This window comes from Pinus tabuliformis, chromosome X (assembly GCF_031772625.1).
Source record: "Pinus tabuliformis cultivar Carrire ecotype Pingquan chromosome X, CPIR1, whole genome shotgun sequence".
NCBI lineage: Eukaryota > Viridiplantae > Streptophyta > Pinopsida > Pinales > Pinaceae > Pinus > Pinus tabuliformis.
The window spans coordinates 15852226-15924314 of record NC_142308.1 but is presented as its reverse complement, the minus strand read 5'-3'; the positions used below and the strand labels follow the sequence as shown (position 1 = coordinate 15924314).

Below are 72089 nucleotides of genomic sequence, written 5' to 3'. Positions count from 1 at the left end.
GCAAGGGAAAGGTTTCCAAAGGGAACTGCATGGAGGGCTCATCACCCACTTCAGCTTGTTCAATCAGACATATGTGGTCCTATGCAGACTAAGAGTTTGGGTAAGTCATTATATTTCATCACTTTTATTGATGATTACTCATGAAATTCTTGGGTATATTTTTTGAAGGCGAAAAGTGAGGCCCTAGATACATTCAAGAAGTTCAAAGCCCTCGTAGAAAATGAGAAAGGGTGCAAGATCAAATGTTTGCGGACTAACCGTGGAGGAGAATTCTGCTCAAAATCTTTCCACAGTCATTATGATATGAATGGCATCAGGGGGTAACATACTACAACATACACACCCCAAAAAAATGGCGTAGCTAAAAGGAAGAACCATATTGTGGTTGAAATGGAAAGATGTATGTTACAAACTAAGGGATTGAGCGATTCTTAATGGGGATATGCAGTTGCTACAGCAGTGTACATCCTCAATTGTAGCCCCACCAATGCACTCGAAAATATGACTCCTTATGAATATTGGTATGGAAAAAGGCCTAATGTTCATTTCAAAATTTTTGGTTGTTTGGCTTATGTGCATGTACCTTATCAGAATAGAAAAAAAGTTAGATTCAAAGAGTGAGTTATGTATTTTTATTGGGTATAGTGAGACAAGCAAGGCTTATAAATTGTATAATCCTCTAACTAACAAGCTTATTATCTCAAGAGATGTAATTTTTAATGGTGGGGGGGCGGGGGGTGGGGTTTATAGTCATCAAAAAGGCCATGAGAAGACAAAATCTGTTTTGAATGATGATATAATTGTTGATATTGATCATGAGCAACCAACTAATGTTTTTGTAACTAGTGGGTTAACTCCACCAAGAATCCCTTCATCAATTTCTTCAATATCAAGTTCAAGTCCAACTTCTTCTCCAAGTTCTACAAGGAGGTAAGAAGATTGAGTGATATTTATCAGAGGAGTGAAAATCAAGCACATGAAGAAAGCCCAATAGGTGAGATAGTCAATTTCGCTTTATTAGCTAAGGCTGATTTTGAACCATCATGTTTTGAAAATGCATGTACTAATGAGGTTTGGATGCAAGCCATGCAAGAAGAGATGGATTACATTCAAAGAAATGACACTTGGAAGTTGACAAAGCTTCCACATGACAAGAAAAATATTGGCACCAAATGGGTCTATAAGGCTAAATTTAACAGTGATGGTAGTGTTGAAAGACACAAAGCAAGATTAGTTGCTAAAGGATTCACACAGAAGTATGGAATTGATTATGAAGAGACATTTGCACCAGTAGCAAGACAGGAGACCATTAGAATGTTGATTTTGTTAGCAGCTCAAAAAAAGTGGAGCATACATCATATGGACGTGAAAAGTTCCTTCTTGCATGGGTACTTAGAAGATGAAGTATATGTGGAGCAACCACAAGGTTTTTAAGTGGAAGGAAAGAAGAATAATGTCTACAAGTTGAAGAAGGTTTTGTATGGTCTCAAGCAAGCACCAAGAGCATGGTATGCTAAGATTGATGGATACTTTCAGGAAAATGGCTTCGAGAGAAGTAAGAGTGATCCTACCCTTTACTACAATCAAGAAGGCATTGATATTCTAATCATAAGTTTGTATGTTGATGATCTATTGTATATGGGTAGTAGTTCTAAGATGAATGATAAATTCAAGGTTGCTATGATGAATGAATTTGAGATGAAATATCTAAGCATCATGAAATATTTTCTAGGAATGGAGGTTTATCAAAGTAAGGATGAGATTTTCATTTGTCAGACAAAGCATGACAGGATATGCTAACTAAATTTAATATGCTTGATTGTAATCCGTCCCTACTCCAAATGCTCATGGAGATGTGTTATGTAGAGATGATGGTGTTGATTTAGTTGATGAGAAAACTTACAGAAGTATTGTGGGGAGTTTGATATTTCTAACCCACACAAGGCATCATATTACATATTCAGTTTCACTTGTTTCAAGGTATATGACAAATCCATCTAAAATACATATGAAGGCAGCCAAAAGGATTTTAAGGTATGTGAAAGGCACTCTAAATTTTTGTATTCATTACTACTCTTCTGAAAAGTTCAATCTTGTTGGATTTAGTGATTCAGATTGAGGAGGTAGTATTTAGTATTGATGCCCGTAAGTCCACATTTGGAAATTGTTTCTCTTTTGGTTTTCGTTTGATTACTTGGAACTCAAAAAAACAAAGCATTTTTGCCCTCTCATCCACAAAAACAGAGTATGTTGCAATTATCTTAGTAGGTACACAAGCTCTTTGGCTCGTAAAATTTTTGGAAGAAATTGGGGAAAAACAAATTCAGCCTACAGTGATTTATTGTGATAATGTAAGTGCCATCAAATTAACCAAGAATCTGGTTCATCATAGTAGGACAAAGAATTTTGACATGAAATATCACTTCATTCGAGATTTGGTGCAGAAGAAGGATATTGAATTGAAGCATATAAATACTCAGGATCAGCTAGCAGATATCTTCACCAAAGCAGTTGCAAAAGCTCAGTTTTTGGCACTACGAGATAAGATAGTAAACCCTCATTAATCATTAAGGGGGAGAGTTGGGAATAAAGCTTAATCTTGTTATGTAAATTGCTGACAAATTAGTTGCATTTTTTGTGTTGTCTGTGCAAAATTAGGGCAGCAAATTATTAGGGTGGTGAGTGCTCAAAATTAGCTTTCAGAAGATTGGTAGTGTCAGTAGATTTGTTTCAGAGTTGATTGATAATCATATTAGTAATAATTTTACTATATAATAATGTAATTAATGGTTTAATTCAATATGAGATTTACATCAATTAATGTGTTTTATTTTTTCATTATTTTTTTATATTTTTTTTCTTCATAATTATGTTGACTTATCAACTGATTTTAAAGAAGCCATTTCATATTCTACACTTTCACTTCACTCCCCACCGGAGATTTTCCAACCTCCCTACCCTTTCGATGAACCTGATGAGATGTCTGATAAACATGTAACGTTAGTACACACTCCTAAGGGAAGGAGGATTTTGTCTAGAAAACTCCAGCCTGAGTTCCCTTTATTTATATTGTGACAGTATTTGTCTCTTCTTTCCATGAGTGTCACCTTCCTCCCATTGCACAGAGGGTGATGTCTGTATTTATTAGACTATGGGAATATTATTTGTTGAAATGTTAATTCCAACTGCAGCAGAAAACCGCCATGGGAGTTCCCCGCTATTTTCATTTTCTTCCTTTGCGATGTGATTTGATCGCTATCGCACATTAACCCGTTGCACCCCTATGTATTCTGATTGCGATTTCGCGATGCGATCTGATCGCATATCGCAAATCGCATTCATGAGTGTCAAGGCTCCCCCCTGTTTTGCGTCGAATGCGATTTCGCGATGCGATCAAATCACAAATCGCAAATCGCATAATTCAACGGTTGATGTACAAGCCTGCACCATGGACTTGATGTGAAGTGAAAGTTTTTCATTGACGGACAGTTTTTTTTGGTAAAGTAATTAATGTAATTTACCATGGTTGGTAAATGTTGGTAAAACTTTTAATTTTATTGTTTTTTATTTTCACGGGTGTAGTTTTGTTTTATGTTGCCCGATGACTATGTAATATTTTTTTTTTTGGTTTTGTTCTGAACTAGCAATGTAATGGAATGCGCAGCAGTGCAAGTGAAATTTTTCTTGCAGCAGCGTAAATGAAGAGATTATTTACACACATCAGTGTAAATTTTCAAAGGAGAGACAGAGTATTTTTTTTTTTTGTGGAACTGAAGTGTTCTCTGGTTGTAATCCCTCTGTGAGAGGAAGAATTTTCTTTGTAACAACAATATTTTTAATGAATACAAGTCTTTTGTGTGTGTTCTGAAACTCTGTTTTCAGCAAAAGCAATTTTAGCTTCCCTGTGTTCAAAACAGAGTATTACTCTCTGTTCAGTCATTTTGTTTGGAATTACCAAAAATTCCCAACATGGTATCAGATCTTGTCTAAGCTCTTTGAAGGTGTCAAAGAAGCTGAAGGAGGGATTTCTTGTTGCAGCAACTTCTTCAGCAGAGTGAAGACTCAGTCAAAAAAATCCAAGGTATTTCTCAAGTTAGTTTGTGTGTCACTGCTGAGGACAGTCAATTATTTTAATACACGGTCAAGCATTTTGAAGCATAGTTAAGAGTGCAAAAATGGCTAGAGCCAGCACTAGCATGGGTATCTTTAATACTCAGCTCCCACAATTTAATGGGAAAAACTATGACTATTGGGCAATAACTATGAAACCTTTGCTTGCTTCCCAAGACTTATGGGAATTTGTTGAGAATGGTTTTGAAGAACCAGCAGATGAAAATGAGTTTAATAATTTAACTCAGGCAAAGAAAGATCTGTTGAAGAACAATAAAAAGAAGGATTCCAAAGCCCTCTATTTTTTGTATCAAGCAGGCATGAGAGTGTGTTTCCAAGGATAGCAGCAGCTAAGAGATCCAAAGAAGCATGGGAAACTCTCAAGATAGCCTATCAAGGCATGGAGAAAGTGAAGACAACAAAACTGCAGTTGCTGAGGAGAGATTTTGAGAATCTATGCATGAAGGAGTCAGATAATATTGACTCATTCTTCACACATGTGATTGGTCTGGTCAGACAGATAAGGTCTCATGGAGAGATTCTTGAAGAAAGGAGGATTGTGGAGAAACTATTGAGGATCTTACCCTCAAGGTTCGATGTGATTGTCACCACCATAGAAAAGACAAAGGATCTCACAAACTTCTCAGTTGATGAACTATATGCATCACTGATAACACATGAGCAGAGACTGAGTAGAAATGAAAACTCATCTCTAGAGCATGCCTTTAAGACCCAGATGTGCTTTGGAAGAGGTCAAGGCAGAGGAAACAAGAGAGGAAGAGGCAGAAGCCAAAACAGAGGTGGAAGAAACAGTCCAGCAAATGCTCAAGGAAGAGGCAGCAATCCAAATCAGAACCAAGGCCAAGGCAGTAGCCAACAAAGTGGACAACATCATGCTCAAGGAAAAAGGTATGATAAATCCAATGTCCAATGTCACTATTGTAAAAAATATGGGCATTATGCAAATGAATGTAGGAAGAAACAGCATGATATGAGTAATAGAACTAGTGCAAATTTCACTAGAGAAAATATTAGCCAAAATAATTTGTTTTTAGCTTGTAATATGGCTGAAGAAAAGAGTGAAGATGTATGGTTTCTAGACTCCGGTTGCAGTAACCATATGACAGGAAACATAGCCCTGTTTTCTATGTTAGATCAGAATGTGAAGTCACAAGTCACACTAGGGACTGATAACAAAGTTTATGTTATGGGAAAAGGAGAAGTAAATGTCTTAACAAAGAAAGGTGAAAAGAAAACCATAGCAGATGTTTATTATGTTCCTGGAATGAAATGTAACCTCTTAAGTATTGGACAGCTTGTTCAAAAGGGGTACAATGTTTTCTTTGTGGATGATGTATGCACCATCATGGATAAAGCACCCAGCAAACAATGTATTACTGAAGTGAAGATGACAAGGAACATGATGTTCCCTCTCAGAATGAAAGAAGACTTAAAAAATGGAGAAGAAACAGCAGCAGTGACACAAGAGGCTTTCCAAAGCGAACCAAAAGATGAAAATTGGTTGTGGCACTTGAGATTTGGACATCTCAACTTTGGAGGTCTTAACTTATTGAGTAGAAAATTAATGGTAAGAGGATTACCATTAATAGAGAAACCAGACAACCTTTGTGAAGGTTGTATCTTGGGGAAACAACACAGAGAAATTTTTCCATCTGGGAAAAGCATAAGGGCAAAAGCACCCTTAGAGATTGTCCACTTAGATTTATGTGGACCGATGCAAACTCCATCACTTGCAGGCAGCCACTATATACTAACATTCATTGATGATTTTACTAGAAAAACTTGGGTTTATTTTCTTAAGAACAAAAGTGAAGTGTTTGAAAGATTTTTCAATTTCAAGGAACTTGTAGAAAACCAAAGTGGCTGCATATCAAAGTTCTAAGAACTAATAGAGGAGGTGAGTATATCTCCAAAGAATTTCTACATTTTTGTAGAGAAAATGGAATTCATAAGCAGTTTAACACTAGGTACACTCCGCAGCAAAATGGAGTTGCCGAAAGGAAGAATAGAACAATCATGGATATGGCGAGGAGTATGTTAAAGGCAAAACATTTGCCAAATGATTATTGGGCTGAAGCTATACACTGTGCAGCGTACATTTTGAATAGATGCCCTACAAAAGCAGTCATGAACAGAGTGCTGGAAGAACATGGAGTGGGACAAAGCAAGGAGTCACCCACATGAAAGTTTCTGGATGTGTGGCTTATGCACACATTCCAGATCAACTAAGGAAAAAGTTGGACAGCAAAGGGGAGAAATGTATTTTCATTGGATACAGTGAGGAATCCAAAGCTTACAGGTTTTATAACCCATCCACCAAGAAGCTTATTGTGAGTAGAGATGTTCAGTTCATTGAGAAGGAAGCTTGGGATGGAAGCATAGAGAAAACAGTGAATGTTAAAAACTCTTTGTCTCATGATGAAGATGATGAGGAGATGGCTGAAATACATCTCCAAACAACAGTACCAACACAAGGGCAGCAAGGGACACCCTTGAGGAGAAATGAAAGTGCTTCTACAATCACACCACAAGGAGGAAATTCAAGTGCTTCTTCAAGCACTTGTACACCAAATGGAAGAGGTAAGAAGTTCAGAAATTTAAGTGACATTTATGAACAAGAGGTAGCAAATGAAGGTATGAACTCTTTGTTTGCTTTAGATTGTCATGTTGATGACCCTGTTCATTTCGAAAAAGCAACTAAGGATAGGAAATGGATAGAAGCTATGGATGAGGAGATCAATGTCATAGAAAGAAACAAGACATGGAATTTAGTTGAACTATCAAAAGGAAAAGAAGTCATTGGAGTTAAATGGGTCTACAAGACCAAGAGTAATGCTGAAGGCAAAATAGAAAGACACAAGGCAAGACTGGTTGTCAAAGGATACAAGCAGCAGTATGGGAGAGACTATGAGGAAACTTTTGCACCGGTTGCTAGAATGGAAACCGTGAGAGCAGTGTTGTCCATAGCAGCACAAAACAAGTGGAAATTTTACCAAATGGACGTGAAGTCAGCATTCCTAAATGGATTGTTAAAGGAAGAGGTCTACATTGAACAATGATCAGGAGCTCAGGACCAAGTGTCGTAAAATGGTCAAAAATGAAAGTGCTCAGAACTAGTTTGAACCTAAACGAACGGATAGAGCTCGTCCTCCTGATTTCGGCGCCACAAATGGTTCGAAAAATGGTCGCCGTATGAGAAAGTTATGCCAAAAACAAAATCGCCCAATAACCCTTAATTTTTGAATTTTTTCAAAAAAAAAAATTAAAAAAAGAATATTCCAGGGAATATTACTTTTGGGCAGCGAATCAGAAGCTGCCACGTGGCAGGCCCGAAGGCCGCCACGTGGCCTGGGGTGACGTCAGCATATCTTTGTGGCGCATTTCAAAATTTTGTGGATGGATGGAGGATCGAACCCGCGACCTCCTTACCACAAAGCACACACCTTACCATTACACCACGACAACGTGTCTTGTTAAGTGGGCCTGCGGACATCAAATTGAGTTCTGAATTTTTTTTGGCGGGGCCACAATGGGGCCAGCCCTGGAACCGTGGGCCTAGACCCTTAACCGCCGGCGCGCAATCCGAGGAAAACTGCCAGATGCTAAATCCGTTCACATGCAGTTCAACTAATCGTTTAATGTGTGGTTTGTCTGGCGGTATTTTTGGCGGAGCGCCAAATTTGGGCGGTCCCGCCATAATTGGCGGCGCTAACTAGACTTCCACTACAGTTAGCTGGAGTTTTTTTAGGCCAAACTGGAGGGAATCTTTAATGAGCCATAACTTTGGCTAGGAGAGTCCGTTTTGGACGAATTTTTTTTTGATTTTGGGTCTCTTCGACCTTCTGAAGCCATTGGCATAGGTTTCATAGCCATCTGAGGTCATTTTCAGGTGTTTCGTGGAAGTTCCAGGAGCCACCAGGGCCAAATCAGTTTGTGAGATGCATTGGGAATTGTGCAGCCATTGAATGTGGAACGAAGGTCATTCCTGAAGTTTTTCAGAATTATGAATCCATTTCTACAGCTTGTTTTTCTTTTTGAGGCATTCTTCTCACTGTTTAGCTTCAGGGAAGCTTTTAGGGCCACTAGGGCCATTTCAGTGCTTGAGCTGTTTGGGGGCTATGTTCATCCGTTTTTGGTGATTCAAAAGCCTATGTCTGTTATTTTCAACCTTTTGAGTCTAATGGAAGAGGTTTCAGAACCAATTGAGGTCATCTTCACCTCGAAATTCTCCATGCAAGTTTAAAGAGACACCAGGGCCAACTGGGGAAAGTACTGTATAAGGTACAATTTCACTGTTTAGTGTTTGGGAAAGAGCATGTTTAGCTAATTCCTATCTTCTGATTTTGTATTTACAGTTAGATCTGTCCTTCGAGACACCCATATTCTTGTATTAGCCTTTGTAGCATTTTTAATACAAGAGGACAAGCCTAGTTGGAGAGGCTTGGTCCAGCAGATGTAGCCCAGAAGGGGTGAACTGCTTTATCATTTTGATGTCTTTATTTGATAAAGATGATATGCTAAACAAAACTGATATAAAGTATTAAACAGCAAATATACATAACTTGCATACACACATAATCACCTATTCAGCTGCAGAAAGTTATTTGTCTTATTCCGCAAGACATCAAATTTCAAGTATGTGTATGTCAAAGACTTCTAAGTGTTTACTTTGTTATTTCTTTAGGCAGAGCCTGTAGAGGGCCAGGTAGCCTCTAGAACTCATCCTCTCTTTAGAGGTGACATGTCCAGTGAATGCCCCTACAATCTATCTCTGTATAAGAAATAATAAGTTTTCACATTTTTAGAGGTCACTTGGAGTGTATAGCTCACATTTGCAATTATGGGAAATGGATACCTTGCACCCTTAAACAAGTACATTCCATTTTCAGATCAGATGGTATCAGAGCACTAGGTTTGCTTGAGTGACATCACTAGCTTGATTGTGTAGCTTGAAAGGTGTCTTAAGCAGTGTTGAATATTGACTGCTTTATTATTCTGCAAACTACTTGTTGTTTGAGTTGTTGAAGCTCTTTTGTTCATTTTTATAATGACAACTTCCATAGGTGAGTTCTCAAAATCGTCCTCCTTCACAAGATTCTTTGATGAAGGCTTGAAGCAAGAATTTTTCATCATGATGAATATGGTGAAAGAAATGTATGAGGATGAAAGAAAGAGCTCTAGACTTCAAGAGCAGTTGAATTCCATGAGGGAAGAGAAGCAGTTGCTTTCTAACCAATTGCAGGAAATGGAAGGCCAACTTCATATTGCAAACATGAATCTAGAAAGGATGCATGAGTTGGAGACACAACTCCTTGTTGCCAAAGAAGCCTTAGCCAAGTATCAGCTTGAAGAAGAGGTAAACAATTCTAGTTTGTCTTCAAATTCTTATAAGAATGTTTATGTTGGTTCTTTTGAGAAACATACCAGAGGCATAGGGTCCAAGTTGATGTCCAAAATGGGATATGAAGGAAAAGGATTGGGCAAAAATGCACAGGGTATAGTTGAGCCAATAATGGTTGAGGTAAGGCCTAAGAATTTGGGTCTTGGCTATGGACAATCTTATGGAGAAAGTTCCAAAGCAACCATGAAGGAAATTGAAACAGTTCCTAGAAGGAGTTTCATTTCAAGTTCTCTATCTCAAGGTTGTAAAGGTTGTATCCTTGAGGAATGCAATAGTTTGAAACATGCTTTGCAGGAAGAAGGTGTTCATAAGCATGCACTTGAACAAGAAAGTGGTGAAAGCTCTAAAACCATTGAAGGGATTGATGGTGTTCCAAAAGGAGCTTCTTCTTCATTTGATTCACCTCCTCATGAAGGTAATGAAGGTGAAAGAGAAAGGTATAAATCTGATTTCAATCATATTTCATTTGATCATGTAAAGCATGGAAAATTTCCACACAAGCATGGGAAAAGAATTGCATGTTCTTTTTGTGGCTTGGTTAACCATAGTGTTTCTAGATGTTGGAAAAGAATGGCAACATACAGGAAACTTTTGAAGAAAAGGAGGAAAGAAGCCAAAGTTCCATTGAAAAATGCAAATCATGCTGTCAAGAAGATGAACATGTGTTGCACTTATTGCCATAAGCAAGGACATACTGCTGAAAGGTGTTGGACTCTGAATCCAACAATGCTTCCACGAAAATTGAAGAAATTGGAGAAAGAGTATGGCAAGAATGGGAAGGAAGTTTCCATCGTTGATATGTGTCAGGATGATACACATGTTGATATCGATGTGCAATTAAAGGAAGCACCTTTGAAATGGATTGGTAAGAAATGGTTAGAATTCTTATCCAATTAAAGTTGCATGTTTTTTGATTGAATGCATTTCTTTGTTAAGGGAATGCAAGTTGCAGGATGGAAAAGCTGAGTATGAGACTCACTCTATCGCAGCGAAAGTTATATTCATTTCAGCTTTGAAAGTACATGTACATGTGATCGAGGATCTTGTACTTATGATTGTACCTAAGATAAAGTTGAAGGATAAATTGCATGCATGAGAATGATATGCATGAGCACAGGGATCATGATGATTTCCTTGTATTTTAAACATGTATGTGTGATTAAATTGAAGGGTTGATTACTTTGTTTTTAACCATGCATGTAATGTAATATTGACTTGGAAAAATTTAATTTGATCTCCAAGATTGTAAAGAGGAGAAATTATGAAGTGTTTCATCTTTGTAAAAGCCTTCTCATTTGGGAGGCAGCTCTTCTTTTGGAGCAGAGGTGCCATGGATGGGCATCGTGACAGCTATCAAGCCCACATGTTCAGGGGAATATTTCAGCTCATATATCAGCAAGTTTCCTTGCTGGTTCCTGCAATTTCAGATTTGTCTGGTGAAAGAACTTGGTCGAGATTCGACGAGTACTTGGTTAATGCAGCAAAAAGTCGCCATGACGACAGTTGGCAAGGCAGGACATTTTGGCATCAGTATGCTCTTTTGGCTGAACGGAAGAGGATATTTTTGTTCCTCAAGTGTTGTACAGTTCAGTTCAGAGATTCAGTAAGCTTTTGGGGACCAAAAGCCTTCTCATTTGGGAGGTGTAATCAGGAGCTCAGGACCAAGTGTCGTAAAATGGTCAAAAATGAAAGTGCTCAGAATTGGTTTGAACCTAAACGAATGGATAGAGCTCGTCCTCCTGATTCTGGTGCTGCAAATGGTTCGAAAAACGGTCGCCGTATGAGAAAGTTATGCCAAAAACAAAATCGCCCAATAACCCTTAATTTTTGAATTTTTTCAAAAAAAAATTAAAAAATAATATTCCACAAAATATTCCAAGGAATATTCCTTTTGGGCAGCGAATCAGAAGCTTCCACGTGGCCTGGAGGTCGCCACGTGGCCCAGGGTGACGTCAGCATATCTTTGTGGCGCATTTCAAAATTTTGTGGATGGACGGAGGATCGAACCCGCGACCTCCTTACCACAAAGCACACGCCTTACCATTACACCACGACAACGTGTCTTGTTAAGTGGGCCAGCGGACATCAAATTGAGTTCTGAATTTGTTTTGGCGGGGCCCCAGTGGGGCCAGCCCCCCATGCCATACGACCCAGCCCTGGAACCGTGGGCCTAGACCCTTAACCGCCGATGCGCAATCCGAGGAAAACTGCCAGATGCTAAATCCATTCACATGCAGTTCAAATAACCGTTTAATGCGTGGTCTATCTGGTGGTATTTTTGGCGGAGCGCCAAATTTGGGCGGTCCCGCCATAATTGGCGGCGCTAACTGGACTTCCACTACAGTTAACTGGAGTTTTTTTAGGCCAAACTGGAGGGAATTTTTAATGAGCCATAACTTTGGCTAGGAAAGTCCGTTTTGGACAAAAACAAATTTGATTTTGGGTCTCTTCAACCTTCTGAAGCCATTGGCATAGGTTTCATAGCCATCTGAGGTCATTTTTAGGTGTTTTAGCTTCGTGGAAGTTCCAGGAGCCACCAGGGCCAAATCAGTTTGTGAGCTGCATTGGGAATTGTGCAGCTATTGAATGTGGAACGAAGGTCATTCCTGAAGGTTTTCAGAATTTTGAATCCATTTCTACAGCTCGTTTTGCCTGTTGAGGCATTCTTCTCACTGTTTAGCTTCAGGGAAGCTTTCAGGGCCACTAGGGCCATTTCAGTGCTTGAGTTGTTTGGGGGCTATGTTCATCCGTTTTTGGTGATTCAAAAGCCTATGTCTGCTATTTTCAACCTTCTGAGTCTAATGGCAGAGGTTTCAGAACCAATTGAGTTCATATTCACCTCAAAATTCTCCATGCAAGTTTAAAGAGCTACTAGGGCCAATTGGGGAAAGTACTGTATAAGGTACAATTTCACTGTTTAGTGTTTGGGAAAGAGCATGTTTAGCTAATTCCTATCTTCTGATTCTGTATTTACAGTCAGATCTGTCCTTCGAGACACCCATATTCTTGTATTAGCCTTTGTAGCATTTTTAATACAAGAGGACAAGCCTAGTTGGAGAGGCTTGGTCCAGCAGATGTAGCCCAGAAGGGGTGAATTGCTTTATCATTTTGATGTCTTTATTTGCTGAAGATGATATGCTAAACAAAACTGATATAAAGTATTAAACAAAAAATATACATAACTTGCATACACACATAATCACCTATTCAGCTGCAGAAAGTTATTTGTCTTATTCCGCAAGACATCAAATTTCAAGTATGTGTATGTCAAAGACTTCTAAGTGTTTACTTTGTTATTTCTTTAGGCAGAGCCTGTAGAGGGCCAGGTAGCCTCTGGAACTCATCCTCTCTTTAGAGGTGACATGTCCGGTGAATGCCCCTATAGTCTATCTCTGTATAAGAAATAATAAGTTTTCACATTTTTAGAGGTCACTTGGAGTGTATAGCTCACATTTGCAATTATGGGAAATGGATACCTTGCACCCTTAAACAAGTACATTCCATTTTCAGATCAAACAACCTCTAGGCTATGAAAAGAAAGGCCAAGAGCACAAAGTGTACAGATTGAAGAAAGCTCTTTATGGGTTGAAGCAAGCACCAAGGGCGTGGTACAGTAGGATAGATTCCTATCTACTGGAAAATGGATTTGAAAAATGTGAGGGAAAACCCACTCTCTACATCAAAGAAAAGGATGGTAAAATACTAATTGTTGTGTTATATGTTGATGATGTTATTTTCATAGGTAATGATGATTATCTTATTGAAAATTTTAAAACAGTCATGGAAGAAGAATTTGAAATGACTGACATGGGTTTGCTGAGATACTTCTTAGGAATAGAAGTAGAACAAAATGGAAATGGGATTTTTATCTCACAAGCAAAATATGTTAATGAAGTGTTGGAAAGATTTAATATGCAGGAGAGCAAAGCAGCAATCACTCCCACAGTGATGGGATTAAAACTCAGCAAAGAGGACAGCAGTAAGGATTTCGATCCTATTTTGTACAAGAGCATAGTTGGCAGCCTCATGTATTTGACTGCAACTAGGCCGGATATAAGGTATGTTGTTAGTTTAATTTCCATATTCATGGAGAGGCCAAAAGAAGCACATTGGCAGGCAGCAAAAAGGATTCTGAGGTATGTTAAAGGTACTAAACGGGTTTTCATTTTATATACTATTTCAGAATGTTCAGATTTAATTGGATACACTGATAGTGATTGGGTTGGAAGTGTAGATGATCGGAAAAGCACATCCGGTTATGTTTTTCACATGGGTTCAGGATCCATTTCATGGGCTTCTAAAAAACAGCCTATTGTCGCATTGTCTACAGCAGAAGCAGAATATGTGCCAGCTACAGCAGCAGCGTTTCAAGCAATTTGGATGAGAAGGATGTTAAGGAGCTTATGCCAAGAACAAGCAAAAGGAACTGTGATTTTTTGTGACAATATTTCAGCGATTGCATTATCCAAGAATGATGTGTTTCATAAGAGAACAAAACACATTGACACAAAGTTTCATTACATCAGGGAATTGGTAAACAATGGTGAAATTGTTTTACAACACTGCAAAACTCAGGAGCAGGTCGCAGACATTTTGACCAAACCATTGGGGCAGAAAAGTTTTGAGTTTTTGAGGAAATGTCTGGGTATGACTGATAACCCAACAGTTGAAATTAAAGGGGAGTGTTGAAATGCTAATTCCAACTGCAACAAAAAACCGCCATGGGAGTTCCCCGCTATTTTCGTTTTCTTCCTTTGCGATGCGATTTGATCGCTATCGCACATTAACCCGTTGCACCCCTATGTATTCTGATTGCGATTTCGCGATGCGATCTGATCGCATATCGCAAATCGCATTCATGAGTGTCAAGGCTCCCCCCCTGTTTTGCGCCGAATGCGATTTCGTGATGCGATCAAATCGTAAATCGCATAATTCAACGGTTGATGTACAAGCCTGCACCATGGACTTGACGTGAAGTGAAAGTTTTTCATTGACGGACAGTTTTTTTTGGTAAAGTAATTAATGTAATTTACCACTGCTGGTAAACGTTGGTAAAACTTTTAATTTTATTGTTTTTTATTTTCACGGGTGTAGTTTTGTTTTATGTTGCCCGTTGACTATGTAATATTTTTTTTTTGGTTTTGTTTTGAACTAGCAATGTAATGGAATGCGCAGCAGCGCGAGTGAAATTTTTCTTGCAGCAACGTAAATGAAGAGATTCTTTACACACAGAAGTGTAAATTTTCAAAGGAGAGACAGAGTAAATTTTTTTTTGTGGAACTGAAGTGTTCTCTGGTTGTAATCCCTCTGTGAGAGGAATAATTTTCTTTGTAACAGTGATATTTTTAATGAATACAAGTCTTTTATGTGTGTTCTGAAACTCTGTCTTCAATAAAAACAATTTTAGCTTCCCTGTGCTCAAAACAGAGTATTACTCTCTGTTCAGTGATTTTGTTTGGAATTACCAGAAATTCCCAACATTCTTCGACCTGTAATATGCTCGGCGGTGCAACCCTGCAATATTTTGGCGTGTTTTTGTTCGGTATACCTGCATCAACAGAAGTTATTACTTGACCCCAGTCCTTGGGTCACAGTCGTTCCCACTATATGTTGGGCTTGTTCGAGAGAACGATGCTGCAATGAACATCAATCTTGTGCTGAAATGTCATCCACCTGTGTCTATCCAATGCTGAAGCATAGCGTAACCATCCAGCAAGACTTACCTCCATCCTCAGTTACACTGCTCGTCTGGTTACATCTCTCTTGGTAGCTCTACAACCTGTTGCTTACATCTCTCTTGGTAGTCCAAGAGGTTCGAAGCGCCTGCACCGTTAGTAGTCAGGGTTTACTCGAACCTATGCCCCCACAACTTTGAGAGTCGTCGTCGACATGCAGGTTAGCCACCCGTGGGAACGCAGTTGGCATCCGTTGCTAAGAAGATGCATATTCAATGTGCATATATTTTTATTAGTATTAGCTTCGACATGAATTTGCTATTTGGAAAGCGGCTACAAAAGTGGAGTTTGAAGTGTCATATTCCTTGAATGATAATTCTTGAGTGATTAAAGACAACAAAAAGAAAGGGAGCGACTCTACCAACACCCTCATCAAATGACACGCTATCATCAAGGCGAGCAATTGAAACTGATTTGGTTTAAGTTCCAAAGTCAGATCCAAATACAAATTTTGCTAAGCTCGCAACGTGAATCTCTCTAGTTTTGTTTATCCCTCTTGTCTCGGAGATCCTTCTGGTCTTGGAGGGCCATTCTTAAGTCGATGGCAGATTTCCGAAATATTTTGGAATCTGACGGATATGGGCGCGGTCAATTTTTTGACCACTCTCATGTCCGTCGAATTCCCAAATATTCTGGGAATCTGCAATCGACTTAAGCTCCCCTAGGAGCATCAAGCACTTAGCCAGCAATGTGACATCTTGGTCACATGTTGTGGCTAGTTAAAAATAAATTAGACTTAGAAATAGTTTAAATAATATATTTTATTAAATTTGCTATTTATTTTAGGAGAATTGTTAGTTGTTTAATTAAATATGGCATAATAATAGAGTTGGTTTCTTTCCCTGCGTGGAATAGAACCAAAATAGGGATAAATGCTAGATAATAGGGGGGTATTAGTTTGTTGAGAAACTCTAGAAAAAATCTATTCTGAGAAGAATAGTTTCTCATATTTGTATAAATTAGAGAAAGGTTGAAGGTGTGAAAGAGAGGAGTGAGGCTTGGAGTGAGCGTGAGCTCAAAGTGTGTTGTGAACTGTGTTTAGTTGACAGAGGTCATTCATTTTGTAATCAAGTCACAGACAGAGACTCTGTCCAAATCTGTATTATGAACAATTTCAGTATTTTGTGCAGCATTTTGTTAATGCGGCCCATGGAGGTCTTGTGTGTTTAAATTACCTTTTTAAAGTTCATGCAATTCGATCTGTCTGTGCTTTTATTCATAACCGTAAGCAATCTTGTGTTTAAGGCAAATCTGGGTTAACTAGAGTCCGAGAGCAGAGAAGCCATAAACATAGAGAATCGATGCCGAAACCTTTAACGGAGCACTGGGCGGACTTGAAATCATATTAAGTTTGCATGTGGAACATATCGGGTCCGGAAATACCATCGCATCGGCATATCGCGATAGCGGAGCGATATCGTATCGGAACCCTTAGTGATGAGAGCGGACGTGATATAATATGTATCGGGTTGAAATGCCAAGTCGGGTCTGGTTCTGTATCAGTGAATGCATATATATATATATATATATATATAACCCACGACGAGCGATCGCCGATCGCCGACGAATTACCTTTGGGCGGAGGCGGATGCGATAGAAATATCAATTGTGGTGAATTGTAGATCGGGTCCGCAACCTAATCGGGGGTCATCGAGTCCGCGGTATAATGTTTATGGTTGCGACGGCCGATATCGGACCTGCCGATAATTGTAAAGGTATATATATATTATTTGAAGTCTGAGCATTTTGATGAGAGCGGGTTTTGTATTGTTTCCCATATAATTATATGTATGTGGCCGCAATTATAAAATGGGGTTTATATATATGGTTCCCATATATAATATGATGGGTGACATGGGTCGCTCCCGATAGATGGAATGTGGTGCTTGTGGGCTTTAAAGCTCATGGGTGGTGGCTTCCGATCGGGGGAAAAGGCTCCGATAGGCTGTAAATCCATGGTTGAAAGGCTTAATGCCTAAGAGCGCTTCCGTTTAGACTTTGTGGTTCTTAACCGTAAGTCCAAGATTTGAAATTTTGTGGGAAAGGGAAATTTTGGGTAATATCCAAGAGTTCCTTTTCATCATTTTGGTATCAGAGCAGAAGAGACAGTGCTTACAGCAAAAATGCCACCGAGAAGGGGAATTTGTCGAGGAAGACCATAATCAAATGCAGTTTTGATAGAAGAAGTGCGGAGTTTGCGTGCACGAATGGAGGCAATGGAGACAGCCCAAAGAAGAGTGCCTGACGAGGGAGCTGAAAGTTCTTCAGAAGAATCTGATGCAGATGTGGAAGCAGAAGAAGAGAATGACAATGTCAAAATCATCAAGATGCTGGCAAAGGTTAGAAGCAAACCCAAAATGGAGATTCCTATGTATGAAGGGAGTCTGAATGCCGAAGAGCTCATGGATTGGATCAGATCCATAGATCAGTATTTCGATTATGAAGAGGTTGAAGAGAACAAGAAGGTAAAGTTTGCAGTCACTCGACTGAAGGGCCATGCAGCGATCTGGTGGGATGAGTTACAGACATCAAGAACAAGAAAAGGGAAATCTAAGATCAAGCAGTGGGATAAAATGGTAAGCAAACTGAAAGCCAAGTTTTTGCCTAAAGACTATCATTTGAATCTTTTTAAGCAGATGCAAAATCTGAAGCAGAAAGGAATGTCTGTTAAGGAGTATACAGAAGAATTCTACAGGTTAAGTATCAGAACAGGGCATGTAGAAGATGATTTGGAGAAAGTAGCTAGATACGTTAATGGTTTGAGGTATGAAATACAGGATGAGATCAGCTTATTGAATTTGAAGTCGATTGAAGATGCCTATCAAGCAGCCTTGAAGGCAGAGGAAAAACTGGTACGCAAACAAAACCAGAGGAACAGAGGTAAGAATCCGGCAAAAGAAGGGAGAACATTTGAATCCAAAATTCAACACTCTCAAAATGAGACAGGGAGTGCGAGCAATAGAGCACCACAAAGAGGAGATTCTGGCCGCGGAAGATTCATGCCCAGAGGCAGAGGGCGAGGAAGAGATGTACGATGTTACATATGTGGTGAATGGGGACATATACAATGGGATTTCCCTCATCAGAGATCAGCAAACCAGCGCAATGTGAATGTTGCTGAAGCCAAAGAGGAGATTCGTCAACCTGAAGCTAAAGAGGAACCACCAGAAGACGGAGAATCCCTGTTACTGAAGAGGGTATTACTGGAAGGAGCTAAGGAAGCCAAAGAACTAGTTCAAAGAAAGACTTTATTCAGAACTATATGTAAGTCAAGGGGTAAGTGTTGCAAATTGGTAATTGATAGCGGTAGTACTGACAATCTGGTTTCTACAGAGATGGTGGACAAGTTGAAGTTGGAGAGAACAGTACACCCCACTCCCTACAAAGTATCGTGGCTTCAAAAGGGCCATCAAATTTTTGTAACTGAACAATGTCAAGTTGAAATTCAGATTGGTACTTATAATGATGTCATTTTATGTGATGTAATGCCGATAGATGTATGCCACATATTGCTAGGGAGGCCTTGGCAGTTTGACCGAAATGCCATACATGATGGCAGAAGAAATACTTATACTTTGGAGAAAGATGGGAATAAGCATACACTACTGTCGTTGAAAGCTGAAGCTGATAGAGAAGCACCTGGAAACAGTGTTACATTGATGAATGAGAAGATCCTGTTGCAGGAAGATGAGAAGGGTAAGGAGATGCATCTTGCTAGTGTTGGAAAACCCAAGGTAATTTTAACTTCTACAAATTTAGAATATTTACCTAAAGAAATTCAGAATTTCTTGAATGATTGTGCTGATATTTTTGTGGATGAGTTGTTACCCATCAGGAGTATTAGTGAACATAATGATCTAATATCGGGAGTCAGTCTGTCGAATAAAGTAGCCTACAGGGTAATGCAGGAAAATGTCAAAGCTGGAACACAAATGAAAGAGTTGATGGATAAATGGCTAATCAGTGGAAGCCTTAATCCATGTGTTGTGCCAATAGCACTCAGTCCGAAGAAAGAAGTTGAATGGCGCATGAATCCAAATTCTCGAGCCTTATATAAAATCACCATCAGGGTGAAGAATGAAGATTTGAAGAAATATGCAGTCTCTAAAGAAGAGTTGAAATTGGATCTGAAGAAAATCCAAGTAGATGTGAACTGGCTAACTCCTAGAAGCATATTTGAGGGAGATGTCAAAAGAAGATGGCAGGAATGCATTAGCAAAGACAAGCAGCGAGCAAATATGAGGAGGCGGAAAAAGGAATTCCAAACAGGTGATTTAGTCATGTCTTGCAGAATGGTACCTATACTAAAAGCCAGAAGAAGAACCACAAAGAGACGCCATAACAGACGAAAGCCAAAAGCAGGAAAAAGGAAAAAGAAAGTGCTAAAGAGAACCAGGAGTCAGACTCATTATCAGTATTTGACCAAGTGGAAAGAGGAACCAGTAGAGGACGTCAGCAGAGCTACAGAGAATGGGGATCAACTCCAAACAACTACAAGATCAGTTTTCTTCCCCGGGAGTCTGATGTAGGAGCATCAAGCACTTAGCCAGCAATGTGACATCTTGGTCACATGTTGTGGCTAGTTAAAAATAAATTAGACTTAGAAATAGTTTAAATAATATATTTTATTAAATTTGCTATTTATTTTAGGAGAATTGTTAGTTGTTTAATTAAATATGGCATAATAATAGAGTTGGTTTCTTTCCCTGCATGGAATAGAACCAAAATAGGGATAAATGCTAGATAATAGGGGGGTATTAGTTTGTTGAGAAACTCTAGAAGAAATCTATTCTGAGAAGAATAGTTTCTCATATTTGTATAAATTAGAGAAAGGTTGAAGGTATGAAAGAGAGGAGTGAGGCTTGGAGTGAGCGTGAGCTCAAAGTGTGTTGTGAACTATGTTTAGTTGACAGAGGTCATTCATTTTGTAATCAAGTCACAGACAGAGACTCTGTCCAAATCTGTATTATGAACAATTTCAGTATTTTGTGCAGCGTTTTGTTAATGCGGCCCATGGAGGTCTTGTGTGTTTAAATTACCTTTTTAAAGTTCATGCAATTCGATCTGTCTGTGCTTTTATTCATAACCGTAAGCAATCTTGTGTTTAAGGCAAATCTGGGTTAACTAGAGTCCGAGAGCAGAGAAGCCATTAACATAGAGAATCGACGTCGAAACCTTTAGCGGAGCACTGGGCGGACTTGAAATCATATTAAGTTTGCCTGTGGAACTTATCAGGTCCGGAAATACCATCGCATCGGCATATCGGCGATAGCGGAGTGATATCGTATCGGAACCCTTAGTGATGAGAGCGGATGCGATATAATATATCAAGTTGAAATACCAAGTCGGGTCCAGTTCTGTATCGGCGGATGCATATATATATAACCCACGACGAGCGATCGACGATCGCCGACGAATTACCTTTGGGCGGAGGCGGATGCGATAGAAATATCAACTGTGGTGAATTGTAGATCGGGTCCGCAACCTAACCGGGGGTCATCGAGTCCGCGGTATAATGTTTATGGTTGTGACGGCCGATATCGGACTTGCCGATAATTGTAAAGGTATATATATATTATTTGAAGTCCGGGCATTTTGATGAGAGCGAGTTTTGTATTGTTTCCCATATAATTATATGTATGTGGCCGCAGTTATAAAAGGGGGTTTATATATATGGTTCCCGTATATAATATGATGGGTGACATGGGTCGCTCCCGATAGATGGAATGTGGTGCTTGCGGGCTTTAAAGCTCATGTGTGGTGGCTTCCGATAGGGGGAAAAGGCTCTGATAGTGTTGTAAGTCCATGGTTTAAAGGCTTAATGCCTAAGAGCGCTTCCATTTAGACTTTGTGGTTCTTAACCATAAGTCCAAGATTTGAAATTTTGTGGGAAAGGGAAATTTTGGGTAATATCCAAGAGTTCCTTTTCATCATCCCCGTTCTTAGAGGGGCTTCATAAACTAAAATCATCATTTTTGTGAAATAAACAATGCATGCTTTTGATCCTAGCTTCCAAACTGCCACTTTAACCCTTCTCAGCTTTTGTTGAACATATGAATACCCTAGTAAGCTCCAACATCAGATCGAGCAAAAGGTTACAACAGAAAAAATTAAAAAGAACGAACATTTTTGGAAGCATTATTATTACTTGGACTACTCATATGCATGGCATCCGAATCCGAATGGGAGATATTTTGCTACAGTAAATTAATATACTTTTTATAGAATCTGGGACATTCGAAACTTAAGCTCATCTACATTGGTGTAGTATCGTCATTGAGGTTTTCATCTGATAGCTGTTTTTTTTAGGAATAGCTGAGCCAATAGATTTTGTTGGCATGTCTTTGATGCTAAAGCACAATTATGATCAATGTGAAGAGATTGATTTTTTTGGTAAAATCGTTGGCATTTCATTTAGTTTTTGACACTTTTTAATGGAAATGCTAAAGGATCTGAATGGTGGTCTGAATATATATCAGAGGAGCATAGAAGGCAAGCACCACAACACATTTCGAATACAAAAGAGGTGATTGAATGAGTTTAGATTATAATGGTATGCACTTTACAATCCTTAATAAAGCAAAGAGTTGGATTTATGTAAAGAAAGTATTATACAAAGGCTATCCACAATATGCACGAGCTTAGACAAAATGGTGCAGTGAATGAATGTGTTGTTGGACAGTGATATGATTTGTTGTAGATCATGAATTTGGTACGATGAATCTTTGTTTGGTGTGATGACATAATATGAGATTGGAGAGTTGTCAGTCGAAGAGAGAAGAGATGGTTTCATATTGACAAAAGAAACACGAGAGGAGTGTTGCCCAGGTTAGAAACAATGCATTGACACTACCATTGATAGGTGAATTTGTTCTTAGTGAATATGAAATTTTATATTTTTTCAACATTATCAGCAATATCAAGAAGGGTATCTCCTTGTTGATTTCCATTTGTGGACTAAACTCCTTGCCATTGATTTCAAAGGGGGAGGTAAGCAGAGATAAGGAGAGCCAATTCTCAGAACAAAAGGGGGGATCAAATCAGTGTTGCCATCAATGCCAAAGGGGGAGATTGTTGGCAAAATTGTCATTGATGGAAAAAGTGTTGAAGGTTTTTGTGTTAGCCTAAGCTACAAATGATGTATGCACTCCACAATTAATTGTATGCTTGTTATCGAAGTCAAAGATACCACTGAGTTTGTGTTGTTGATTATGTGTAGATATAAATGGCTCACACCCCTCTCAGTATAGTAAAAAACACAAAAGGAGACCTATAATATGGATAATGTAAATCTTTATGCTCTTGTTGTCCCGAGAGGATTGTCCCTGTATGGTTTGTGATAAACTCATAGGCATGTCCATCAGTCCTTGTTCCATATCAAGGCCTTCTTTCAAGAGGTAGCATGTTGCCCTGTTCTACTCCTTGTAAATATGAGAACATGAGAAAGAAATGAAAGAGTCAATGAGTTGGATGGTTTCCTCTAGAATATGCATGAGTGAGATGTTTCTACATACTTGTGATTTGTTGAGGCAGTTGATTATAAGCATAGAGTCCCCATATACATAAATCTGAGTGCATCCTTTGTCAAGAGAAAACAACAAGAAGTTTTTTCATGCTAGGAGTTCAGCCTGATTATTAGTCCCTTGGCCAAGACCTAATTTTACCAGAAAGGAACGAGCTTCATAAAGAAAGAGGATGAAACCTCTTCCACTATTTTTCCCGTCATTGCTAGAGGCTCCATCAAAATATGCCCATGGCCTAGATTTATCAATAATTTCTGTCATGACCACTATGGAGGGGGAAAGGCCTTTTTCCTGGCGGAGATGACTTAAACTAGCCAGGTCTTTAGCGTTTGTCATGAAAAATGGCTATGTTCCTCGCTAGCCACAACCCCCAGCGTATGATCAGGGGGAGAACTTTGAATGCATGACATCTAGGATTTGAGAGTCATGCCTTCTAGGTCCCCTACAAGTCCTCGCCATCCCATGCTCCTATGTGTCACAGTGCATTTATGCATTCTTTCCATACCTGCTCATAGAATGGGCATGTCATGAAGATATGTGTTGCATTTCCATCATTATTTTTACGCAAGGAGCACCATCCCGACTTGAACAAAAAATTTCTTTGGAAGACATCCCAAGTGGGGACCTTCTTCTCCATTAGGCACTGCATGAGCAGTTTTGATTTAGTAAGACACTTGGATTTCCAATCCACTTTTCACTACCATTTCTAATCTACTAAAACTCTGCCAACCATTAGGGTGATATATCCAAGCTTGGGGGAGTAGATTCCTGTTGGGGAGATACTTTAGATTAGTTTGTCATCTCTATGCATAATTCTTATATGGTCGTTTAAAAAAGCTTGCAGGTAGCCTTTCCACACTTCTCTATACTCCTACTCTAATCCTTTTTTCTCGGAAGATAACCATCCTTGTCTTCAAATCAATGAATTGGCAAGGTTGGCGATATAAGAAAGTTCTACGAATTCTCTCTCTCATAAATTCTATTAGAAGGAGGGGTAGAAAATTTCCTTGTCCACTTCTAGGCCATGGATTGTGGCAAAGTCTCAATTTGTCACCTCTGCCTACCCTCCATGCCAACCCATTGCCAATGAGATCAAAAGAGTTTAGGACATCCCTCTAGATCACTGAGATGTTGCCCCTTGGCTTGTCCACCCTTCTTATCCAATCTTCTAATGAACTTGGAGCAAAGAAGTTTTGAGTGACTATCAATGTCCATAATCTTTGCATCATGAGCAACCTCCATCCACATTTAGCTTCCAAGGCTTTTAAGAATAAGAAAATGTTCTTCATTCCCCAACCTCCCAGGAGCTTTGGCATTGCTATTTTATCCCATTTGACCCAAGGTAGCACCCCATGTTCTTGATTATCATTCTAATTATAAAAGTCATCATATTATTCAACAAAATACCCAAGAAGACAATCAATACGAGAAACTAAGTAAAGATCCTATTATATTTAAGAGAATTTTAGGTGCATAATCCATATCATTTTCTAGAAAACAAAGTCATTGCCACACAGTTCTGCAAAAAAAATGAGTTATGTTGGTTTAGCTATTTCACAATAAGATAGTTATACTCAACAATTCATAGCTCATATCATCTTGATTCATTGACCACCACATCTTTAAGAACAAAGAATCATAAAATAACATTACAAGGTAGAACAAAGACATAATGCTTTTTCATAAAACATTTTGAGGGCAAAATGTTTTTGAAGGAACAGACAATATAATTAACATAAATATATAAATAAACATCAAATAAATAACAAGTGTAATATGGAGGGTTGTTGCTTCATACCTGCCTCTTATGCAAAAGATAATTAATAATTTTAAATAATAATTAAACTTAAAAAGAAAGAACCTTTTTGGAAGTATTATTATTACTTAAAATTTGGACTACTCATATGCATGGCATCCAAATCCGAATGGGAGATATTTTGCTATAGTAAATCAATATACTTTTTATAGAATCTGGGACATTCGAAACTTAAGCTCATCTACATTTGTGTAGTATTGTCATTGAGGTTTTCATCTGATGGTTGTTTTTAGGAATAGTTGAGCGAATAGATTTTGTTGGCATGTCCTTGATGCTAAAGCACAATTATGATCAATGTGAAGAGATTGATGTTTTTGGTAAAATCGTTGGCATCTCATTTAGTTGTTGACACTTTTTAATGGAAATGCTAAAGGATCTAAATGGTGGTCCGAAAATACCAGAGGAGTAGTATATAAGGCAAGCACCACAACACATTTCAAGTACCAAAGAGGTGATTGAATGAGTTTAGATTATAATGGTATACACTTTACAATCCTTAATAAAGCAAAGAGTTGGATTGATGTAAAGAAAGTATTACATAAAGGCTATCCACAATATGCATGAGCCGAGACAAAATGGTGTAGTGAATGAATGTGTTGTTGGACAATGATATGATATGTTGTAGATCATGAATTTGGTACGATGAATCTTTGTTTGGTGTGCTGACATAACATGAGATTGGAGAATTCTCAGTTGAAGAGAGAAGAGATGGTTTCATATTGACAAAAGAAACACGAGGAGTGTTTCCCAGGTTAGAAACAATGCATTGACACTACCATTAATAAGTGAATTTGTTCTTAGTTAATATGAAATTTTATATTTTTTCAACATTATCAGCGATATCAAGAAGGATACCTCCTTGTTCATTTCCATTTGTGGACTAAACTCCTTGCCATTGATGTCAAAGGGGGAGCTAAGCAAAGATAAGGAGAACTAATTCTCAGAACAAAAGGGGGGCATCAAATCAGTGTTTCCATATATTGTAACATGCTTTATTTTTTATAAATTAGTTTTTATTTATAAAAGAGGGAATGAAAAAATAAAGAAAAAATAGAAAATAAAAAGAGATGAAATAGAACCCCATCAAAAGAAAATCAAAAGACTTATAGAAGTGTGTTTGTTTAAATGCAACTTCATGAATAAATTTCATTTGTAATAAATAAAGGTCAGTGTGCAGCTTGTTTTTATGCCACAATCTTTTCTTTTGATCTAAATCAAACGGTTTAATCTTGAACAGATCATTTAAATTTTTGTTTTAGATTACAGAATAAGTTCAACCAAACAGTTTAGGTTGAACATTAGAAATTAGGATAGATTAGGACAAATAAAAGGCCTAATATGCTAAAAAATTGGCCTAAGTTATATTAGATTAGGCTTAAGTTAGTGAAATAGTTAAATAGGGGTTTCTAGTCTAAATGCGCCCTAATTAGATTAATTTTTCATTAGTGTTTAGTTACCTCGTTAAAAGGGTGATTAATTCTTTGTAAATAAATGTTTATATGCTTTTTATACAAAGTCAAATACAACAAAAAAATTTGTCGGCAAGTGATAAAGTTCGAGCGAAATCCAACGGCAATCTGCATCCCCGCCCAAATAACTGGCGTGGAAGCCTCTTCGCACCCCCTCGCCATCAAATGAGATAACAGTGGGGGGGGTGTGAAAAATGGTTTTTCCCGTGCATGCCTCCCATGTACGTGTCGCCTCCTCAGTGCTCCGCACCCCCTCGCTCCATACCTCTTACCACTACCCCCCCCCCTCCAAAATCTGTCATCCACACTTCCCACACTTCTCGATACCGCGCCAACGGTCACACCCCCCACGTCATCCATCTCCAATCGCTCCACGCCACGTGCCCTCACCCGTTATCGCCTACTTGTTCCTGCGTATCCGTTGCCGCCATTTATTGCCTCCCGTTGCTAATCTTGCCTCCCGTTACTACATTAAATTTCTAATTAGCCAATTAGTAACCCCTTTTTGTAATGGTAGCCTTAATCCATTTATAATATCCATCTGCCTCGTTACAATGGCTTTTCCTAAATAGTTTTCTTTCATTGTTTCCTGCATTGTTCATATTTTTACAGATTCTCTGCCGACCCGAGCCTGTAACTGTAAGCATCCTCTTAGCCTACCTCTGAACTTTTCTGCCATTCACCATTTCAGTTCGATATCATGGCTCCAAAGAAGAAGGATAATCCTTCTTCCATCTCTTCTGCAACACAGGAAACCCCAAAGGCCTTTGATACCTTGGACCTAGACCATATCCCATTAGTCGATCAATACTTTAAAATTGTAGATACTGAATGTGAATTCGACATGTTCAAATTGCACAACTGGCTGAAGCAAACATACTTTGATTCTGAGGATGAAATAAACCTATGGGAATCCAATCTACCTCTGTATATGTTTCCTCAAACTTATTCCTTTCCTGATTTAGTTATCTGGTGCCAACCCGAGTATAATCCTTTAGAAAGAACAATGGTAGCTCAGAATGGAGACATTATCATAACTATCACTACATAAACCATTAACAAAATTCTTCTGATCCCAAAAAATGACTCTCGTAGCTTTTTCTCCACTGCAGCCTTAATTGACCTATATCACAAGTTGACCTTCACTCAAAGAGCTCAAATTTTTTAGATCTTTCTCCCTGAAGATGTTGAGCTTCCCAAAAAGAATCCTCCTTATCCAACATCTATGTTCCCTGAGAGAGCCAAACATATAATTTCCCTTATTTCTTGCTTGTTAGGCTACCAATCATACCAATGGGTAGATGAAGCTATCCTAGGTTATCTATCATATTTTCTAAAGAAAACAAGCATGCCTTCATGTATAACTACAGTCAATTTTTGGCTGAAGCTATGCATGAGCAATTGATGAACATCACTACTGAAGGAGTGTTTAAATACTCCTCTATCCTATTTCATATGTTTATTTTTCAGCAAGGAGACAGGTTGCCTATTGTTTTGCACAAGCAGGATGATCAGCAAGAGAATCAAGCAGTTATTCATTGGACTTCATTGATTAGAAAGAACTCAATTGAGTTCAGATTTTTAGACTTCATAGATTGTTTCATTCACCCAGTTGCACAGCTTCTCAACAGTCAGAGTGAACCCAGGATCAACACAGAAATTAAAAGGATATTGCACCTCAGTGATCAATTTAGAACAAGACACTGATATCTTTACTAGAACTACACAAAGATCAGAGTATATGGTTGTGAATTGGCTCCATATAAGTTGCCAAAATATGTTCCAATGAGAATTTTCTCTCTAGAATATATTAGGCAAATGATGAATATGGATGAGCTTCATTTCATCTTAGGGAAGAGGAGATCATGATTCAAGATAAAGGCATAGGTAGGATCATTCATTTGTAACACCAGATCAACAGGTTTATAAGCAGATGCTATACTAAAACAGATGGGTTTCCAACCCAGCTTCACTTGGTCTTATGATCCATTCAACATTATTTCAGACTTAAGGGTGGAACTCAAAACCACTCCTTACAATCATACACCTAGACCAGAGATTGAGAAGTTCAGAAATCAAGAATAGTGGGAAGAGAATACTCTTCAAGAAGCAGAAGAACAAGTTTTACCTCCTTCTACTCTTCAGACTCCTACTTCTCAAACTAAGCATGACAAGAGGCCTAGGGAAGGATCATCATCATCAGCAATTGGAGAAAAGGAATTCATCCACTATCAAAAGAAATCAAGGACTGAATCAAAGGGCACTACTACGACTACTACTACTCAGGGTCAGAAGGAGCCTATCATCATCAATTTGGATGATTCACAGGTTTCCATAGGGACAGAAGGACCCGTAATTACTACTCCTTCTTCTTCACAGAATTTGTTAGAGTTCACTCAATCTACAGGAGAAAGTGAAGCAGAGGAGTCAAATGTCTTCACTAACTTCCTTGAAATCAAACAGAAGAACAAAGCTTTAAAAGCTAATGCTTATGCACAGTTTTTGAAGCAGACTTCTACTTCACAACACAGAGTGTTGACAGCATTTGACAGCGAGAAGGGAAGAATGCAAATGGATTTTCTGCAGGCTCAAGTGTCTTTTCCTAAAGGTTCTTCTGATTACAAGAAAATTGTATTTACATTTGATGCTAATCAGATACATCCAATTGATCAAATGGACATGCATAGGCAGTCTGGTGAGATGCTTTTCTCAACCATGACCAACACTGCTATGGCATTGTCAAAGCTTAAAACTGCTCTGTCAAATGTGCAGTCACAATTGAAGATTGAGAAAATATCATCTTTAGCTAAGGATAACAGGGTCAAATTCATTAGAGGACATAGTAATAAAGATTGGATATGACCCTACTGATGTCAAAGTTGTTGAAGATATTATCAGGAGGAACACAGATATTGTTGTAACAACCCCAATTTAAAATATACAAATAATTACATCAAATTATATGATTAATAATTAACACAACTATTCCACTAACTAATATAGAATTTTTGAGAAATAGGAGCAAAGACAACTTACATTTAGCTATGATATTCCTTAGTTGTAGTTTTGGAGTTGAACGTTATTTGAATCCCGCTAACCACAACAAAGTTTTGGAGATGACTCTCCACCCAATCGTAGGCTCAGTTGCACATAATCTTTCTACAACTAGCCACCCCCGAGCCCTCAATCAACGTACCACTGTCAGGGGATCGTTTGTCTCACAACACTTTTCTCCCAAAAGAATGGATGATGGAATGATTTCTCATCTTCCTCATTGTCTATTAAATAGACCAAACACTGGAAAGGGAACCACATGCACACATTCATTTTTACTTTTTGATAATTTTACTTATTTTTACTATTTTAATAGTTCTCTTGGTTAAATCTTTCTTATTTTATTTTACTTTTTGTTAACTTTACTTATTGTTACTATTTTATAGTTTACTTTTATATATACTTTTTTAGAACTCTAGTATTATTATTTACTATTTCATTTATTTGTTATTATTATATTTCTTCATTATTTATTATCTATTATCTTTTCTTTATTGTTTATTATTTATTTTATTATATTTTAATATTATATTATTTTATTATTATTATTATTATTATTAAGGGACATTACATACTCCAAGAAACTTCGTCCCGAAGTTAAATTGAATCTTTTAACATTTTATTTATTTAGTTATTTATTACTTCATGTTTGCCCTACACCCTCTGTTGAACTAATATAACCAACAGGCATCGAAAGTTTACACAGCACCCAGGAAACCTCAAGGAATCTCTATCATTGTTCCCACTTTTGGAACCAGGCATAACCCTCATCGGTCTGTATCCTAGCCCAAGGCTAGCGCCCGACTCAGACCTCATCTGCCCCAAGGCAGGCATCTGGTCCCAGTGCTCAATGACTCTGGGCATCTCGCAAAGCTGGGCCACTCTCTTCACACCTACTAAGGTGCACAACCCCAGGGATCGAATTCCTTACACCCCCACCAGACTTCGGCATCCCAATCCAATACCAGGCACCTAGCCTACAATATCAAGCACTTGGCCCCTTCAAGATGATCACATAGCCCTTCAAGAGCTATCTATCAAGAAATATACAAGACAAAGGAACCATTCGCATATGTAGTGTTGATTGAGTTTGTCCTGTTGAAATTTGGTACCGGAGGACAGGTGGTTCCCTTAGGCTTTGATCTTTGGCCTAGGGAAAAGTGTCCAAAAGAATTTAATTTTTCTCCTAAAGTGACTTTATAATTTTATAAAGTTAAATCTAATTTAAAAGTGACTTTAAGTGATAAAGTTATTAAGTTTAATTTTAAAGTGACTTTTATAAAGTCAATGAAAAATTAGAAAGGAAAAGTGACTTTGGAAATAAATGACTAAGTGGGGTGAATTAAAAAATAGAAAGTGAGATTTAAATGAGCATTTAATCTCAACCATTGATCTAAATCTATTTCAGCCATTGGATTTAGAGATCACCCAAAAGTCACTTGGATCACCCAAAAGTCACTTGGAGTTATATTAAAGGAGGAAAATGAGGAAAAGGTCATTCATTCTTTCATGAGCAGATTGGGAGAAGGAGAGCAAGAGAGCAAGAGAGATTTCTGAGCAGGAAGGAGAATGAGACCGCAGCTTGGCACACATTCCAAGGCAGCAGTTGAGCAGATTTGTACAGCTGATTCAGCACATAGTGAAAGGCAGATTTTTGCACAAAAATCGAGGAGCAGTTTGCTGATTTTTCTGCACACAAAACGGAGGTCGTACAGCATTTATTGCTGTCCTGTTTGCTGTAATTTCCAGATTGCTGTGAGGCACGGGAAAGGAGATAAGTTGTAAATTTGCTTGCTGATTTTTTGCTGAATAATTCTCACTGTAAAAAGACAATTTTCAGAAATAAAGAGCTCTCAAACTGGTTTTCCCCAAGAGTTGTAGGGGGTTTTTCCAGGGTCAAGTTGACCAAAAATATCAGTGTTTTAATGTGTTTTAATGGCTGTTTTTAATTGCTGATTTTTAATTCTGCAATTTCCAGCATTCTGAAAAATTTCCAGAATTTGTGTTTTCAGCAATATTTATTTTTTTCAGTCTGTTAAATGTATGGTTATGGGAATGGGCATTTAACTACATGGGAGAAATAAGGTGAAACTGAAAACCGGGGTGGGAAAACAGAAATTTTTACATGGTATCAGAGCTTGAGTGCTGAAGGGCAGTTTGGGACAGCAAAAGGAAAAATTACAGTTGCTGATTTTTCACTCAGAAAATTCCAGCAAGCTGATTTTTTCATAAACAGCAGTTTTATCTTTACTACAGCAGTGCTATTTTTCAGTTTTAGGACAGCAGGATGTCATTGGGATTGAGGGTGGAGGATAGGCTGGATGGGCGTATAAATTACAGCGTTTGGAAGGAGAGAATGCAGAGTATCTTTGAGGAGGCAGAAGTCTGGGATATCATGGTGCATACCGCACAGAACCCTGTTGTTGTGCCCACTGATGTTACTCAGTTGGCTGAGTATAAAAAGAAGAACAATAAGGGTAAGAGGCTGATTCTAGACGGAATCAAAGACCATTGCATTCCTCATGTGAGAGGAAAGAGCAATGCCCATGAGATGTGGACAGCATTGTCCAATCTCTACCAGAGTACCAATGAGAACCGGAAGATGGTCCTGAAGGAGAAGCTGAAGAACATTAAGATGGGTAATGATAGTGCAGCTGGATATCTCACAAAGATTACCAATGTGAGAGATGAGTTGGCAGCGATTGGAGAGGCCATTCCATCCACTGAGTTGGTGCGTATTGCAGTGAATGGCCTCCCCCGTTCATGGTTGAACTTTGCTGATGGGGTTTGTGCACGTGAGACCCTTCCCACATGGGAGAGGTTTTGGGATGATTGCATTCAGACAGAGATCAGGAAAGGACAGCTTGGGGCAGCCAAGCCAGTTGAGCAGGATGAGGATGTAGCACTGGTGGCAGGAGGCAAGAAAGGCAAAGGTAAAGGTAAACAGGGGAACACACAGAAGGACTATTCCAAGGTGAAGTGTTGGAATTGTCAAAAGATGGGACACTATGCAGTTGTGTGTCCGGAGAAGAAGAAGAAGAAGGGGAAGAACCAGGACGTGGCAGCTTCAGCAGAGATTGAAGACTTTGCTGGTCGTTTTGACCGAGAGTTTGCGTTCACTACGTGTGAGTCCTCTAGTGCAGGATCCCCTGCCACACAGGTTCAGAGGGAGCATGCTTTTCCCTCGATTAGCGGAGCATCTACAGGTATTTGGTATGTGGACAGTGGGGCTTCACGTCACATGACAGGAGTCCGTGAGTACTTCTCAGAGCTTTCAGAGAGTGGCACTGATATTGAGGTAGTACTCGGTGATGACAGAGTTGTTAGAGCAGTCGGGGTGGGGACAGTGACATTTCAGAGGGAGTCCAAACCTCCCTTGAAGGTGTCAGAGGTTCTTTATGTGCCAGGGATGAGGAAGAACCTCATATCCGTCTCAGCTTTGGAGGACAGAGGATATGACGTATTGTTCAGGGGAGGACAGGTGTTGATGTATCCCAGGGGCGCTCCAGCTGATTCAGCGAGAGTGATAGGTGTACGCCATGCAAAGGTGTACAAGTTTGCATTTCAGCCCCTTTTGGCATTGAGCAGTAGTACCGACAGCAGAGCTAGCAGTTCTGAGCTGTGTGAGATTTGGCACCGCAGGATGGGACACATGTATCATGGAGCCTTGAGGACATTGCGGGAGATCACTACAGGTGTGCCAGATTTCAGTACTGATCACTTTGATACTTGCAGAGGTTGTGCGATGGGCAAGTTTGCCAAATCCCCTTTTCCCAGCAGTGACAGCAGAGCGACGGGGATACTTGATTTGATTCATTCCGATGTGAGCGGTCGGATGTCTCATGTTTCCTTGAGTGGGTATGAGTACTATGTTTTATTCATTGATGATCACTCCAGGAGGACCTGGATTTATTTCTTGAAGACCAAGAGTGAGGTCTTCAAGCGGTTTCAGGAGTTCAGAGCTCTTGTGGAGACACAGACAGGCCGAAAGATCAAGTCCTTGAGGTCGGACAATGGAGGAGAGTACACCCTTGGAGAGTTTGTTGACTATTGTGCGGAGGCAGGCATTAGGAGGGAGTTCACTGTTCCTTACAACCCCCAGCAGAACGGGGTTGCGGAGAGGAAGAACAGATCCATCATAGAGGCTGCCAAAGCTATGTTACATGATCAGGGGTTGCCATTGTTCTTGTGGGCAGAGGCCTGCAACACAGCTGTTTACTTGCAGAACAGGAGTCCGCATCGTGCTTTGGGGCACATGACTCCGGAGGAGGCTTTCTCTGGGAAGAAGCCTGATATTGGTCATCTTCACATCTTTGGATGCATTACATACTCCTATATACCCAAAGAGAAGAGGACCAAACTAGAGCCCACCGCAGAGAAGGGTATCTTTGTGGGCTACAGTGAGACCTCAAAGGCCTTTCGGATTTACATTCCTGCACAGAGGAGAGTTGTTGTCAGACGGGATGTGAAGTTCGAGGAGGACAGGGCCTTTAGGAGGTCACGGGAGTTAGAGTATATGGATCAGCCAGACCCTCAGCAGCAGTTGAGTCAGTCGCAGGGATCCAGTGGGCAGGGATCAGGAGGATCCGGAGGTACATCTATGAGGATGTCAGGTCCGTCAGTGAGCAGTGGCTCATCGAGCCAGAGGGGTGGTGCTCCGGGCAGCATGCAGAGCAGTTCACAGAGCAGTTCACTAGGGAGTCCACTGATGGACAGTTCACACGGTACCTCAGCTTCTACAGGTTCAGGTGCAGGCAGGAGGATAGCAGACAGACAGTTAGGAGTTCAGGCTACTGATGGTGATGAGGAGGAGGAGTTTCATTCTCCTATGGGAGAAGCATGCTCAGGGAAGAGGAAGCCCAAGTGGCTTCAGGACACCTTGAGAGATGCCACATCTGTTGCTGAGCCGAAGAGGCCGGTCAGAGAGAGTAGACCACCTGAGAGGTTTTGTAGTTATATGGCGATGGTTACCAGCATCCTTGACTCTGAGCCTTCTAGCTATGAGGAGGCAGCTAGCCAGCAGGTCTGGAGAGAGGCCATGCAGGAGGAGTATTCTTCTATCATGAAGAATGATGTTTGGGAGGTGGTGCCGAGGCCTGAGGGCAAATCCGTGGTTACTTCCAGATGGCTTTACAAGGTAAAGCATGCTGCAGATGGCAGCATTGAGAAATTCAAAGCGAGGTTTGTGGCTAGAGGGTTCTCCCAGGTAGAGGGAGTTGATTATGAGGAGACCTTCGCTCCCGTGGCTCGATATACTTCGATCCGCTCCATTATATCGATAGCAGCAGAGATGGGTTGGAAGATCCACCAGATGGATGTGAAGACCGCATTTCTCAATGGCTTCATACAGGAGGAGGTGTACATTGAGCAGCCACAGGGCTTTGAGGTGCATGGGAAGGAGTCCCATGTGTGCAGATTGAAGAAGGCCCTTTATGGCCTGAAGCAAGCTCCCAGAGCTTGGTACTCCAGGATAGATGCATACTTGCAGGGGATGGGTTTCACAAAGAGTGAGGCAGATCCGAACCTTTACTTTATTGTGATTGGTGAGGAGCCTCTCATTCTGGTGCTGTATGTGGATGACTTGATCATTACAGGTGCAGAGAGACTCATAGAGCACTGCAAGAGAGATCTTGCGGCGGAGTTTGAGATGAAGGACATCGGCTTGATGCATTACTTTTTGGGTTTGGAGGTGTGGCAGGAGGAGGGGCATTTCTTCCTGGGGCAGGGGAAGTATATTGTGGACATCCTTAGCAGATTCCACATGGAGGATTGTAGACCCATGTCGACACCGATGATCACCAACTGGAAGAAGCTTCATGCTTCGGATTCCGAGTTGGTGGATCCCACATTGTACAGGCAGCTGATTGGTTCCTTGATGTATTTGGTCAACACTAGACCAGATATCTGTTTTGCAGTCAACACGATGAGTCAGTTTATGTGTGAGCCTAGGAAGGTTCACTGGGTGGCTGCAAAACACATTTTGCGGTACTTGCAGGGGACAGTGGATTATGGTCTGGACTACAGGCAGGGAGATGGAGTGAGATTGGCAGGATACACTGATTCTGATTGGGCAGGTTGTGCTTCTGATAGGAAGAGCACTTCAGGGTGTTGTTTTGGGTTGGGTTCAGCAGTAGTGTCATGGTTCAGCCGGAAGCAGCAGTCAGTAGCACTGAGTTCAGCGGAAGCAGAGTATATGGCAGCCAGTCTAGCTAGTTGTGAGGCCATCTGGCTTCGCAAGATGTTGTTTGGCTTATTTGGTCAGCCGTTGAGACCTTCAGTGATTTACTGTGATAATCAGAGTTGCATTAAACTCACGGAGAATCCAGTGTTTCATGACAGGTCAAAGCATATCGGGATCAGATATCATTTCATCAGAGACTATGTTCAGAAGGGAGCTGTGAAGCTTGAGTATATTTCCACTGATGAGCAGGTTGCAGATATCCTTACCAAAGCCTTACCACGGGGCAAGCATGTCTACTTCAGAGACAAGATGGGTGTGGTGAGGAACACCTTCCTCAGTAAGAGGGAGTGTTGAAATTTGGTACCGGAGGACAGGTGGTTCCCTTAGGCTTTGATCTTTGGCCTAGGGAAAAGTGTCCAAAAGAATTTAATTTTTCTCCTAAAGTGACTTTATAATTTTATAAAGTTAAATCTAATTTAAAAGTGACTTTAAGTGATAAAGTTATTAAGTCTAATTTTAAAGTGACTTTTATAAAGTCAATGAAAAATTAGAAAGGAAAAGTGACTTTGGAAATAAATGACTAAGTGGGGTGAATTAAAAAATAGAAAGTGAGATTTAAATGAGCATTTAATCTCAACCATTGATCTAAATCTATTTCAGCCATTGGATTTAGAGATCACCCAAAAGTCACTTGGATCACCCAAAAGTCACTTGGAGTTATATTAAAGGAGGAAAATGAGGAAAAAGTCATTCATTCTTTCATGAGCAGATTGGGAGAATGAGAGCAAGAGAGATTTCTGAGCAGGAAGGAGAAGGAGACAGCAGCTTGGCACACATTCCAAGGCAGCAGTTGAGCAGATTTGTACAGCTGATTCAGCACATAGTGAAAGGCAGATTTTTGCACAAAAATCGAGGAGCAGTTTGCTGATTTTTCTGCACACAAAACGGAGGTCGTACAGCATTTATTGTTGTCCTGTTTGCTGTAATTTCCAGATTGCTGTGAGGCACGGGAAAGGAGATAAGTTGTAAATTTGCTTGCTGATTTTTTGCTGAATAATTCTCACTGTAAAAAGACAATTTTCAGAAATAAAGAAGAGCTCTCAAACTGGTTTTCCCCAAGAGTTGTAGGGGGTTTTTCCAGGGTCAAGTTGACCAAAAATATCAGTGTTTTAATGTGTTTTAATGGCTGTTTTTAATTGCTGATTTTTAATTCTGCAATTTTCAGCATTCTGAAAAATTTCCAGAATTTGTGTTTTCAGCAATATTTATTTTTTTCAGTCTGTTAAATGTATGGTTATGGGAATGGGCATTTAACTACATGGGAGAAATAAGGTGAAACTGAAAACCGGGGTGGGAAAACAGAAATTTTTACATGTCCCCAGCCCATATGGTGTTACATATTCTCCCTCGCAAGTATGGGCTCCCACGAGACCATCAAATAAACCAGCGCTCTCAGCCCATTTGTGGAGTTCCTGTAAGTCACCACATCTCAACATGCAACCACTGCATTAGTTATAATCATAGTATCATAGAAAATAATCTACATGCCAACTCTTGCATGTCATCATGATAACATAACATCATTGTTAATCACCACATTCTCATGTTATAAAATATGCTTGCTATTACCACATGCTTCACATCATAATATCCTCATAAGTTATAACATCAACATATGAACATCAAAGACATATCATCACATAAGAAATGAACCACATGTCAATATACCTCAATATAACATCATAATCCCTATGCATATCATATTCATCATGAGCATTCAACGCCATTATCGTGATAAATAAATAAATAAGAACCACATATAAATCATTACCCTCTCATCCGAACTATATATGTTTACCACATACCATCTCATTATGAAACATCATTAATATGATAATCAACTTAATACTTATCAAATATAAAACAACAAGTTTTAAGTATTCTTATCATGAATTAATTTCATTTATTTATATAAACAATGGATATTAACTATGAATTAAGATTATTCAACATCCCTCTAGAATTTATGTTATCTCATTACTCCAAATTGGTCATGGTCACCATGACTACCATTCATTATCATTAAGAGTAAATTTATAAGTTCCTCCCTTGTCATTCCTTCTTAGATAACTTTGTTAAACATAAACCATTAAGATTAAAGATCAATCTTTTTTTAAATAATTTTTAATACTCTTAGCTCTTTATACGCTTATCAATTAATACCCTTTAATAAAAAAAGATGATAATTGATAAACATATGATAAAGAAAAAACTAAGTTTACAATTGATAACAATAAATTTAAAATTTAAAATTGATTTTATTAAAACAAATAAATTAAAATTAAATACAACACATTTACTCTTGTTTTACAAGAGTTATTCACTATTTTTTTTACCTCATAACCAATTTAGAATAATTTTATATCTTATTATAAAAAATTACCTTTTAAAAAAAATAAGAAAATGATATACTTTCAAATTCTAAATTCACATTCTATTTATTTTTCTTAATTTCAAAACCCATTTATTTATCCAAATAACACTTTTACCACTTCTCAATAAACATAAATTTTAATATTCATATTTTTACAATATTCTCGCTCACTAATTAAACTGAAACAAAACCTCTCTTCCTAATTAAATTAAAATCACAAAACATTTTAACACTCGCAGTATCAAATATTTTGGTAACTGTGGGCTTATATTTTATCCGATTTCAACCAACACTCACAATAAATATCCCTTCTTTAACATGGATTATAAAATTCAATTACATCACAATCTTGCCTTTAAAACTTTTTTTATTCTTAATCACGGGCCTTCAAATTTTCTCTAGACGATTTCTTATATTTATCTACTTTCTACATGGTCCTCTATACTTAGGTATCTTTATCTACTTTCTGGATAATTTGTCCACTGTGTTCAACCTAACTTGTTTGGGCTTCATCTATTCTCGTTTTAGGTACTGAATTTCTATTTGGAGAATCATGTTATGGATTTAGTATTTTGATTGCGAAATTTATCATTTAGAAATGCACTGTTTAGGTTTTCTAAACAATTGACTTCAATGGGTTTGATTTTTAATGCAAATAGAACATCTCGGTACTTTCCTTTGGCATTATTTCATTGAAATTCCCTCAAGTCTTCATTATATTTTTAACATAAACATAATTATATAACTGTTGACGAAAACTAGAGTCCTGGAATGTCGACGTTTAGAAGTTCTAAGAGAGGTTACATTTACTTCCCATATTAGATATTCTCTCATCCTTCAATGGAAAATTACCGTTCTTCAAACAACCCATCGAATGTCAAAGGAAATACAATTTTCATATCAATTTAATCCATCCACACAAGGCTATCAGACAGGCACCTTATTTCAGAACAGAGAAAACAATCACATCCTCTGTTTTCTGATATCCGTTGAAATTTCTTTCTGATTTTCCATTGATAGAAACTCCTAATAGAGTAGTACAAGACTACAAAAAATGGAGAGTATCCATGTCCTCTAGCACAAAATCTATGCTTTGCAAATGAGACGATAACCTAATTCACAAATTACTAAACATCGTTGCAAGTGATTAAGAACCAAACAAAGTAAAGTCTTACAGATTGCTTTGACAAAATACCTTGGAACTTAAACAGAACTATGATTAGAGAGCATAGGAGAGAACTTTCATATTCTGATTTACAAAGCTATAACATCAAGAAATATCAGGATCACAACACCAGAACTTTACAATGAAAATACAATACATTTTGGTAAGACACTAATAATGTTATACCATGTTATGAGATGAAAGAAGTTCAGTATTACAATGTTAAGCTAATGCCTGCCGCCAAAAGTAAAGACATACAACTCTCAAATTGGCTCTTGACCATCAAGAACCTGAAAATATGCTCTTTTGGGAAAAAGAAACTCTATATCAATACATATACAGCAACTTATTGTCTTGAGCTCAAAAGCTTAAGAGCTAAAGCTTCCTGTTCCGCTATAGACATAGAGGCTGTTTTCACATTAGCCAATTTTACATTTTTCTTCTTTCTAGAATCAAGTTCATCAGTCTCATCATCATCTGAGCTATCACTCCTGAAGTACACCTTTGATTTCTTGGTGTCATTGTAGACAGCTCCACCTTCTTCAGACTGAGATCCAGAAGCATCAGATTCATCTTCCCTGTATTGTCTTTTTGTCTTCTGTTTCTCCTTTGTCCTCCTCTCACGTAATCGTTGTTTCAAAAGAAGCTTATCTTCTTTATCATGCTGTTTCATCTCTTCCCTAAGTTTAATGTATCTTTCTTCAACTGCAATACATTTTTCTCAAGATAAGCATCAATGAATAAATAAATGTATCTACAGCTAGAGAATCTCAGAATCTAGGACTTGAAAAGACTGAGATTGTGAATTTGTATAACTACAACCAACAAAGCAAAACACCACACTAATGCAATATCTCAAAACACTGCAAAAAGAGATGCCATAGTCTAACTGTTCTACATTTTGGAGGTTTTTCAGGCATATTTTTCAGTGAAATTTGCCAGAAATCCAGCAAGGATTTGTTAAAATCATAATTTTGAGTTGTGATGTCTGCACAACCAGAGTGCCCAAGGAGTTTTTCAGAGGGCTGAATCCATTTATGCATTCAAAAACACATTATAAACAACAAAAAATCATGATCTGGCCAAAAATTGTACCAGATTCCAGCCAAAAACTCCAAAACATAAAATAGTTAGACAACACCGAAAGAGACAAATAAAAGAAAGAATAGTGCTATTTAGTTGGGAACTTTTTCTCAAGGAAAAACTCCTGGGATACCCCTCTGCCTGGGAATATCTGGATGGAAAACAGCTCAACCACCAGTCACAGTAGTGACTGGTAACCCCAAGGGATTTGACCAGATTTGAACCTGTGACCTATGAACCTCCCATTGGCAAACATACCAATGGTTCGATCGAGATAACCCTTGGGGCTCACTGGAGCATATTTTCCATATGTACATAACAAATCCATCAGAAAATATATTCATCATGTGACCACTGGTTTTTTAATGCAGATACCAACCACAAGGCAACAAAATTGTAATCCATCCATTTCATAAAAGTACCTAAATGTGTATACCACCACCAAGTACCTACACATTATGGCAAAAGTCTTGTCGCTGATTCAGGCAAGTACTCACCGAATATGCAATTGTGACACATTCTCTGACCATGACTATGCAAGCTCAGTGAACGTTAAAAGAAAAGTTTCAACACTACAGTTGTTTTTCATAAAAATACCTAAATGTCTATCCAAGCTTAGCATAAAAGGCAAGCCAATTACAAAGTACTTGTAAATGCTGGTCAAACTCTTGTCTAGTTTGGTGAGTTGGGGAAGTACTAAGTGTCAGCAAATGTGACATGCTCTCTAAGCATGACTATGCAAGCTCCGTGAAACCAAAAAGAAAAGTTCCAACACTAGAACAATCATTTATACTGTTCTCTTGTTTGAAAGAGTTTACAATGTGTTTGCAAGTCTTGGACACCTTCAGCAATCATATTTCTTCATCAAAGTCATCGACGTGTTGACCAAAATCAATGCATATTAAGTTCGAGACAGGCTGATATTTCATTGTTTATGTATATGTTAAATTTTGACGTACATTTCATGTGACTGGGCTTAGGTCTAAATTGATGAATTTGCAAAATGGAATGGAATGACCAGATAATATGTTGTACTTTTCAATATACTAAGTTATTGCCCAGTTTTCCTTAGTTGCACCAACTCTCAGCAAATGTGATAGTTCTCTGAGCATGATTATGCAGGCTCAATGAACATATAAAGAAAATTTGAACACTAGAACAGTCATTTCTATTGTTCTCTTGTTGGAGAGATTTTTAACTTTCAGTGTGTTTTGGAGTCCTGGACACCTTCAGTAATCACATTTCTTCATTAAAATCATCCACTCATTGACCAAGGTCCAAAATCATTGCGTACTAAGTTGGAGAAAGTTGGACTGATCTTTCATTGTTAACATCTAATTTAAATTTTGGTGTACATTTCATTTGACTATGTAGCATTCACATGGGATTGTCTATAATGTAGAGTCTAATTTCATGGACTTGTCATGGACTGTAATGACCCTGATTTTAGCTTGTGAAATTATAATTATGTATGGACTTTTTAATATATTGAGTTATTGGCCCAGTTTTGTAGCACCCCAAAATTGATTCTCCCTTCTTGTTTTGTGGAGCTATGGAGTCCAAGTTCTATGACTCTGCACCATAGTGATCCACAACATCGATAATAACTTAACCTGTTAGGCATAGAAATATAGGACCAAAATTTCTTATGGCCAATAGTATATTTCATCATCAATGGAGCAACAACTGAAAAAGCCAAGGTGGACTTCTCTGTCAAATTGGTAGCAGCAACCGTCGATCAAGTATTGCACTTTATGTAGGAGAAGTCAATGCACGAAGGTGAAATGGATTGAAAACAGTACCTTGAAGTTGCCCAAGCCTCAATCATATTTAGGAACGCAATCATATGGCACAATGTACAACAACAAAATCGCAATGGATAGTAGCTACATATGATTGTGGCCTATCAAATGAAAAAGATTGTTTCCCTTGTAAAATCACAGCAGCTATGAAAACAGATGTTTTTAGGCATATATAATATATTTAGAGGGCATTAGAAAGTTGTCATGACTTGTAATAATTACCTCAATCATCCATTACATTATGTTTTGAATATAGCAGAAAATGGAGAGACATATTGGAATCAGTGCATTAAATAAAGTAATTGTGCGTGTCTGTGTGTATCAATTACATTTAGCTTGGGTGGTTGGGAGAAATGTTGTTATCTTCTCCACCTGGGTTCAATTCCTGCAAGTGACATGTTGGGCTCATAATGAGTATTTATCATAATGGCTTCCAGCCTTGTTGACTGAGCAGTCCCTTGAAGATCGAAACATGTATATTCCTCGTATGGAATATAAAATTATTTCTCGTGGAACCTTTAAAAAAAAGGTACTTGTGTGCAAAGCAATCAGGTCAAGCAAGAAATTCAAAAGCAACGCTGTTGAAGTAATTTACTGATGGTGAGAAAGTCTGGATTACCGTTTGCAGTGGGAAAATGTCAAATCTTTCATCTGCTATAAAGACAAAGTTATATTATAAGTGAAGTTGTCAGTGGATGTGAAGGAAGCCTAATCATTCCCATTCCAGATTCTTGGAAGGTGAGTCAACTGCATATAGATTACCATTGCCTCTAGTTATCTACTTTAGAAGTAGACAGTGTAGCACGTCCTCATAAAAATCATATGCATATTGTTAATGCCAACCAATATTGAGAGAATGTCATAATGAACAAATGAGCTCTTTTGTGGGCTAAAACTACCAGAAGTGTTCTTCATTCTTTCAGAAACACCATTCCCTGTCTTGATCCCAAACAGAGGAGATATGTCACTGAAATGGCCCTGAAATGTTCCAGGGCCATTTCAGAATTTCCAAAACAGCATTTCAGGGCTATATTTCAAATCCCTGAAATAGTGTTTTGCAATCTGGATATAGGCTTTCAAAGTTCAACCTACACATGATATGTTTCTAGAAGATCATTAAACATTTCAGGGCCATTTCAGTATTTCGAAACTGCATTTTGCAGTGTGGATATGGGTGTTTCAAACTACAGATAATATGTTTCAGGAAAATCATGAAATGTTTCAGGGTAACCATGATACATTTCAGTTAACTCATGATACCATTCACACGTACAGCCTACGTTTCCAGTTGCTGTTCAACTATGCTGCAGCACTTTATAATATAAATTCTCCAGTTTCTGTTATAAAGAAATAAACATGTACCTGTGGTCTGATCTTCCTCATCACCTCCATCCTGTCTGTTGGCAAATGCTGCCAATGGGGGCAAGGCTTTTCCTTCCTCATTGAAGACAAAACGCTGGCCAACAGGCTTATTGATATTGATCTTAAGTTTCTTTTTTTTCAAAATTCTTGTTGCCAAACTGCATCACATGTAAGTAATGTTATATGCATCAGCTATATACAGAATTTATAGTTCAACCTTCATAAATATCTAATTTACATACCTTGTAGCTTCAGTGTCCCCATCTTCAATTGGCCTCTTTTTGGTCAGAAATGCATCATCCCCTTCCTCCTCATTCCTGGATCTCAATTTCTTATAATCTCGAGACAGAACACTGGTATCCTTATTGCTAGAGTGATGATCTAATTTGGAGCATTGTTTTACTTGTTTTGACTCTCCATTCGTAACATTTCGTAAGAAGTCCTCATCTGCACCATCTACACTGCCATCTTCATTCTCACTTCCTTCACTGTCTCCAGGCTTGTGTCTGTGCTCAGCACATCCAGTGTCCATATTTTTCAGTTTGCTTCCACTCTTTTTCAAGAAACGTATCCGGGGAGCTGTAGGAAGACCTAAAGAGACAGAGAATTCTTCTATTGGTAACTTTGATACGTCAAATATATCTTTATCTGGACGTAAATGTATTGACCTCAAATACGTCACAAATGCCCGCTGTGCCATATATTTCAGATCTGGATCTTTTGACAGAAGCGCTGCTAGTGGAGCTGAGACAGACTGGAGCTTGCTTGCATTTGCCTGTGCAGTCACCCAAGATATATTGCAAAACGCATTCTCTTCAATATGATGAATTATAATTGACACTTGTAAAAAAAATTAAATCTAAAATATAACAAAGGACCATGAATGCTATGAAAGATAGTTTTCCACTATTACAATAAACAGCACACCTTAATCACTTTAACTGGAATCTTAGCCTCCTGCAGCTGCATCAGCATTTTCATTTCTGAAGGCATAAAAAATGCAACAGAACGCCCACCAGCATTAAAACGGGCTGTGCGACCAACACGATGAATGTAAGATGGTACATCTTCTGGGCAATCCACCTTTAAGTTCCAAAATAAAATAATAACTTTAGTGCCACCAGTTACAGCACATAAGAACAACGATTTTGTCAAAAAAATAGGACTAAATTATCAAGCAATCCTTTCATTTCAGCATAGTTTAATGACTGAATGTAGTTGCCTTTTGATTTCAATTCACCTGAACCACCCAATCAATAGATGGAAAATCCAAGCCCCTTGAAGCTACATCAGTTGCAAATAGAAGGGAATGATTTTCCTCTGTATACTTGAAAAGTACCAACATCCTTTGAGTCTGTTTCATGCGACCATGAAGACATCTCACAGGTATACCAGGATGTAATTTCTTAAATGATTCGTGAACAAACTTGACCTGCATGGAGTGCCAAGATATCTTAAATCTTTGGATGAGTTTCAATATTAAAGCAATCATGTTATTAATTTTTTAAAGAAGATGATTTAAAAGGAAACAAAATGACAAAAAGGTACTGCTGTTGTGTACAAAATAAATTGTCCACTCTAACCTGCTTACAACTTGAAAGAAATACAAGTATCTTTGCATTGAGATGAGTTTTTATAAAACTCCATAGCATATCAAGCTTTTGTTCAAGAGGGACAATAATAGCAGTTTGTTGCAAGCGTGCTGGAGTTGCTACAGCAGACTCGGCATGCACAGCTAGATACTCAGGATCTTTTAAACTAAGCCTTGCCAGGTCCTGCACTGATCGTGTTTGAGTTGCAGAGAAAAGCAATGTTTGACGTTTACGAGGAAGTTGCGATACAATTGCATTTAAGGATTTTGAGAATCCCATATCCAGGATGCGATCTGCCTCATCAAGTACCAAAACCTGTTATTAAACACAGTCAATCAATATCTACAAAATCAATAAGTAGTTTAAAAAATTAAAATAACTTTGCCGCATTCACAGAGCGACAAACACATGGACACTTTCAACAAATCCACTGTAACTATATGGATGTCATACAACAAATGCATGAATGAAACTTGATCTATTCTCTGAAGGTTTGTAGCTTTGCCTAAGATCGCTATATCCATATCCAGAGATTAGCATACTTTGACACTACAAAGTTCTCCAACTATTCAACATTTTGTGAGGCCTAAGAAATGGAAGTTGTCGATCCTATATCATGTATGCATTTTGTAATGAGGATTAAAAAATAAAAATAAATGGCATTGACCTGAAGCTGTGAGCAGTCAAAGAGGGGAGTCTCATCCATATGCTGAAGTAATCGCCCTGGTGTGCACACCAAGATATTGAGTGCATTCACACAATCTTTTTCTGTCTCGACATCTTTCCTCCCACCTATTAGAAGGCCTCCACTAAAAGAATGGTGTTTCCCCAATTTCCGTAGCACATCAAAAATTTGTACCGATAGCTCTCTTGTTGGGGAGATAATAATAGCGCCAACACCATCCATAGAACCCCACCTTAATCGATACAGTTTTTCAATTACCTAAATGCAAGAAGAAACTGCAAAACGTCAATTCCCAATAACAAAGCATGTTCTAACTGTATATAGTAAACAGATGGTTAACTTACTACAAGGGAAAGAAGGGAATACAATATCATGAGGACTCCAATGCTTCTGTTAACAAAACATCCAACTGTTACATAACAGCCTGTTATGCTGTTATATGGAAATTTTTATTCACTGCAGTTTAAATAAGTTACCGTCAGGTGACAAGGACTACAGCTAAGAATTACATTAACCCTGATTTTCGACTAAATAACCTAAAAGAATATTTGCTTAAAATTTCCATGAACTAAACAAAATGATCTTGTGAAATTACAGCTTACCAGATACTTCTTTGTTTTTAATGGAAGACTACATTCAAAGTAGACTTAGTTAATCACTTCACCTATCAGTCTAACAGGTAGATTTTGAACCAATATTATCAGAACAGGACCAGTCATTAAACCAATGGACCCTAAAAATGTGAACCAGGCCAGAACAGGAAAAAAGTAGGACAAAAGCACCAATCTACCAAAAAATATGTGAAATATTCAAATTTTGGAAAAAAAGAATACATATTCATGTGCATTCATGTAAATCCAAACCATCATACACAAATATGCAAAGTTTCTCATATAAATAGCAATTGTGCATATAACCAAAAGAGCACCAAGTGCAATCCATCTTTGAACCAAAAATACATCCACAAACAGGCTCTAAAGGAGCCAATGTTCTACCAGGTTTCTGGGACGGGGGACACGAGCTGGGAGACCTACATGGGGGACACATGGAAGCACCCTTAAATTTTGGATAATTTCTGGGGGGCGTGGGGGTATGTCGGGTACATAGCATATAGGGTTTCCCATCTTTAAAAATATTAAAATAAAAATAATAATGATAAAGCCACAGCAATAAAAAATCATCCCATGCAAATTCATCATTGTGCAATGTAAATACTAAATAGTAAATGGTAAAATAGTACTAAATTCAAATTTGTGCAATGTAAATACTAAATAGTAAATGGTAAAATAGTACTAAATTCAAATTGTCAATGATATAAACATGATTAAAGATTAATATTCAGTAACAGAAAACATTGATTCATAGACCATAAATGAATTATGAAACAGAATTGGTAAAATATTATTACATTGATTTAAATTCATCATTCTAGAATCTAATTAGTACTAAGAAATATAATAGATACTGAAGTCTGAAACAGTAAATTAAAATTACTCAAGCTCAAAAATAGTAAAGAGTAACAAGTCAACAACTCAATCTGAGGCCATCACCATCTAGAGTCAGACTCACAAGTTAGAACTGAAAATTTACAATGGACAATGAACACTGAAAATAAAATGAGCACCAAAGGAGTGAAAGTGAATAAAAGGTAAATACAAGTGAAAGTGACATAGGGTTCTTTTAATCATAGTATTCAAAACCGGAACCGGTGAACATGGTGTTGATTTGGGGTAGCATCGGATGTGCTCTAGGCCTCAAATTTTGCAGGGAGGCTTGGGCACATGCATCGCAAAGAACCCAGAAACCGTTTTGGGAAATTCCACCCAGAGATGATTTTATTAAAATAATTAATATTTTTGATAAAGTTTCTAAGTCTAAACTTAGGAAAAATAAAATATTAATGGGTATTAATCTAATTGAGGGTGTAACTTCTAGAAAAAACGGAGATCAAGTCAAAACGATGCGAGCCTTTGATTAGGAGTTAATCTAGATCATTGGTTGCCCAACAAAAAGATATAAAAAGGGGCTTGAGGGTCATTTGGAAAACACGCTGAGAGATCAAGGAAATCGATTTTCTGAAGTGAGAAGTTCTCAAGAGGAAAAATCGATTGAAGAGATTTCTTATAGCAAAGAGGCAGTGAGAATCCGGAAGAAAGAATTTCCGGAGAATACGAGGCAGAGGGAGAACAAAAAGACATCTAGAGGAAGGTTGACACTAGGCCACGCAATGCTGACGCAGAGGCAGCACAGTCCTTGAGGGGAAGTCGAGTTTCCTGCTAAAGGAAGTCAAGTTTCAGTTGTCGGAAGCCGAGGTGTGAGTCCAGGAGGTAGAAGATTGATTTTCTCAGCCAGCAGAGGATCCGGAAGAGGGGCAGCGTAATACCCAGGAGGGGTGACGCAAAAACTGTTGGGAGTGGCTCAGTTCTGTGCAAAGACCACGCGAAGGGTGACACAAAGCCTCCAGTTCAGCAGGATCAGTCACTGATTCTCCCAGTGACAGGGTGAGATCATTTCACTAGTATTTTGTTTAGTATTCTCTTTGTATCGGATTGCTAGTTGAGCATCCTAGAATTGTACTCACATTTTTTCTCCTGCATAATAAAACCCTTAGAGTTGCTGCACCAGTTTTCCCACATTGGGTTTTTCCGGGGACTATTGTCCAAAAATAACAATGTCCTATGTGTTTCTATTTTCCTTGCTCAATTTCTATGTTTCAGAATCATATTTAATTTGGTGTAGGTTGCTTCAGTAATTTACTTCAATATTTCATGAAGAAATCTAAATAAGCTTGTAATGTAATTTACAATGTAGGTGAAGTAAATTCAGTTGGCTGTAGTAGGATTCCTGAGATTGTTAGATCTAGGAATTTTCACAACCAGTCCACCTATCAAACTGGGTTTCAAACTGGAACTGGTCAAACCAGGACTGGTCAAATCTCAATGAACCGGTCTTTAAAAAAAATACATGAAATAATTATTTTTAATGAAAAAACTAATTTAAAGATTTAAAACCATGATTCCAAACCATTATAGACAAAATATACAAAGTTTGTTCATCTAAATACCATGTAAAGGTGAATATATCAAAATGGCACTGAGTGCAATATATATCAGCAACAAAATACATAATCAATGAGGCTCTAAACGGCATAGAGTGCAATACATATCAGCAACAAAATACATAATCAATGAGGCTCTAAATGGCCTCTAGAGTCCAAAAACAATGCTACAAGCTATGGGGCCACTGGCCTAATACAAGTCTACATAACAATATCAACATGATCACTCCTCATTATGATCAAACTCATCACCTAATCCAGATTTAAACAGGAACGCAACAAATTACAGATATAACCATAAATACAAAGATGCAGTAGAAATAACACTTCATTTCATTAATATCAAATACTGAAATATGCTTACAAACAGAATGGAAATAAGACTAACTCAGGCGATGGTAGCTTATCTCTAAGAAGAGATGTGGCAGCTACATGCCTCTGAACTGCATTACAATGAGGCTCAAGGGCCTTTTTATTATTAAACAATAAGAGCAAACCTTAAACAACCAAAACCCTAACCCGAAGAGATGTAACACCAAGAGTTTATGGGCCCCGTTGAGGTGAGTTGGACAGCCAACTTCCCGGGATCGCGACTTGATCATATTATCTCCGTTTGACGCGCATGATAACCTGTTGGAAAGATCTCTCTGAGGACTATGATGGAAAAGACGATTTTATACAAAAAAACGTTTGCGGTAGATTGCCAAAAAAAACGTCGTTTAGGGCCTCAAAACGGCTCCGAAAGTTTAGGACCTGAAAACTACTAAAAATAGTAAATTGTGCTACAATTAAAGAAACTGAAAAATTGAAAGAAACAATGGTGGGGGTCCAAGTGGAATTGGCGAGTGGCCACCAATATCCACATGGATCATCACCAATACTAGACATGGGATCATCAACATGAACTACATAAAAATAATTTGGCTCAGAGTATAAGGACTCCTAAGACTCTTCTGCAACCTCAATAGTAGTGATAGTAGTAGCAACAAAACTAGACATCAAAACTACAAATCACTGATCAACATGATCACTCATGAAACCCATCATTGATTCAACACTACTAGAAATGGGATCATCAAAAAGAGATACATGAACATCATCTAGCTCAAAGTCTTCGGACTTGTATTGCCTAACCTTATAATATGATAGAAATTGAAAAAGTTTAACATGCCTAACCAATGATTTTGGTTTGAGTGGAGCGCTCATTTGCTTAACCCTATAATGTGGTAGAAAAAGCTTAGCATGCCTAACCAATTATTTTCCTTCGAGTGAAGGGTACATTTTTGTTAAGGCCATAGTAGAGGAGTTTGACAATCAATACCACCAACATCAACAAAGTTCAACAATGAATACAACCAACATCAAGGTACTTAAAGGGCTTCATGCTCTTGATCAAATGCCAATCTCATACCCTTACTCATGTCAAAATCAAATGGAAACATTGCAAATCCCCAAACCATGAAATCCTCAAAAACTTTGTTGAATTTTGCATGAAATCTAAAATTCTAGTTTCTCCATATGAAATCCAATGAGGTCGAAACCACTCTCAAACATCCTGAGCCATTTCATGGCAATGTTAAAAGTTTAAGTAAAGAGATGAAAATGAAAGATAAAGGAAAAGTCACTTTTGCTTTAAGAATTTGCTTTGATTGCCAACATTGCTAGGGTTGAGATGTGTGAGGCAAATGAGAGGGGAGGCATGCTTTTCTTGGGGGGGCTGTTTTTGAAGGGAAATAGCCCCAATTTCCCTCAAAACCGCTTCAAAACTCAAAACCACATTTTGTGGGGTTCGTGGGCAACCTGGAAATAAACTGGTTAGTTTACAGTTTGAACCTGCCGGTTCTGAATACTGTGCTTTTAACATTTTTTTTTCATTTTGTAAGCTTTTATAGGAAAAAATTTGGGGGAAACCAAGAAGCACCCCTTGGCTAAACCATACGTCATATGAAACTAGTTGGTTTAGATCTTTAAGGCTAGTTCTGTACCGAACCAACCAAAAACAATTCAAAGCACCTGGTCAATAGATTTTGCCTCCAAATTAGTCAACCCAGTTGGTTCTAATAGCATTGCTTAAAACAAATACCTTTGCTGATGCACTCTCAAAAATAAGGAGACTACACATGATAAAAAGAGAAACACAATACAAAAAGCTTTCAGTTTGCATTTGCCAAATATATTTAAGTTCTCAACCCTTCTCAAGCAGGGAAGTCACAATCCAAGAAATTGATCTTTTACATATTCAAAAATCATTGAACACTCTATGATCCTCTCCCTCTGCACATTTCCTTCCCATTGCAACTGCCCGAACTTGGATCTGAGGATTTTCTCATGTTCTCGAATATGGAGTTCATGTTTCTACTTTATTTCTTGTTCTTTTTATAGGAGACCTCTTAGTACTCAAGCTTTGTATTGACGTCATTGTACTCAACAGTCCCATTGACTTACTATTGTGGTCATTTGTTGGACATTAATTTAATGCCTTATCTTATCCATCTAGTTTATTTAGCTACTCCATAAGCACCAACCAAAGTTGAGGATGGAAGCAACTTCTAAGAGACTGCCTATTCAATTGAAGTCTGAGATATAATAACAACCAAAGCATAAACCATCCAAAATTAAAGAGATTCAAGAACCTATGAGAGCTTGTAGGAGACTAACTATTCAAAACATGAAATAGCAAATAGGGTGAAGCATCGTGATGATTGTATCATTGGACAGACACTTTTACACACGTCTACGTGTCTAGATGTGCAAAAGTTGCCTAATTGACCTTAACCATAGCAATTATTTGATTATGATAAAGTGAGTTAATCTAAGGAAATGCAAAGGTTATTGGCATTGGTACATTAGATGAATCTCAACTGTTGATTTCATGTGATGTTGAAATCTAATCTCAACCGTCAATCACATTAGAGATTAGGGTTGTGGATTCAGTCAATAACTCAAACTTATAAAGGGAAGGCTAGGCTAAGGGAGAAGACACATCTTTAAGCAAAAGACATGGTGAGATAGTGAGATCTTAGTGATCAGGCGAAGAAAGGACTTTCATCCAAGTGTGCAGGGTTCAAGGAATAGTGGAAGGGACGACAAGAGAGAAGGATCTAGATTAGCGAGCAAGATTGAAGGACAGATCTGCAGAAGGTTTGATCAGCTAGATCATTTCCAGGTTCTGTTGCATTTTTGTTTTTCCTCAAAGGGCCATTATCCCAGAGAAAGAGCCCTTGTATGCTATAGATTATAGTTAATGAAATAACAGATTCTGAAGGGCAGAAGTTGTGTGCATGTGTTTGAGATTGGTTAATGTTTGCTTCCATTGTTATCTATTTTATGTGTTAAAACCTCAGTCATGCTTTTTATTCAGTTGATCTATGTAATAAGTAAATTTACAGCAAGAAATCTACTAGGAAATAATTAGCCAGGTTGTTGGGGTTAGAGGATTAACATGGTTTCAGAGCAGAGTCTCTAAAGGACCAATTTCTAACTATTGAACACATGACAGAAATTCACAAACCATGCAAGAGCAATCCAAAAGCAGGATAAGTGGGACAACGCACATGTGGGCTAAATCTACAGTTGCAGCCTATAGGAAAACACTGAGATGCATACAAGAACTGTAGCAGTCATACCATATGCGCAAGAGGAAAAGAAACAAAGACCCCATACACGGACAGGGAACACGGGATGTTTTACGCAACATACGACTGTCATACATAGATTCTACAAACAAAGCAAAATACGCAAAACAATCAACAAGTATGTGAAGCAGCAAGTACGTGGGTATAGCAGCCAATAAAGAAACAGCTACATATTTGCCAATAGTGATTGGTGGAGGTCACTCTTTAGAGAGAGAGGGGGAGATCATACCAATCAAGGGTTTGGCAGAACATTAATTTAGTGGGTGTTTTCAAAGGGATGAAACACGAATCCACAAGATATGTTAGTAGATCTATAAACCAACAACCTTTTTTATTCTTCTGGGTACTATAAGGATTTAGCACACAACAGAATTTTTAGTCAAATATAAAGATGGCAGCAACCAGTTTGAGAATTGAACATAGGTCAGATTAAGCATTTAACATCCCACCCTGGAAGGTAAGGATTACTTTGTTGCTGGAAGAGAATAACCTGTGGGAAACTGTTGATAAAGAGATTGATCGCTTGATCCCTCACTTGGCAGAGAATAAGAGATCCAAAGAGATGTTCAAATATCTAGTGGACCTGTTCCAGAGTGACAACATGAGCAGGAAGATCATGAGAAACAAGCTCAAATCCATCCAAATGTCAAGGCTTGATAATGTTAACAATTACTTCATGAGAATCACCCAAACATGGGATCAACTTGCAGCCATTGGGGAGAAAGTGGAGGATGTAGAGCTTGTAAATGTGGCACTGAATGGTTTTACCAAGTCATGGGAACCATTTGTCAAGGGAAACTGTGCTTGGGAGAAACTTCCCAATTGGGTAAGGCTTTGGGATGACTACATCCAGGAAGAGAATTGGAAGGAGACTAAGGCCAACAAGCAGGGAGATGGAGAGGAGAACTTGGTCCTGGTCATTATGGCCAAGAAGAGAAAAGGTAAGGGTTCTATGGTTAACAGTGAGGGGGCAACTTCTCAGCCAAGAAAGAAGAAGGACTTGAGCAAGCTCAAGTGCTCATTTGCCACAAGAATGGGCATTATGCATCATAGTGTCATAAGAAGAAAAAGGGTAAGAAGTCACAGCAGATAGTAGACAACAACAACAACATCAGAGGTTCCACTTGATGAGTTTGCAGCGAAGTTCAAGAAGGACTTTTCATTTGTCTCATGTCTATCTACTAGCACCATCATCAAGAGTGATTAGTACTTAGATAGTAGTGTATCATGCCATATGACAAAGGCACAAGAGCTATTTAGCAATTTGACGGAGAGACTCAATTTACATGTGCGGCTTGGTAATGACGCCAAGTATGCAACTAAGCATGTTGGAAACGTTAAGTTCCAACTCAAGTCTAGAGGGACGTTGGATAAGGACAAGTTGCTTGTACCAGGACTAAAGAAGAACTTGCTCTCAGTCTCAATAATGGAGGATAGAGGATATGAGATTATGTTCAAGAATGGGCATATGATTATTTGTCCAAAGGAAACTAGCCCAAACAAAACATTGGACATTGAGGTTAGAGAGAGCAACTTATACAGGTTGACGAGCAAACCTATTCGGGCTTTGGTACATGACAGTGGCAAACCGTGTGAGCTATGGAACAGGAGATTGGGACACCTACACTACAAGGTGATGTCAATCCTAAGAGAGATTGTCACTTATCTCTCAGATTTCAGTGTTGAGCAGTAGCGCACATGCAAAGGGTGTGCATTTGGTAGGAATGTCAAGATTGCTTTCCCGAGGATTGAGAGTAGGTGCAAGGGGATGTTGGATGTCATTGACTCATATGCATGTGGACCAATGCCAGTGGCATCATTACAAGGAACCAATGTTGCAAACATCGACATCAGGATAAAATCGGCAAGGGTCCGAAAAACCAAAAAATCGGGAAAATATTGTTAAAAATTGGCAAACATCAGCAAAATCAAGATACCATCAAAATATCATCAAAAATCGGCAAACATCGGCTACGCCAAAAAATCGTGATTTTGAGATAAAATGGGGATGTTATCGAGATGTTCGCAACATTGCAAGGAACACAATATTATGTCAAGTTTATTGATGACTATTCCAGCAAGGCTTGGATCTTCGTCATGAAAACCAAGGATGACGTCTTTAGTCAATTCCAAGAGTTCAAGCCCTAGGTGGAGAACCAAACAATCAAGAAGATCCAAGTCTTGAGGTTAGATATGTTGATTTTCCATAGATCTTTTAAACTAATAATTACTTCTAATGATTTAGTCCTTTTTCATATTCCCATTCATCATTAAGTAATTATACAGAAGACATAAACAGTAGAAACATTTATAACAGTGAGATCATAAAGAGACAGCGAAACAAGAGACAAATATTTTACCTTGGAAAAACCCACATGGTACACAAACTAGTAACACAACCCCGGTCACATAAAGTCAAACGGACTAGTAACACAGCCTTGGCCACATAAAGTCAAACTGACTAGTAACACAGCCTCGATCACACCTGATCAAACTACCCTCTAGACAGGTCAATCTTGTGCCTAAACAATTTGGCCTAGTCTACTCAAAATTCGGCCTTCTGCCTGCCTCAGAATTCGGTCAGCCCAGATCTTCTTAATCTTCTTTGAATGACTTTGATATGTCCTAGAGAAATCTCATGTTGTCGCTTCCCATGTGTGAACAAAAGGAGTATAACCAATCTGAATTGCTTGTCAAGTTATGAGTTCTCTTGTTGACAAATTTCTCTAAGAAAAGGTTAAAACACTTCATCATCAACACCAGCATCATCTGATTACCATAATTTTGGTCATCAACTCTAACCCATGGTAAATCAACAGCATCAACTAGTTACCATAATTCTGATAAGTACCTCTAACCTATGTTGCCAGGAAACGTGGGTTCGGGGACAGGGACGGGGAAGGGTACGTCATTTTTTGAAACAGGGTGTCTGGGTTCTTTGGGGGTATATTATAATTTTATATAATATAAAAATATTATATTATATTTTTTAAATTATAATACATATGAATTTGTAAATTTTTCAACTTTAAATTAGAAAACTAAAATATTTATAATTTAAACTTTAAAGATTTAAACATGCATATCATCGAACATTGAAATTTCAAAATTTCTAGTTTGATATCAAGTGCAAATTGGAGTTCACATATTAATAAGAATCATGATATGTCCATTGTCATACTACATTCAAAATTTGCCTTAAGGCATCTTCAAACATGAACTAGGAAATCTTAAAATACTAATATAAAAATAGCTAATAGTGAACAATGGCTTCCTCAAGCCATGTCATCAGCATCACTTAGATCTTCAGTTAGCATGCTCTCCAGGTAGGAATCCCTCTCATCTTGAGGCTCCTGCTCATCCATAGCCACTGGAGGTAGCTCACTAAGGCCATCTGGTTGTATCTCCTCATCCACACACATAGCATCATCTGTGTATTAGTCCCATCTCTTGAAAGGACCCTCCTTGTACCCAAGGTCTTTTGGAGATATTTGACAAAGTGTGCTATGAATGTACACTAAGTTCTTTGCCTTCTTTGAGCCCAACCTATTTCTCTTTACTGAATGGGTAAAGGCATAAGTACTCCAATTCCTCTCGCAAGATGAAGAACTAGCTACTTGGAATATTCGAGGGACCCCATTAAATTAATTAAAAATTTAAAAATAAAAACTAAAATGAACCCCAAATAACTCGATTTTGGGGTTCCAAGTACCCATCATTAGGGTTCTTCATACCCGTCAAGACAATAGAACCCAAATTTTTTTGATGGAAAACCTAGTTCTTCATAGAAGAACCCAATTCTTATGGGTTCTTCTCAAAAGCACCTGTAACTGAATTTGGTACTTGGGGACGAGAACACAAGACGGGTTCAAGAACCCCACCCCAGGTTCACGAACCCATAGCCTCTAGCCCATGGTACACCATCACCATAATTCCAATCGGTACTTCTGACCCATGGTACATCATTAGCATCAACTAGTCACCATGATTCTAGTCACTCTGACCCATGGTATACAGACTAGTCCTGGTTCATCATCATCCTAGTCAACATCTTTGACCCACAGTGAAAACCCAAAGGCCTCACTCTACATGAGCAATTATAGGCCATGATGCTAAATGTGCTCACTCAACCTATCTGGAGAGTTTGAGCCTGATGTTGAAGGCACCTACTCAATTGTGTGAATTCTAGGCCTCTAGGACCATTCTTCCTAATCCTAGTCAACATACTTGACCTGGGAAGAATGATTGTCCTATGTCGGACCATTCTCCCTAAACCTGGTCAACATGCTTGACCCAAGGAGAATGATTGTCCCTAATGCTACAATTTCATCACTCCCTCTTGTTGAGAGAGACATGCTCAATCACTTCAAGCTTGCCCTTGAAGTATACAAACTTCATCTTGGGACAAAGGCATTGTCAGCAATGTACTTGACAAACTCCATGTCCCTCAAAATCATGAGGTGGCTCTATGTTCTTCTTTAATTTCTTTATCGAGGAGAAACAATCTTTAAAGTTTACATCCATCTTATGTAACCTTCAACAAAAACCATGGTGATAATGATTCTAACATAAGTGTACCTAACAACTGGAGCATAGTCTTCTCCCTCTTCCTAGGAGAACCCTCTTGTCATGATTCTCGCTTTATGTTGCATGCTAGATCTTCTAGATTCACTTGGGCGTCACCACAAACTTTTCTTTAGGTTAGCACACTTTCCTTCATCATGACATCCTTCAAACTTGCTAGTTTGTTTGCTCCCTCTGAACTAGAAGTTCTAGTCATCTAACATGGTTCTAGATGTCTTGATCCATTTCTCCCTCTTGAATGCAAATCCTTTTGCCACAAATTTTGCTATGTTCTTCCTGATGCTTCCTCCTGCTGCTAGAGAATTGGCAGCTTTCATAATGTACCTGCAAACATCATTAGGAAGCCATGGAAGAATGATTATAACCAAGCAAAAGATACAAAGTCAAGAGGCTAACTTAATAGTAAAACAACAACAATAATCAAGGAAGAGAGATATAAGTTACTTATCTTTTGAGGATTATAGGGAAATGTCAACGCCCTCTTGATCTTAGCCTTCTTATATCCATCTTGCAAATTTATCAACTTTGTCCTCATTATCAACATGACGTCTTTTCTTCCTTGCATGAGCTAGGTTTTCTTATTTCAATGGAAACATTGATTTAGGTCTAGCTCTAGGGTTTTATCCATAAACCCTAGGGCCTTCTAATCTGCTAGGGTTTACAAACCCTAGAATTTTCATCGTTTGCAAGTCCACCAGACTTTGTCATCTGCAAAATTTCTTCTCCATATCCAAATGTTCAGCATATGCAATGAAGTTCATCATTGTCGTCAATCAATCAAGGAGGTATCAAGGTTAATATTCCATTATAGCTTTGTAGGGTAGCATATCCTCAACTAGCAGGATATGCAGGGCATCTACATTCCCAAATGCAATGCAACATTTCCAAAGGAAACATGAGTCCTCAAATCTTCAATTCAATATATCACACTTCAGTTTGCCAAATATTCTTAGCATGTGTATAAGAATTTCGCATAGTTCATCCCTTACATTAGTGACATGCTTGAATAGCTTCTTGTGCAATTACCCAAGATATATTTTGAGAGAAGGTTTCCTTCAAGCCTTATCGAACTATGGATTAGCTATAGCTCCAAAAACTTCAAACAATCATTTGAGTCATTAATTCCTTTGAAATACATGTCTTCCATATTCTTAGGGGCAATTCAATTTGTTCAAAGGTTTATATGTATCAGGCAACTCATCCTCTGTTGAGATTTAAAATGGCAAACTGAGACATCAAGATTGAAATCATCCTATCCTGCCACATATTGCACAACATGACAATGGTCTACTTTCCATGCTCAATAAGATTATTCTTTTCAATTACTTCAGGACTACGGAACAACAATTGTACATACATTGGTTTGTAAGGCAGTGACCTTGCAACATCTCCCTGAATAACAATATGCAACATCCATACTTGACAATTTGTCCTCTTGGCTCAGGCAACCTTATAACAATATTGCTTGCACATGTTCATCCTTCCTAACTTCCTCCTGTAAATGTATGGCCAGAATTTGACTTTAAGCTCTGGCCAGCCAATGATTAAGTCTTTGTTCAACAATATGAGGCTCTCGGCCTACTTAAAAAAATGGAGTTTCAACCCATCAACATTAAGAGATCATGTCCAAAAAGACTAACAATTCTTAGCCTGTCAAACAATGATAATCACGCCCAGAATTGCTCTTGCTCTTGGCTTGCCAATCAAGGAGAAATCTTGCCCACAAATGCCACAAGTCTCAATCCAAAAATGCAAGGAATTTCGCCCAGATATAAGGAGAATTTCAATCTGTCAAACAACGATTATTTCATCCAAGAATATAATCAATCTCAATCTGCCAGATAGAAGAAACCATGCCTAAATATAAGGTGTACTTAGCCTGATCTTGGAGAAAGAATGCGACCTCCAATTAGCATTCTTGATCTTTTGGCAGTTGGTACTAACGATCCGTAATGAGTCTCGGCCTCAAACATAATATATGCTCTTGGATTCAAAGAAGAAAAAGGCTCTGCAAGAATGAATGACCCTCGGTCTTCAAAGGAGGTATTTGACTTGCTAATTAAGAAGCAATTTGATCTCCTAATATTGAAGAGACTCGACCTCCCAACCAAGTAATCCACCTTCCAAGTAATTAGGGAATTCAATCTCCTAGGGCAAGTGAGATTTCGGCCTCCGGATGGTTAAGCAAATCAGCTTCTAAACGGACAGGCTTTTGTCCTCTAAAGAAGGAGAAACATGGCCTTAAGATCTGATGCTAAGTGATATGCTTGAACACATTAAATTCGGCTTCCCTTTAAAGATAAATTTGGTTATGAGAATGAGCAATAAACTCTACCTTTTAAGCAAAATTACTAAGGCCTCTTTTGTCCCTTCTGAAGTTACCCTTTTACTGAGGCTTTTAGGTCCTTATCACAGCTTCTAGGGCTTCGATTTTCATACAAAATTCAAGCTCAAAACAACTTGATTCGTCATCTCTTTTTCCTAGTCAAAGTCTAGGAGAATAAAGAGACAAGCAAACAAAAGACATAAATATTTTACCCTGGGAAAACCCCCATGGGATAAAAACCCAGCAACCTTTTCCTTAGAGAAATTATTCAATTCTAATTCTTCCAGTCAGACATAAAGTCAAACTGACTAGTAACGCAGCCCCGGTCACACATGATCAAACTACCCTCTAGACAATTCAATCTTCTACCCAAACAATTCGACATGGTTAGCTCAAAATTCCGCCTTCTACCTGCCTTAGAATTCGGCCTGGCCAGATATTCTTAAACTTCTTTGAATGGTCATTGAATGTGAGGTCGAGTAGAATCTTCGGTCCATATAAATCATTTTATATGTGCACCATGTCGATATTGTTTTAAAAATTTCCTTTGCCCTTGACACATCAAGGAAAGGGGTGGAGAAGTAGCGGGAGAGGTATGTTTTCTCTGAATACCAGTATAGCAAGCCGTGATAGGTTGTACATGAATTAGCGTTAATGTTAATATGATTAAAGGTGAGAACTTTCAATTTGAATCAATCTGATGGTTTCTAAAAAAAGATTTGATTCTCTTATTGTAATGACCATCTGATTGGTAACGCTATTTGACAAGATAGAAGAATAAGACAAGTTTGAGCACAAATTCTAACAAGGGGGAATTGAATTACCAGCTTCAAAGATTCATCAAGCAAGCCTAAGCCACAACGTAAACCAGAGTCAGTTGCAAGAACCTAAAACCAAAGTCATCCATCACCAGATTCAAAGTTGTAGCCAAAGATAGATTCATGCTCCAGGAGCATTCTTTTTGGTAGGTGTCCTGCCTTAAACCACCACTTGCAAAAGACTTTGGTTTTTGCTACATCAATTTGCGGTCATCTTCAAACCAACATTAATTTGTGGTCATCTTCAAACCATTATCAAGGAGTAGTTCCACTAGCATAAGACTTCAGCTTCTAGCCAGATTTGAAATTGTTCCAAGAACTGCTTCGAGTTTTAGTTCCAAAGTTGGTGGTCAGCCTTAAACCACCACCGCTAGAGACCTCGTGTACTTCTACCTCATTTGGGTTGTGGTATTCCTTAAACCACTACAGGTTTGTGGTCTTCCTTAAACCACCATTTTAGAGTGCACATTCAGCCATTTGCTGCCATGCATTTTTGCATTTTAGCTCTCCTCTTGGACTCATATACACCTTTTTTTTGGGGGGGGTTGGGGGGATGCCATGAATAGTTACTAGAAATCCAAGAAACCTTGGAAGTTGAATATAACGGTCTAAATGTTGTATTTATATGTATATCATTCTTAATGAAAGTTGAATTCATTCTAGCAGATATTATGAAGGTTATGGCTCTGTCTAGATCAAAAGATTCTGAAGAGATCTATCTATAGATGATCCTTTTTAAACTGTGCCCCGAGTATTATATTTCTTCTTATCTCAAATAAAAATATGGTTTTTGTCTTGGGGAAAAAGCGTGGTTTCTAAATTCTTCATTTTTTTCCTAGTGGCCTCAAAAGTGATGAGCAGCCTGGTAGGCTTCATCTATGAGGGAGAAGCTGCATCAGACAATGCTGGTTCTACAAAAGCTGGACTTAAAGCTCCAACACCTTAGCAAGCTAGTAAAGGAGTATTCAGAAGCATCTAGTGAGCAAATTGCAGAGCTAAATAACAACGTGAAGGAAAAACCCTGCTCATCAAAAGCAGTATGGAAAAAAATTCAACTGACCAATGTATAGATGACTCAAGTATCAGGCAGGTCTAGCAAGCTTAAGCCATTGTCTCCAAAGAAGAAACCACTCTTGGAGATCCAACTCATTGATGCCTCTATGGACTTTGTTCTTAAAATAGTTCATTGGACATCCTCCGTCAACCTCGTGGACCTCTGGCCTTCAGATAAGTATGCAACAAGCCTACCATGGATGAATATGTCTATTTTAACGGATATCACTTCATATCTAGAAAGACTGGCAACACAGTAGATATAAGTCTGTTTGCTTTTGTATAATTTCGACAATCTGAATAGATACTAGATGGATTGAATGGGGCTCTCAAGCTTCATTGATATTTTCGGAAATGATATCTCTGCAAATCCAGGGTTTTGCTATACTAGCCAACTGTACAGGCGACTATATAGTAAATCCTGCATTTGTACGTAGTAAGTACAGACCAAATGTCAATAATAAGATTAGTTTTCCCCAGCAATAGAAGTTTTTTATAATATCACAGATTAAAATTCACGAACTTGGTGCATCGGTAAAATCTTTGGCAACTAAATTCACCATATCTGCTGAATTTAAGAACCAATACCTGAGATTTGGCAAATTTCAATTTCTTTCGGGACAATAAAAAACAAAGGCAGTGGCTAGGCATCTAAGTATGATATAAGAGCTGGAAAGTAATACACGTACGGCCTTTGTGTCCAAAATTCAATAAAATATGTAGACAGGACCTCTATGTCCAAAGTCATTGAAATATGTAAGAAAAGCCTACTGGTTTGGTGGGATCTGTAATGTACTGCTATAACTATGTAAAATAACGATTAAAAAATAATAATGTTTCGGTTTAAGAGCAGAGAAGAGATTGGTAATAATAATGGTTCAGTGGCATTAGCATTTAAAGGACATGCCGCGAAAAAAACATATGTTGCTAGCACAGTTTTGGCTTCAAAGTGCCGTATTGCGTGATTCTTTAATTTAAGGCCACCAAAAATTTTTATTTTCTTAGGGTTTGTCTTACGGTTTTAGACGAAAACATGCGGAAATCAGAGCTTTAAAAAGAAAGGAAAAAAATCAGAATGTGTTGTAAGGTTATGTTTGCAATAATGATTTAGTTTTAAAAGATAAACTTATACATACAAGCTTCTAGTATATTGTTTTCCTTGAAAGCGACTATTGTATGATTCTGTTGTTAAAGACTGCCGTGATTTTTCATTATCTTATGGTTTAAACAAAGAAAGAGCAGAAATCAGAGCTTCAACATCACATGTGCAGCCAGAGAAGACACCTTACAGGAATAAGGAAAGTGAGAGTTTTGCCAGAGCCAGTCTTTGCAGCGCCGAGGACGTCTCGGCCGCAGAGGGCGTGAGGCAGAGCAGCCCTCTGTATGGTGGTCATACGAGTAAAGTTACCATCTCTGAGACCCCTCTTCGTCTTCTCTGAGAGCGGCAACTGATCGAATAGCTTCGCACCGACATAAGGGGCAAAGGCACCGTTGATGTCACCGGCGGGAAGCTCTGAAGCGAGAGGGTTTGTGCCGGAGTCGGGCTTGCCGGCTTCGATTCGGGCTTCCAGGGATTCGATCTCTTGCACTTCATCTTGTCGTTTTTCCTTTCTGGCTGCCGTGGCAAACTTGAACTTTGGGGGCGCCTTTGCATTTTTCTTGCCCTTGTTCTTGCCTTTTGGATGCTGCGGGAGTCGATCCATGGTCGTCCCGTCAGAAGAAATATAAGCAAATAGCCCTGTCCCTTTTAACAATTTTTATGAACGCTTGTCTACTCGTGTTTTCCGTTCTGGTTTTCCGGGGTTATTTTCAATTTTATCTTTGTCATTTTTAAAGGAGGCTCTATTTTAATTTTATTTTATTAGACGGTCGATTTTAAATTGCGTATAATTCAATTGGTGATTAGACGGTTGATTTTAAATTGCGTAGATCTTTTTTTCTATTTCGAACTATTTCAATGCCACATACTAAACTTTGATAAGTATCCATTATTACATAGCATTGTTATATTATAATTGTAATATAATTATAACAGTTTTAGTTTCTTATTATCATAACTAATAGTTTTAAAGTCAACTTAATTTTGACTTGAAAATAGATATTAATAATTAAGTTCATTTTTTTTACTCTACACCCTACTAGGGTTGACCTGAGCTTAGAAACATTTTGTCTTTAGCACCAATGGCATCAACCTCCACGGGGGATGGCACCACCTCCAGTCCCCACCTCTTCTACAGAAATCACAACCTTTATGGATCTGGTAGTGCCCTTCCTCATCCATCCAAATCAACACCCTCCATATTTGTGAAGAAATTGCATGAGATTTCAAAAGGCCCCCTTCATGCAGTTCAATCTAGCATAATGGCTCTTAAATTAGCAACAAGGGGGCTTATTGAATAATTTACAAGTATATGGCCATCCCCAAGAACCCTTAGCCTAGATAAACAAAAATTTGCGGTCATTAATCAAAGGAAAAGTGTCTTTGTTTCTATTTGTGGAAGAGAATTCTTTACCTTCCTCTTTGAAGAAAAATCAAATAAATATTTCATATTCAGGAGCGGACCTTATTTTCATGGAGCCCAAGGGATGTATCAAAATCAGTGGACTCCAAATTTGAACCCCGAAAATGATATTTCGTTGACAATCCTAGTAAATGAATAAGAATTAATAAGCAACCACTTAATGAACTTTGACATAACTTTTAACTCCACCCTCAATTAATGTCACGTGGAACATTTATTCTTATCCACGTTTTTTTACTTTTTAGACATTCCACATAAATTAAAAATGCCTTTATCTTTACTTTTGAATGATAATTTTCTTCTTGATCTTGTGACGCAGCCCCGCCTTGCACAAGCGATAGTTTCAAATGGCAATAGATGGCAACACACACTTTCATGCTCTCACAAGTTTATACTTTTACTTTTCCACTTGTATCGTGTTCTTCCCTATTGGTTCCCATAGCTATGCTACAACAAATCTTCGATTTTCTTTATATGAATGCATTACTGCTGTAACCATATGTTAATAGTTACTTGCATCATATGTATTTCTAGCAATAATGATCTCAACAAATCATTAGCAACTTATTCGTCTCAGTGCTCACATTCATCTCATCTCTGAAGTGTAGGATCCCCATTTTCTCTATGAACTACATGTCTAAACGCATTGCTCAACACACAACCCTATCAATTCAAATTTGTAGAAAACAACCTTCGACCAAAACACTTATTGAGCATATGTGTTTCCAATGATGGGTCACACTCCTCCATTGCAACCTTCAGGATTCACTTACTATAGCGGACCTCTGCACATGAATATTCGTCGTTCTTGACCACAGACATGATCTAATGCTCTACAACAACACTTGATTCCCACATATTGTCCAACAACTCCAACTTCAATCACATACAACTCTCATCCATAGCATCCACACTCTAACGTTTTGGTAGTGTATTCACACGTAGTATAATCTACTCCTACCACAATGTCCCAAGTGAAGTCGAGTCTTAAAACGTTTTATTTTCAGTGTCCATTCGCTCTAACACATTTAACATCCAACATCCCTTCAATCTACACATTCATAGTGTCCAACTCTCTTTCACGTTGTAGTGTCTATTGTTGTCACAACATTCAACTTGTCAAACTATGCACAAGTCTCCAATAAACTCAGATCATGATATCACAACCTCAAATGTATCCGAAATTTATGTTGCTCTAATACCAGAATGATGCAAATCAAAGGCACAATGGAATATGCATACAATGCAACCCATGGAGCGTTATATCCATGAGATATCACATTATTATTCCAATTACTCTTACTACTATAATGCATATAACCCCTTATATAAGTAAGATTAAAAACATCCATTCCATAATATAATTGGAATATATAGGGGAGAGAAGCAGAGATAGCGCAAAATGGAGCTAGGGTTTATCAATGTGAACATTTTTTCTTGGGAGCGGCCGCCAGGTCCTTTTCGTAGGTGGGCTTGCAGGATGAACCAGGAACTCCAAGTCGAAGGCAAGCCTGGTTGCCTGGCAAAGACTCGGAAAAGCGTTGCCTACTTTGGCTCTGTATCCAAGAGGCTAGAGATGCAATTCCGCAATGGTTGGAGGGGTCGCAGAGGGCTCCCTGGTGCTATGGGCCATGGTCGTGGTTGGCGTCTCTGCGGTGGGCGACGACATCTCATCGTTCTGCTCATCGATCCTCTGTCGCCTGCAACCTTGGGTTTTGGAACCATGCGGCGGCCTCTACTCGAAGCTCGACTCCGACAGCAATCAAGATTAACTCGAATGATGCTCGGGGGGCTCTCTGTTGGATTGCGAGCACAAGAAAATTGTTTCTATCTCCCTGGTCTCTCGTGTTTTTAGGCAATGAGCTCCTTATTTTGTGCTTCTTTCCAAGCCCTCCTTTGGCTCTGTCGGCCCGAGTGCCGTTTTTTGTTTTCTCTTTGATGAACTTGGCACTGAGTCTTGCTTTCTCCCGCACCATCTGGCCCCCTATGGCTCACAGACCCCCTTTTGACGTTCAGTTTTCAGGAAAACAGGGGGAGAATGGCTCCCAGAACCTGGGTTTGCCCTGTCGGTTTCAAATTTTTATAAAATCCCCTGTAGGGCGTTCATTTTTAATTTGGGTAAATTTAGTAGATGGTGTGCAACAATTGAAACTCAGTATAATGCAACAGGCTGGATACCCTGTTCAAACGCAAAATCTGATATTCGAAGGCAGAGCATTACAGGACAACAGGGGTTTGCAGGATTACCACATCCAACCAACATCCTCCATAACTCTCAATCTGAGATTAAGGGGCGGTGCGGGATCAACCAACAAAACTTCAAATGCCGGAAGCGACTATGGGGGCAGTTCTTCAAAAAACACAGAAGCCAAACTGAAGCAAATGAATGGAGGACCCTCATTCAAGAACATCTTGCAAGGGAAAAGAACAACAACAGAACCAAAAAAATAGGTTGGTACATCCCCTAGCCCATACATTGTGGAGCTCCTGAACTCAATCCCAGAACTTACCATAGATAATTCAGAAACAGATGAGCATTGTGCTGCTTTTGAATCACAAGCAATTATTTGTCGTTTTAATTGTTTCTAGCCAAAACTTGTGGAGTTATTTCATTGGATTTTGACCATCTGGTCTCTAGAATGTGAAATACACCTTTGTTCAAAGGGGTTTTTCATTGTAAAATTCCCTACAACAGAGGCCAGGGACAGTATTATACAGGATGGTCCATGGTTCTAGGGCTCGACGGGCCTTTTTATCACACCATGGTTCCCTGCCTTTGATGCAAACACCATGGTGGTCACCAGAATGCCGGTGTGGATCCGACTACACAACCCCCCCCCCTCCATTTCTGGGAGGAGAGAGTACTTATAGGGATCATGAACATCATAGGGAAATATATCAAAACTGATACCCAAATATTGGAAGAAAGGATTTACACATATGCCTGGATATGTGTGGAAGTAGACCTTAGCAAGGGATTATCGGATCGCATTCAGCTGATCCATAAGCAGATGAATTGAACTCAAACACTAGACTATGAGAACACAACCTCCAAATGTAGAATCTGCAAACAAACAAGTCATCTACAAAATATGTGCCTTGAAGGCAAGAAAGACATCGGCAGAAAGAAGAAGAATGGGAAGCAGCCCAAAGGATGGAATTTCCCTCCACCCCATCAGGCAGAGGAGGAAGATGAAGCAGAGGAGGAACCTATACAAACCAGGAACAACTAGACAACACAGGTCCCAGAAAACCAAGGGGTAATCCCTCAAGACCTTAATGAAATGCAGGAAAACCAGGAACAAACAGCAAATAATCCAGAAGATATGGAAACAAGTGGGTATAAACGTACCCATTCAACAGACAACTCAGACTCAGACAAGGATAATGCAAGACTTCGCTATCAACTTGCATTTGCCATCTCAAGGGGAATGGCGCAAGGTGGAAAAAAAGAAGGGGAGAAAAGCCTAGCTTTTCTCCTTATTGTATATTAGTTTGTTTTTTGCATATTTCTGCTTATCATCAGTCATAGACTCGATGATGCTTGGTTCTTAGTAAAATGTAACATGTAATTTTGTTTTAACTAATAAAATTATGCCTTTTTCCTTGGAAAAAAAAAAAGTAAGATTAAAACTTGTTGGGATCTTTCCAAATTTAATAAATCCAAACCACTCCTATTCTTGTGCTAGCACCCTTGAGAATATGCAAAAACAAAATACACCATATCTACTCCTTGCGTGACATTTAGGAGGTTATGTACAACCAACTCTCCCCATAAGTGTATGACACTATAATTATCCAATAGAAAACACAATTTCTCTCATGCTTTTGCATCAATCAAGCTTCCCCACCTTCCTTTGCACTATTGGAATGAGGAAACTCTAAAATCTATTGTGAATACTCTTAGAAAATACATAGACCAACCAAAGCCAAAAGAGAAAGACAATATAATTGTTGTTGGACCAATGGAATTGCATACAACCATTAAACTGTAATCAAATCTCCTTCAACTGCAAAGTATGCCATGACTATGGACATTTTGCCAAAAACTACCCTAAAATGGTTCAGGCACATAAACAAGGGGATCAAGGAGAACAATGGTAGCACCATGAAAAGATGAAAATACCAATAGAGACAAGAACCTCCGAAAAAAACCCAGCCTCAAATGGGTTTTAAAGTCCTCCACCATCCACTCACCAAGAAGGATCCCCAACCCATTCAAGCAATAAAGGACTTGGAACCCCCCTTAGGAAGCATATATGAACCACCAGCTCTTCCAAAATACCATGCAAAAAAAATAACAAGGCAAGTAAGAGAAAGTTCATTAGAAATGTTGGCCCTTGAGGATATCCCAATGCTCAATCTAATCAAGGACAATCTAGAGCTTGAGGAAGCGGTTTACTTCTTCCCTGAAAACTCACATATCCCTTTAGATAACCCCATCTTGGTTTAGCCTCAGTGGATGAAAGACCAGATGGTGAATTTGAGAAAGGAAATGTACCCATCAAAATAAGGAAAAAAAACTAGATAGAGACAAGAGAGAATAACAAGCATATAAAGACAAAGAAATGGGAACTCAACACACTATTGACAAAATATTTGTTAAAGGAACCAAAACAACTAAGAATCATGCGAGTTCAATTTACTCTACTGAGGGAAATTTAAAACCACCTAGTAGGTAATGAAATTGGTCTTCTAGAAATATAGGGGTTTAGGGAATGACAACAAATTAACAATAGTAGTTATGGCTCAAAATGACACTCCCTTTAGTCCATTAAAGATGTAGCATGAAAAGAATATGGGAGTACAACATCAACATCATGGAAAGCCTACAAAAAGTGAAACTTTGGTCGTCTAACACCCCCATGACATTGGAAAAAGGTGTTGCAACGCCTCAAGTAGCCTGACAACAAGAACCTTCAGACACAAAGTGTTGGAGTGGCTAGGGTTGCTAGAGTGCATGGATAAGGGTTGACAAGGTGAAAGGGTGATCAAATTTCAAGATAAAGATGAAAGGATTGAATCAAACTAAATCAATTGAAACACCCAAAGAATCTTAATAGGGATAGTGGTATTGAGATTAGTAGCAGCTATGTCCCTTTTCTCATCCAACAACATAGTCATACCTAACCTGCCATTTTCATTCTATTCTTCCTTATTAGACTTTCTCTCCCCCTTCTTCTTTCCCTTCCTGTCTCCTTGATATATATTCTCTCTACATCCCTTAGTCTTGTTTCTTCATTCCTTCCTTATTTCCCATCCACTGCCTTCCTCCTCTCTCTCCATTCTTCCTCTCCTCTCCTTCTTCACACTTCCCCCCTCGACCCTCTTATATTTCTCTTGCATCCTTCATTTTCATTCTTCCACTTGCTTTCTTCTCTTCTCCTCCCTTCTCCTTTCCCTTTTCTTTCTTTTTCTTCTTTCCTTTCTTTTCCCGTTTTCTCTTTTCTTTCCTATCTTTCTTTTCCCTTCCTTTTTTCCTTCCTCTTCTCTCTCCCCCCTTCCTTTCCCTAGTTCCTCTTTCCATTTTTTTTATGTTGTTTAGTATTCCTCTTTGCATTGTCCTTTAATATACTCAAACACAAAAATGATCAAAAATACACTTTCAAAACCTTAATGATGGGTGTAATGTCTACCTAAAACGTTGAACAAACTAAATGCACAAACATAGTTCTTTTCCAAAAATTCATCTTACAAACAAACAAAAAAAACTAAAAATTAATAAAACACAAAAATAATAATTTAAATGAAAAAACAAATATATATATATGTGTGTGTGTGGGAAAATTATTAATATATTTTAAAATAATAAAAAATGAAGCTAAAACTTAAATTCCAAAAAATAAAAATTGTAAAAAAAAGAAAAGAAAAGTAGAGTGACTATGAAGTGCACTGATTGTGGGGGAGGGTGATGTCGGGCATCACCCCTCTGCCCATGTAGTCAGTGTGCAACCGCCACACAACCTAAGCATGAATTGTGCATAGGTTGTAGGCCATTTGAATGGGCAAAGAGAAATGTTTGACATCCCCTCTCACATTGCCAATCTGATAATTTTTCCTTTACTTTTTATTTTTTATTGTAAGTTGAGTGTTTTCATTTATGCAAAGGATTACATCGCTTTCCATAGTTTTCCAAAATCCTACCAACCTCACTCTTACCAGATTTGTTGGCCAATAGTTAATTGCAAAAAATTATTACACGCTGCCAAAAGGATTTGGCTACCCATAATTTGAGGAAGTTACCGGAGAAGGATTCTTCGGTCATGATCTAAGAAACGATGGAGGATTGAACTCACAGTGTGTTGAAGAATCTAGGGCAAAGTAGTGTATTGTGATTCTTCGTTACTTGATAACAATTTGTGGAGTCTTTTTATTTTTTCTAGTTAGCTTAATCTTCTTCTTATTATTATTAATGCATGTGTGTGTACTTCATCAAACTGCTACTAAAACATAAGAACAAGAACACAAGATGTTAGCTCTCTGCCCAGGCCAAAACCTCTCTACTCTTGAGAGGAAAACCCTTTAGTGAATTTCTCTTATTGAAGCTTCTATTGATCAATGCCAAACCTTAGACCCTTGACAAAGAGATCCTCTAAGCACAAGTCAAGTCTTCACTCCTTTCTGCACCATATACCCCGGCACTTCTTCCGGCACTTCTTATGGCACTTTGTTTCCCGGCATTTCGTTCTTCTTTCAACTTGTTAGTAACCTTGTTGCACTTGCTTTAGAGAATATGCTTTTGATGAGCCTCTTCTTCTTATGATGGTTCCTTTCTTCTCTTCACCAATCAACTAACTTGGATGACTAAAATGTAGGGTTGTTATGGCAGCAGAGGCAACCTCCTTTTCCCTCTCATGTGTGACTGTAATGGGCCTTAGAACAACCCTCTTATCTTCGCTTTTCCTCATTTATCCTTTGCTTGAGAGAGTGGTCTTGTAGGCTTGGATTGAGCCCTAAACAATGAGATAGGGTGAGATGTTAGTGACTAATGTCATAACCGCAGGCAGCCTTCCTTAACTTCACACGTGTTGTTGTAGTTGTCCCATAAATGATCTTCCTAATTTTGGCTCTATATACTTCTTTCTCGCTTCCCTTGAAGACCCTATAGACTTCCTTATCTTCGCTTGTCTCTTTGCTAATTTCAGAACTTGAGTAAGTACGCTATATAGGAGTGGACAAACTCTATATATAGAGGTATGTCCCTCCATTTAAACCAACTTTTCAACCGTATTTAGGCCGACTTGTTAACTGATTGTAGGCCGACATGAGGACTGCTTTTATGCTTCGGATTTATTCTTTCAGGGATGTCTTTGCTTGGAGGATGCTTGTGACTTTGCTTGGAGGTATTCTCTTGACCATAATACATATACATATAAGGTATAACATGCCCTTAAGGTCTTCAACTTATTCTTTTGACTATTTGACTCACCTATAGCACTTTAAATAGTGCTAGACCTATTTCAATGAGAAAGAAACTCATTGACATATATTATAAAAATACTATTTCTTTTCTTGAATAAATACAAATATCAAAAGTACATTTATGAAGACCAAACCTAGTTACATTTCCTTCAACACTCCCTCTTAACTAGGGAGGTATTCATATAACATTCCAAGGTGTTTGGCTATTATCAATCTTGAAGAGTTCACATAAGAGAAATCGTATTAGCAATCCATCTGTTATAGCATCATATTCATCAACATTGTCATAGTGCAAGGCCTTGACTAACAACTCCATCTCTTTTTGAGACCATGAGCTGCAATGCTGGTGAGACCAATGATTTATAGACACCTTCATCATTGTCTCTCAAGGTACATACCCACCTGGGCGTTCTCCAAGTATGACCTTATAGGACTATTCTTATCTTGCGTTCCTAGCCCTCAAAGAATATCGGTCCTCTTGGCTACTCTTGTCTTGGATGCCCTACACATCCTCAAAGAGTATCAAATGGCAGATGATTACCCAATCCTCCCATTCTTTCTTCCTAAGTGAAGACAAGAATGTTGTGTTTATCTTGTGTCTACATTTCCATTCATGGCCTTCATCTAGACTTACGGTTGTTAGTCCTAGTCTAGTGCATGACCCATGAAATGGAAAACACAATTGTCACTCCTTTGTAATCAAGGGTGATCCAAAACTCCCTCTTGATCAGGGACTTGAGAGCTCCCCCTTAACTGAGGAATCTTTCCTTCATCAACAACTTCTTCTTCGTGGGTCCTTCAACTGCTTGATCTCCTTCCTTTCTTGATGTCATGAAGTCTTCGTTCGAACTTCTTCTAGGCAGGGCACCATCCATCAATCACTTTCCTCCTTGATTTGTCATGTCATTGATTTCTTCGAGGAAAGTGGCTATCGTGTCATATATCAGGTTTCCTTATCATCTTGGCTACTCCTTCGTCATCTTGTCCATGCTTCAAAATATTCTTCTCATGGATGCTTCATTGTACTTGCTTGTTTACATGTTTTGACCTAGTAGCCCATCATGACTTCATCCTGATATTGCTTCAACATTGCTTTTCCTTTTGTTGGATGGCTTCTTCATCATGACATCTTTATAGAGTAGAATCAGTTATCTGCCCTTAAATATCTCCAAGGCCTTCATAGGTGTCAAGGGTCCTTTCTTCCTTTATCAGAGTTGTCTGCCTTCTTTCGGGAGATA

The 72089-nt window shown here is 38.5% G+C and overlaps 1 protein-coding gene across 1 annotated transcript; it reads right to left on the bottom strand.

The window, feature by feature from the left end:
- Positions 1 to 39045: 39045 nt before the first annotated feature.
- Positions 39046 to 62719, bottom strand: LOC149138078 (DEA(D/H)-box RNA helicase family protein). The gene is made up of 8 exons (XM_089452938.1): positions 62197 to 62719; positions 45416 to 45691; positions 44740 to 45063; positions 44397 to 44588; positions 44084 to 44239; positions 43399 to 43931; positions 43157 to 43314; positions 39046 to 39614 (listed from the first exon to the last, which is right to left on the bottom strand). Exons 1-8 carry the CDS (start codon positions 62608 to 62610, stop codon positions 39256 to 39258), a joined length of 2412 nt encoding a protein of 803 aa, XP_089309064.1. The 5' UTR covers positions 62611 to 62719; the 3' UTR covers positions 39046 to 39255.
- Between the last annotated feature and the right edge of the window lie 9370 nt (positions 62720 to 72089).

Excerpts from the sequence above, each read along its gene's own strand:
- LOC149138078 (XM_089452938.1), bottom strand. The coding sequence starts at position 62,610 with ATGGATCGACTCCCGCAGCATCCAAAAGGCAAGAACAAGGGCAAGAAA. Across the intron at positions 45,064-45,415 it reads TTGACTGCTCACAGCTTCAG|GTTTTGGTACTTGATGAGGC; the intron begins GTCAATGCCATT and ends GTTTAATAACAG. Across the intron at positions 43,932-44,083 it reads TTCCAGTTAAAGTGATTAAG|GCAAATGCAAGCAAGCTCCA; the intron begins GTGTGCTGTTTA and ends GTGACTGCACAG.